Source organism: Rhinolophus sinicus, chromosome X, assembly GCF_036562045.2.
Source record: "Rhinolophus sinicus isolate RSC01 chromosome X, ASM3656204v1, whole genome shotgun sequence".
NCBI lineage: Eukaryota > Metazoa > Chordata > Mammalia > Chiroptera > Rhinolophidae > Rhinolophus > Rhinolophus sinicus.
In genome coordinates, this window is record NC_133768.1 from 27,919,965 (window position 1) to 27,992,053 (window position 72,089).

The 72,089-nt window shown below is 37.8% G+C and overlaps 1 protein-coding gene across 1 annotated transcript; it reads right to left on the minus strand.

The window, feature by feature from the left end:
* Positions 1-21,379: 21,379 nt before the first annotated feature.
* Positions 21,380-50,270, minus strand: LOC109435273 (transmembrane protein 47). The gene is made up of 3 exons (XM_074323345.1): positions 49,788-50,270; positions 34,087-34,227; positions 21,380-24,768 (listed from the first exon to the last, which is right to left on the minus strand). The coding sequence occupies exons 1-3, from the start codon at positions 50,011-50,013 to the stop codon at positions 24,590-24,592; spliced, it is 546 nt and encodes a 181-aa protein (XP_074179446.1). The 5' UTR covers positions 50,014-50,270; the 3' UTR covers positions 21,380-24,589.
* Between the last annotated feature and the right edge of the window lie 21,819 nt (positions 50,271-72,089).

The following is a 72,089-nucleotide window of genomic DNA, read 5'->3' on the forward strand; positions in this document are numbered from 1 at the left end:
AAATAAGTTTTTATTTCTTTCTACAGCCAGGAAACAAATCCAATTAAAAGAAACAATTTGGAAAGATTTTTATTTCTGCAAGTTATGGATAATTTCTTCACTATAAAAATTCTGTGTCTGCATTTTATGAACCACTTTGTACTTAGACTCCAATGGGTTTTCAGTTCTCGCCTTTTCACATGTTAAATGGCATGAACTGCTGTTAAATGCTCACGTGTTATAAATAAAATCTCAGGAGATATTAGAGTAGAAGATGAAACAGAAAGGGAAATGGCTCAAGCCACACTTTCTCTTTCTTAACAGTACCTTAATTTTGTTTAGGTATCTATTCCATTTCCAGATCCGGCGGAGTTCCCTTTTGCCAATGGAACAAGAGCATCAAATTTCTCTTGGTTATTCTTCCTGCTAAACATAGGTTGTGTGACCTAAGTTGGACTAATCTGAATAAATGTTATTCCATGTTTTCAGGAAAAGACATTTTATTTTGGTGAGCAAGAAAGTAAGTTCCCAGGTTACCACTGGTATTTTACTCAGGCCTTGATTCATAGTAAAATATTTTGTTGTTGGACTGAGTTTTAGGCAAAAGTAGAATATTCATCATAGTTCACAGTTTTTGTCTACATTGCAAGCAACAGAAAGAATATATTTGGGTTCATATAGTGTAATCCAATTCTGAAGGGATTTACCAAACCATCTCGAGGAATATCAGAAGATAGCATTGTTTGTAGCTGAGAGACTCCCAGGTCCTCTAAATTATGGAAAACCTCGGGACTGAAAAAAACCTCAAGTATTAAAATCTCTTACAGGAAACAGAGGCAAGCAATAATGAATGAAATTCAAGAAGATTGGACTGAAGTATAGCAATTTTAGAGTGTTGAGATTCAAGGAGAAGTAATTTCTATAATATCTGCTCTCTGACTATTGAATGCTCATAGATGACAATGGTCTTGTTGAAATTTTCTGTACTGTGAAGGAATTGCGATTCCATTTCACTGCAGAGCATAAGATACTGACGAAAATTAGAACAAAGATTATTGCTCTGAAGTGTGAGAAGTAGAACATATGTGACGCGTGCTGAAAAGTACCATCAATACGGAGATAATTTCCCAATGCAAACTTAACCTTCACGAGTAAGGAAAACGAAAACCAATCATTGTTAAATAGTCAAGGATTTAGACTACTGTGAGAGCATCAGAAGAAAAGATGGGAAAAAAACAAAATTCTGAAAGGAAAAAAACACACAAAACCACACAATCTTTGTGAATCCACGTAGCAGAATATTGAGATTATTAGTAAAGCTGTAAGAAAGGTACCAGGACAACATGGTGACAGAGAAACCACTGAATTCACCTCCTCCCAAGGACACACTGAATCTCCAGCTACACGCAAAGCAATTCCCTCTGGAAGGAAGAAATCCAGAAACCGACTGAGCAAGCCCTACACCGTTAGGTGAACCAGAAAGTGCTTACATCACCCACACTGAAATGAGTAGGAAAGGCTGAGACACTCTCCCAGTACACCCCACCTCTGGCACAGAGCCATACATCTGGAGGGAACTCCCAACTCCCAGCTTCTCTCAAATCCAAGGGTTTGAATCCCACATCTAACACCCCAACTTTTATATGACTCCCACCTGTGGAACGAACCCCCAAAACACTATCTCTGAAAGCCGATGGGGCTTGCTTGCATCCATGAGCCTATAGCAAAAAACAAAACAAAACAAAACAAAAACAGTTCTTGACAGGTTTCTGAGGACTCATCATTGCTATGCTGCAGGACTGAACAGAGGGAGCAAGCAGAAAACTTCCCAGCGTTTCCCTGAAAGAGGCCTATTTGCAGGCTTTAAAATGCTGCCCCCTGAGGGTCAGGCTTCTAATTTAGCATGCGTCTAGGGGCTGACTGTGATCCTTCACCCAAGCCCACTACAAATTGCCAATATCTCCCTGAAAGAAGTTTCCACTCATGCCTGGCACCCAGTTTTTGTGGCTGTTGTCCAGGGGACGGGCCCTTAGATCCCCTGGCTCTCATACCCAGTGGGGCTTGCATTCACCAGTTTCAGAGAACTATAGCAAACAAAGAAATAGTTATTAATGGGCTCAGGGGCACCCCCCTCCCGCAGCTATACATGCAGGCCGAGCACAGAGGGAGCAGGCAAAAAAAGCCTGTCCATGGACTTCACGGTGGAAAAAAACTGACAAACACTAGCTCAGCCAGGTGATCAAAGTCAACACCAACAGTGATCAGTCATGTTGACAGTTATGTACCCTGAATATGATGTAATGAGAATGATACTTGATCTCTGTGGTCCTCCTCCCCAAAACATATAACCCTAGTGTAATCATAAGAAAAATGTAAGATAATAAGAAGGGTATTGTGTTATCCTTTTATTTTAAAAACGTTCAAAACACTTGCATTTAAATGAGTTGCGGTCAAAAATCATGTTACTTTTTAAAATTCACTTTCTAAATTGTGCATTCATTCCTCAGCTGTTTTTTTTTTTTTTTTTTTTTTCTCACTTCTTTAGTCACATCTACGTCCCTCTCCCAAATTCTTCAAAACCTTGAAAGGCCTACCTAAGGATGACTTTGCTCTCTTCTGCCTTCCCGTTCTTCTAGTCCCACTATTTTACACTGTTTTATTTTAACTCTCCTAGCACAATGACCATTCTCGCATCCTTTCTGCATTTAAGATTCTTTGCCTTCACCCCTTATCTTCTCTCCAATCCAGAAAAAAACAATCATTTTCCTGTAGGCCAAGTCTTATCACAAGACTTGGGCCACATCATGCTTTCAAATGAACTGAATACATAATACTACTAAGCAATGCAAAGTAACAACCTACTAATAAATGTAACAATATGTATGAATCTCAGAAATGTTATATTGAAGCCAAACCCAAATTGGCTGGGTCATTCCATTTATATAAAGTTCTTGAAAAGGTCAATCTAAGTTATGGTGATAGAAATCAAAATCATTGTTACCTCTGGGGATGGGGAACTGACTGGAACTGAGAATAAGGGAATTTGGCGGGGGTGGGGTGGGGTGGTGGGGTGGGGTGGTAATTGAAACATTCTGTAACTTGTTTGCAGTAAAGGTTACATGAGTATACATACATTTATCAACATTTATTAAATTATATATTTAAAATCTGTAATCTGTAATTTATTTTATGTAAATTATACCTAAGATTTTGAAAGATTGAGAACTCTAAGGTAAAAACTGAACAAAAGTTCTTATAAATTAATGTTTGAGTAACTTTTTAAATGGCTGCCAACATTTTCAATTTAGAAATCTGTGTTTCTGACTTTTTATAGAAAATGAGAAGACCTGGAAACACTGAACCCACATTTTCACATAAGCCTAACAGTTGGGCTTAGGAACAAATAAATCCTTACCGTCTCAGTAGGACATAGACCCACTACTCTTCCAATGTGTGTTGCATCCAACCAGTTTCATTTATGTTACCTAGGCAGGCACATAGGTATTTGAGTTCGTGACTCTGGTCATATCCCTTTCATCCGTTCATCCATTTAGGGCTTTTTCTTTCTCTTTTTTAAAAAAAAATTATTGGGGAATATTGGGGAACAGTGTGTTTCTCCAGGGTCCATCAGTTCCAAGTCGTTGTCCTTCAATCTAGTTGTGGAGGGCACAGCTCAGCTCCAAGTCCAGTCGCCGTTTTCAATCTTTAGTTGCGGGGGCCGCAGCCCACTGCGGGAATTGAACCGGCCATCTTGTTGTTGAGAGCTCACGCTCTGCTCTAACCAACTGAGCCATCTGGACACCCCTCCGGCAGCTCAGCGGCAGCTTGTTGTCTTCAATCCAGTTGTGGAGGGCGCAGCTCACTGGCCCATGTGGGAATCGAACTGGCAAACCTGTTGTTTAGAGCTCGTGCTCTAACCAACTGAGCTATTTGGCCGCCCCTAGGGCTTTTTATTTTGTTTGGTCCTTTGGTCCAAATTCTAGTCCTTACTCCTGATGTGACTGTTGTTCTTGTATTGGACAAACTGGCAGTATTCTAAGATTACACATACATATAAACAGCATATTCACATTCTCATTGCAATGACAAGCCCAGCTTACTTGGTAGAATGGGCAATGGACCTACGCAGAAGCAGGTCACTATCATTGACCCAGATACCATGGAGCTTGACAGCTTTCATAAAGGTACAAAGATGTAATAAAATAATAAAAAATACAGAATGCCTATGCATAATGCAGACACTACTTTATGAATGATTAACTTTTCTTGTTTTTTTCTGAGTTTAAATTTATAGACGTCAAATCCTAAAGTCTATATCATTAAAATCTCTGAGTATATATCAGTGCACAGTGACATTTTTTCCAAAGGGCTTGCAATTAAACACAGAGCATGTAAGTGATTTTATTAATGAAATTTTCTGCTAGTTTAAACTAATTCCATTTTTAAGGCTGCTTGAACATTTTATAGGTCACAAAACTGTTTTTGAATATTTCTTAATGGAAAAGTGACTGAAATAGTTTAGATAAAAATAAACTTCATCTTCCATCAGATATTAGGCGTGAAACATTTCCATTCAGAAAGAGGATCTTTTTGGCTTAGATTCACCTGATGAGTGAGACATGAAAATCAGATTTCTGTCTTGGCTAGGGAATTTTATTTAGGAGACCATATTTCTCTCATTTCTATTCAGTAGCACATGCAGTGAAAACAGAAACACTACAACTAAGTAATCATCCAGTTTTCTTGTAAAAACACATTATGTTTCAGATGGTATCAAGAGGGCATAATAAGCAATCCACAGGACATTGAAACATAACATACTAGCAGGATGTTTTGAAACCCATTGTCAACAATATTTACTGATCGTGGCAAAAGAGGGTAGAGGAGAAGGAAAGCAGTAACAACTGAAAGGGTCTGTTGGCAAATACCTGTAGATTGCAATTTAAGAAGAAATTTTCTTACCATTAAAAGGAAATGAATTTTAAGTAAACATGTCATTTGCTTTCCTGTAAATATCTCCACTGATTCACTTATCTGGGTTGGTAGCCAACAGGGTCCCAGTTGCATTCTGCATTGTAGCATCTACAGTGTAAAATATAATAATTTGCAATACTAAATTAGGGAGAAAATACAAATTAAACTAAGTTGAAGTTCTGCTTCTCACACTAGTAGTAAACAGGAAGGTCTGGTTTGAAATACAAGATTTGATTTTGGCCAAGTATTCTAAGCCCAAAGGGAAGTAAGTGAATAACAATGATACAATTTTTTCAGACACACTTGGAAGGTTCAGATAAATTTAAACTTTGGGTCATGTTTGGGAAATGAAGTAGGGTGAGAAGGGAAAAGGGAGAACAAGGTGACATTGAAATCAATTGTGCGTTGGTGTTTACAAATGTTGGCCTGGATTTAGAGCTTTCGGGAACCGAGTTAAATTATACCAGTGCCCTGAATGGCTTTGTGCAGTGAGGCACTTGTCAAGTTCTAGAATGATGCTTCCAAAGCATTCATGGCCTTTCCCACCAAACTAGGTCAGTGGTGTTTGGACAGTGAGTTTGTTTTTCAATGGTTATTGAACATCCTAAAGTAATCTTTGATTTCTTTCAGCATGAAATAGTCAGGAGAGAAATACATTTAAGATTCTGAATTGTCCAGATTATTGTCTAACTTTTCTATATCTGATAGAATACAAATATATTTTGAACTTTATCTCTAATTCAATTAAAGGTAGTGATTTGAAACCCCCAAGTAATGAGCATCTACTATACTTTGTGCTTTATATTAACTATCTGATATAATCTTTGCTATGTCTCCGTGAAATAAGGTGTACTTCTATTTTCCTATTTTACAAATAAGGAAACAAGATTTTAATTTGTTCACAGTCACTATGCTAATAAACGGATGATTTGACATTTAAATTCTGATCTCTGGCTTATTTCAAAGTATTTTAAAACACACGTTGTGACACACTGCTGCTGCGATACTGAGCAACCCTTTTTTAAAAAATAAAATAAATTGCAATAGAACAAAGCAGAGTAGAAAATACTAGATGGCAACACAGGTAGTAACAGTTTGTGAAACTCTTCTTTCAGGTGTGTATGTATGTATGAAGCATGTGTATAATGATCTAAAATAAAAATGCACTTCTTACTGTATCATAGTAAAAAAGTTGGAAAACTACTGCAGTCTACACTCTCGAATCAAAAGAATCTGTGGCAATTATAATGTGCAAAAAAAGAAAGCCCCTAAAATAAAGTACAATAACTGAAAGATTTGATTGGTAACTTCTTCGGCTTTAGAGGTTGTGTGGGCTATTTTTCATTTTCTCCTTTACTGGATATATAAGCAGATATCTCTCTGGATTCTGCAATTCAGAGCTTGACCAACAACTGTGTGTAATTAAGTGTACACAAGATCTCATTTGATGCCAAGGAACACTGTGAGTTAGGACTTATGCAAATATTAGAGACAGAACACTGAACTTAAATATCCTTCCCAAAGTCATCCAACTAGTACATGACAGAAATAGGAATTAACTATGGAAACTGTGATGTCATGTTACCTTCTCACACTGCCTTTAGATAGCATATGACAGGTGTTCCATGTACATACAGCTTTCAGGTTCAGAGCAGAAAACAGGACAGTTAACTGTGAGTCCTTAGGGTGTCACTAGTGCTGGTAAGATGTTATACGAGGTCAGACAATTAGGTTCGTGAACTCATCCCAGAAAAAGTGTTACATACCTCATTGCTGAATATCACTATGGTCACCTTTGAAGTACTCCCCTTGGGAAGCTATGCACCGACGCCAGCGCCTAGTCCACCCTTCAAAGCAATTTTAGAACTCTTTTTCTGGAATGACCATCAGAGCTGTTGTCATATTACCTTTGATCTCCTGAATGTCATCAAAATGTCTTCCTTTCAATATTTCCTTTATCTTCGGGTAAAGAAAGAAGTCACTGGGGGCCAGATCAGGTGAGGAGGGAGGGTGTTCCAATACAGTTATTTGTTTACTGGCTAAAAACTCCCTCACAGACAGTGCCGTGTGAGCTGGTGCGGTGTTGTGATGCAAGAGCCATGAATTGTTGGCGAAAAGTTCAGGTCGTCTAACTTTTTCACGCAACCTTTTCAGCACTTCCAAATAGGAAACTTGGTTAACTGTTTGTCCAGTTGGTACAAATTCATAATGAATAATCCCTCTGGTATCAAAAAAGGTTAGCAACATCGTTGCAATAAGTTCACGAACTTAATTGTCAGACCTCATATATACTCTATATATGTATTAGATCAGTGCAATCATTCAATTTAAAAAGCATTAAGTAACAGTTCTGCAGTCTCAAAATTACCAGTTTTTCAGAGAATGAAGAATCCTTCAATGCTCCTGACCGTGGTGGGAGTAGGAAGAAGGAATGAAATTGAGCCTATTGTCAGTAAGACACTAAATGACGAATAAGGAAACTTAATTCCATAATTTATGATAATGAGGAGCATCAGTAGTTTATTGATCTTTATAAATATTCTCTCCTTCCGAGCTATATGAAGCATTATTTGTAATCGACAGAATAATTTGATTTGGACTTTCATTTAATTGACTCATCTAAATGCACACATAGGGAAATCAATTGTATTGTAACTGTATGGCTGTTTACTAATCTAGTGAATTGGTTGAGTCGAGGCCATTTGAAAAAAACGATACAATACATAGGACATTTCTAAAAACATTGTGGTGCATAGTTTAGTGCTAAATATGTAATAGGCACACATGTAAAAATAATCCAAATGTATATTTAGACATAATGTATCTGTTTAACTGGCTAAAAAATAATTAGATACACAAGCAAGAAATAAATGAGAAAAAAAATACTGTAGCCACTCTGTTTAGGAAAATACAAGTGAGAGAAGCATGAAATGATGTATTTAGCTGTAACTCACAAATTCTCAAGTGCTTTTGAGATGGCTTTTCTGGGAATACTAATATAGCATTTAGCTACTACTAGCTTCCTTTCTATTTCTAGGAGCTAGTAACCAAGAGATGGAATGCTACAGAGTTATTTTTGGCAAAAGACCAGGTGTTTCAGATGTCAGTACTCACTGGCAGTGCATGAGTTTTATGAGGATAGAGAGCTGGGAAATTATGTCTCTGTGTTTTATATATAAAGTCATGTCACAGTTAGAATTATTTATCTATCACCAAAAAATCTGAAAACGCAGCTGTAATATAAGAGAAGACAACTGGATTTAGAGTCAGAAGACTACATTGAAATAAAAAGCTAAAATTTACTAGCTGAGTAACCTTGAAAATTAATTAGGCTTCAGTTTCTTCCACTGAAAATTTTAGATAATAATTCCTTTATACAGGATGTAGTAATAGAAATTTGAGGTTGAATCATAAAATTGCTAATAGTTGATCATTTTTATATACAAAAATGATAATTTCATTTGGCTCAACCTAATAGTAATAGTAATAACATTTATTGAATCCTCTTATAGGCACTTTGAATTATTTTACATGTTATAGTAGACTACAATGATGGCTTCATATTTTTACCCCTCCCTGTGTCTATGCCCTTTGCAATATACAGTTTTAGTGTCCTCCTGTCATGACTGGGTTGACCTACCCCGTCCCTTGTGTCTGGGCTCACCAACTTGACTTATTTTTTTGTCAATGGGATATTAGAATGGGTAAGCAAGCACAGAGGCTTGAAATGAACTTTAGTGATGGGGCTTGCCCTCTGTTGACCTGAAAATATGTCCAGGATAAACCGCTAGAGAACGAACACATCTAGAACAGGGTCAAGGACACTTAATCATCCCAGGCTAGGCCATCTTAGACAAAATGACATTCAGCCAATTCTTAGACTTATTCAGACTAGGTATGATTAGTATAGTCAATCTCTAGCCAACCTCCAGCTGTAAAATTTTAGTTGTAAACCACTGAGGATTTATATCACTACACATATTGTGGCAATAACTAACAAATACAAATGATTATCTCAATTCACTCTTATACCAAATCTATAGACACTTTTATCATCCTCACTGAGACCGAGGGTCCTTATGGCCTTGATTAAATTTAGTTTTAAATTCTAGCTCTAGAAATCACATTGCTCTCTCTGTCCCTACACCCCTCAGAGACCGAGCCTTTCCCCCAATAATCAGCAGCCCCGAAGCAGCAGAAGACCTGACTAACAGTCACACGGTCCATACCTCTGACAGGCTAAAAACAGCTTGCCCTAAGTTACGTTTCAGCTCCTGAGCCCTAAGGTGGAACGACCTCCTGGCTACTTTCCCATGAGACCAGACACAGGGACTCCGGGAAAGACCTCAGAACTATCCTCAGGATCTGAAGAAATGATTCATTACCCTCACCTCACTTCTGACCAGTCAGCTCCCAGCATGACCCGGCAGCCCCTAACCCACAGTGTTTTGTGATTTTTGCACTGTATAATCTCTAACCTACAGGCCATCGAGGAGTTGGGCTTTTGAGCATTAGCTTCCGGTTCTCCTAGATGGCGCCATTCATCGGTAAACTAGCCAATATTTCTCCACTGCGATTCTCAGTTTTCAGTGTTTGGCTCTGCTAGCGCCGAGTGGACAAACTCTTTCTGTTCTATAACATCACTGGACAAAAGAAGATACTGTGACCCAGAGAAAAGTTCAGTAAATCACTCTGGGTCATATTAACAGACAGTAAATGACAGAGGAAGGGTTTGAAATTAGGAAATCTGGCTCCAGAGGCCATATTCTAATCAGTACACTAAAGAGCTTTGTTCTTATGAAGATGAAATGAGAGGGTTTTTTTTGAAAGCGCTTTGTCAATGTTAAAACACACTAAAAATATAAGTCATTATTATGAAGCTGCAACTCCTTTTCAAAGATGCTGTAAAATTTCAGCTAAGTTTTTTCTTTGTCTCATAAAAATAAGAAACCCCAGGCAAGCACTAGATGATTTAAAGTGCACTGTTCTTTGATATGCCAGTTACACAGGGAAAACTGATAAATGGTGAAATTTCACATGCCATCTTCCTTCCGAATCAGTGATAGACCGCTGCTATTTGCTAGGCAACTACCAAGTAAACAGAAAAATAAAGCCACGGTTTTCTTGGCAAGTGTCATTAAAAATAGATTAAGTTTACAGTAAATGTAATCTGTAGCATAGATCATACAGGCAAAAAACCTGAAGGGGAAATGAAGGCATTAATAAGATATTTCTTAATTTTACGAAGCGTTACACACATCAGACCATCCAACCAAAACAACCTAGGGGAATAGCAATGAAACAGGACATTTATTCCTCCGCTTTGAAGAGGCATGCAAATACAAATGGTGCAAAACAGGAAGCTGATTATGCCTGGAAATTGGAATAAACATAAAAAAGAAAAGTCTGGAGATGCTAATAGGCATTAAGTTTATGAGGTGTGACTTTATTTACAAAGAATATTCTCTATGGGCATGAATTTTTAAAATTCCATTTTGATTTTTCATTTTTACATATATCGAAACCCTTCCCCCCCAAATTACTATTTTCTTCAAAACATAAAACTCGAATGTTGCACTGGGTGAAATGAATAATGGGGAGAACTGGAGGGAGACAGGACTCTCTGTGGAAGTGCTCAGCCCGTAAGCTGAGTGAGGCATGACCGAAAAGGGACTTCTTGATTTGGGAGGCTTTTGTCTGCAGGATTCCTTTTGTTATAAAACACAGAAATGACACTTTAAAAAAAAAGAGAAAGAAAAAAAATGAACTTAGAAGAAGAAGCAAAAAGGAGCCCAGAAGATGTGGATTAAATAGAATAGGAAAATTCTGCTTTGAAAAGCATAACTAAGACTTAAATAATTTATAGAAAACTTATTGTTTCATAAATGTCTCCCCAAAATGCTAGGTTTAATTTAACTGGCTCTTGTTTTAGCCATTTACTTCTCCTCTGATAATTGTCACTTAACTTTCTTTGTCTTTCTTTGAATAAAAAGGAAATTTAGAGGGAAAGAGAGCAAATACTCAGAAGAGTTTTGCTCAAGTGTCTTTACTTGCTCTAATATTCAGCTTTGAACACAAACTATTCAACCATTCATTGGTTCATTCATTCATTCACTTATTCATTCATTACCAAATATCTAGTAAGTGAAATGGTAACTCTTCATTAGGAGTTTGGCATTCAGAAGCTCTGCTTAGGGAAAGGAGATGTAGATTTAGATTGTACTTTTTTTTTTTTCCCTGACGACTATACTTTAGTAACATCCCAGCATCGTTTTCATGTGAAATTCTCTGACGTTTAGCTTCCTTATACTGTAGTTGGTCAGATGGCGTAGCTTTGGATAGTTCCTGCTGAATTTCACCTTATTGTTGTTGTTTCATTGTCCTAGCCTGTCAATAGCTCTGAATCCTGACAGTATAATCCTACAATGCTATTTGGACATTTTTAGGTATTCTTAAAAGTCATTAAAAAAATTTTTTCGCAGGCCAGATGACTGAAAAACAAACAAACAAACAAACAACAAAAATTGGCACTCTGTCACATGGCTGTTGGGCATGCAAATTAATATCACTGCCTTGGAAAACTGCTTGGAAATACTTATTAAGTTGAACATGTGAATTCCCTGTAACCCATCAATTATATTCCAAGTTATAAATACACAACAGAATTGTGTGCCTAGTTTTAATCAAGGGACCTGTACAAGAATAATCATACCAGCAGTATTTGCAGTAATCCAAATTGAGAGCAAAATATATGTCCAGCCACTGTAGAATGAATAAATAAATTGTGACATCTTCATATAATGAAATGCTATACAACAATGAGAATGAACAAACTACAGTTTATATACAACAGTATGTATAAATCTCAAGAACATAATGTTGAGCAAGATAATACAGAAACGCAGCAAATACTGCCTAGATCCATTTTCTTGAGTTCAAAAACACACTAAATGAAACTATAATGTATAGGGATGAATAGTTACATGGTCAAGCTATTTTTTAAAAATGAAAACAAGGTAATTATTAATCTCTAGGGTGGAGGAAGTAGGAGGACAGTGATGGGAACAGCATGAAAGAGCTTCTTGATCTTGGTTATGGTTATACGCATGTTCACTTCGTGATAAATTACCGAGTTCTATGTATGTATTTGCACACTTTTGTGTTTTATTTCATAATAAAAAAGATTAAAAACCAACAATACTAATTGGAATGTCATGTATGGAAGCGTCTCTACAAGATTATCTGTTTTATCTCCATTCCTTTAGCCTAAGATGCTGTTAAACATCCTTTTTTTTTAAACGGTTGCATTTATATAGATCGAATCTTTCAAATAGAGTAGTTAAAGTCTTAGCTAATGTCTGTCACCATTCTTATTTTGTGAACAAGTGATATATTAGCCTGGAATTGCTAGGCTAGAAACGTATTTCAGAAGTCTCCAAAAGTTAGACACTGAAAAATAATGATTAAGATATGTAAGACAATTAACTCTTCTTAAATATCAAATATTTTAATCATAACTAAGAGCTAATTCTGAGGTGAAAGTCCTTTAATCACTTACAAATAAGTAGTAACCATATTTCATTAATCCTAAACCCTATTTTGTCACACCTATGAAATCAGCGTCCGTCTTACAATCAACTGCATCCTCAGTCTTAGTCAGCCTGGGTCGAAGTGAAGGTCTTCCAGAGAGAATTTTTATTTGCTTTTGCCAGCCAACGTTAGGCACTACCCATCTGAGACCATTTAAATTAAATTCTCTGCTTGAGGTTTTTTTGGACCACACTGGAAGTGTGAATTCAGATCTCAAACCGGCACGAGTACCGTCTAGTTGTTTAAATTCTCCACCCAGTGCCAAGGTTGAGACATCAAGGCTCCCTTGCTGTTTTTTCCTCTGTGGCCACTCTATTGAGTCAGTTTTATACTGAAGCTTTTGCCTTTGGTGACTCAGTTTTATTCAGAGAACTCCTAGACCACCCCTCCACCTAGTCTTGGTTGTGTTTTTCCTTTCTTATTGGTACATAAAATCTTACAGTCAGTAGTTTCTTAGTTATACAAAATACAAGTCACAATTAGACATTTGCCCTTTTTCCAAAAGAAAATATTTAGCCTACAATTAATTGGACGGGAAAACCTAGACTGATTCTCACATGTACGTTTTGTTTAACGGTCTATTAATCTGGGTCAAAATCTTGCTACATAGTCTGTATTGTTAGTAAAAGTATCAGGTAGCAATAAAATTAGTGCATTTACTTTGAGAACTGTAAATCATTCCACGATATAAGGCAGAATTATTGTTTCTATGTGCATGCTTTGTGTTCCCTACTTGAATTATAAGATCCTTGAAGTCTCAGATTATATCTTTAGTAATCTTCCATAGCTTTGTACAGTATTGGACCCATATTAAAGATGCAATAAAACAGTGAATATTTGGAGTGCTGAAAAACATACATATGAGGTTTGCAAGAAACAAACAAAACTTCCATAAATAGAGTGTGTGTGTGTGTGTGCACGTGCCCGCGCCCAATTGCAAAGGAAGGAAAGGTCAGTATCTGGGCACACAAGCAGAGAGCTTCTTGGTTGGTCTTCATTATGAATATATTTTGGCCTTACTAGAATTTGATATTATGGAAGAGTGCATGGGAGGGGACTGAGAATCCTATCTACAATGCTTGCTCCAACAGATTCAATTCACAGCCTTAGCAGGTAATAAAAGAAGTCTCTGGACCATGTAAGGGATTGTCCAGGCATAGCTAGGTGCATTGGCCATTTTATGTATTAATGCCAACTGCAAATAAATCACTTTTCTGGTCTGCTGTGGAAGGAAAGAAGATATTTCTGTCAGGAAGTGAATGGAGGATTACTGACTTGCTGACCTTTCCTGGCTGTGATGAAAGATGACTTCTTTCCTTTCAGCAATACTTCAAAAATGGAAATTGCTCTTTTAAACGTATGATGTGAGAATGAAGTAGGGAGCCCGTTATTATTCCTTAAATAGATGGTGGCAGAGGGCACCCCTGGGGAAAGGGAGAAATTCTCATTAGGGCTATTTTTCTGAGAGCTGTCAGTATGCATGTGTTTGCATTTAAAGACTGGAGAAAGGAGGAAGCAAGTCCTGACCGGATGTATTTTTAAGACTTTATTCTTATTCCTGCAGCATTTAAATATAGTGTATAAAATACAGCATTCCTAACTGCCTCGTGCTATGTTTGTTATGCGGATTCTCATGTCATTTTCCTGATGAAGGAGTAAGGAATGCAAAATTATTTTGCCCTGCATTGTTAGATCCAAATAAGAATGGAAAATAACAAGGCATGCATTTTCCGTTGACCCAGGAAATGTGACAATCGCCTGGTTTTTCAAAAACAAATGGCTTTTGGTAACCACTATATGGTTGTCTGTGTCTATGAGTTTTTGTTTGTTTGTTGCTTTCAGTTTTATATCCCACATATGACTGAAATCATACAGGGGGCTAGGGGAGGTAGAAAAGGGTAACATTGTTGCAACAAGTTCGCAAACTTAAATCAAATATATGGTGACATAAGGTGATTTGACTTTGGGTGGTGAACATACAATGCAATATACAGATAATGTACTATAGAATTATACAACTGAAACCTATGTAATTTTATTAACCAATATCACCCTGATAAATTTAATTTAAAAATAAATATGTAAATAAAAGGCAAAAATAAATGGCTTTTGCTGCTTAGGCCACAGGAAGAGAATGTGCTAAGGATTGAATTTTTTGTTAAATGTATGAGGTCTGACAATTAAGGTCGCAAACTCATATTAGAAAAAGTGCTACATACCTCCTTGCTGAATATCACTATGGTCACCTTCGAAGTACTTCCCTTGGGAAGCTATGCACAGACACCAGAGCCTAGTTCACCCTTCAAAACAATTTTGGAACTCTTTTTCGGGAATGGCCATCAGAGCTATTGTCGTATTACCCTTGATGTCATGAATGTCATCAAAATGTCTTCCTTTCAATATTTCCTTTATCTTCGGGTAAAGCAAGAAGTCACTGGGGACTAGATCAGGTGAGTAAGGAGGGTGTTCCAAATGCAGTTATTTGTTTACTGGCTAAAAACTCCCTCAGAGACAGTGCCGTGTGAGCTGGTGCGTTGTCGTGATGCAAGAGCCATGAATTGTTGGTGAAAAGTTCAGGTCATCTAACTTTTTCACGTATCCTTTTCAGCACTTCCAAATAGTAATCTTGGTTAATTGTTGGTCCAGTTGGTACAAATTCATAATGAATAACCCCTCTGATATCAAAAAAGGTTAGTAACATTGTTGCAACAAGTTCGCAAACTTAATTGTCAGACCTCCTACTCAAGGATCTTTTGAAGGCCTGAGAAACTTAAATGAGAAAATGATGATGTAGAGTATTAGTGACATTAACTACTGAAACAACTACAATGGCCCAGGGGAAGTCCCATCATATTCCTGAAGTCTTCTGTCAATTAAATCATCTTTCAGTAGTACCAGTTGTCATAACCACTCTTTTGTCTCCTGTTCTGCATGCATGTGGCTTCTCTGGACAATTTGAAGACACTGTTCACAAAAAGCGGGAATCGTGTACTGTAACAGTGGATGCTTCTAGTGATTAATCAGTTTGTCTTAAGGGCTTGAGGCCATCTGCTGTCATCCAGAATCACAAAAAAATGTCAGTCAAAGCTGAAATTCACATCAATCAATAGAACTTCAGTTTGAAATTAAATAGGAGAAAAGAAACCAAAAACAAACAAACAAACAAAAAAACTCTCAGAGTGGATGTCTTAGCCCCTGGATGAAAGCTGTGGAGATGACAGATAATTTGACTGCGTGTAATTCTTTGCACTAAGAACTGAAAAATCATCCTAACATGTCATTTAAACACATAAATATTTTTGGTCTCATTGCAAGGAAGACCAATCCTTCTTTTGAAGATGTTTATGTTATAGTGCATCTGATACTGAAATACACACATCAGTGGATATCATGAGTAAGTAATGATCTTTACTTAAAACACACACACACACACACACACACACACACACACACACACACACACACACACAGATTTGCCTTTAGGACACAATAAGAAGAAGGGGAGCGGGTGACTTCCCATCTATTTAATCCTAGGCTGAGTTGGGGACACAAGTGTAGGAGAGATTTCGCCATTGATTTTGGGTTCAGTTGTCTGTGCTGTGTATAACTACTTTTTCATGTGAGAAGCCCGTGTTAGCCAAAGGAAGATCCAAGAATAACTGTAACCAGCAGGTTGTCTTGCTTAAGCAGGCATGCAGATTAGGTCTCCAGAGTTGGATGAGTACACTTTTTTACTAAATACAATTAACTGGTTCACTCCAACATGCTCGATTCTATGTGGGCTTGATTCACCTGAGCCCAAAGCAGCACTAGAGTGAAGTGTCGACGAAAAAACATCCAGCCTAAGAGAAAGCTTATAAGAGCTTATTTGAGCCAAACTGATGATAATTGCTGGGAAGTAAAATCTCAACGGATTGAGAAAATGCTCCGCAAAATGGCGGTTTGCAGCTTATTTTATACATAAAATCAAAGGAGGGTTACAAGAAATCCATTGGTGGTAGATTAAGTGGGTGGGAGAAAGCAAAGTAGGGAAATCTCTGGATTGGATAAAAGTAAATTGGAGAGACAGGTACTTCTTTCACAACACGCAGAGATGGTAATCAGAGGACAAGAATAATAATGAGGGATTCTAGTTTCCCTGCTCTGGTCCAGAAAAAGGATTACTGACATTCCAAGGATGTCATCTTAGGTGCAAAAAGACAATAGACAGGCTCCCTTAAGGTGAAGATTGACTTTACGAAGGAAGCTTCAGGCTAAAGATGTGACTTCCCGCCACGGCTCACCTTAGTTAGAAATTTTTTTGCTTATGCCATCCTATGTGGTTATTTTGTCTCCTACGCTTGTCAGGTTTAACATGTGACCCCTTTTCCGTCCACAGAAGGCAATGGAAACTTTGGTTGATAGTACTGTATGTGTGAGGTATTACTCTGAACTCAAGAGAAACCATAAGTGCAAAGAAATAGGCAACCTCAGCAGGACTGGCGTTCTTGGAGAACACGTGCGAGAATGGTGCTCTCTGGAGCTGTATGACACAACAGCTCTTATGGACTAATGCAGATCGCCAGTGCATTCTAGATGTAAGATGGGGGAGAAATTACCATGAGTGGCTTCATATTCCAAAGCAGCTTTCATACCATCTGATGATTATTGATCTTCCTCCCTTAGCATATGACTATGATCTTGGAAAAAATACACACACAGAAGGGAGAGTTTACACTAAAATATTTTCACTTAGTTATATTTTACTGTGAATGAGACAAATGGGAGCAATATATGACAAGGAAATAGAGTATTGGGCACCCTGGGGCTGAGGTGGGAAGTGTGTCAAGAAATCTTCATGTATTTCCCAATCCTTTTTTTGAGATGTGTAGCAAAACCTGAATATTGAACCATCTAACAAAGGGGGCTTTGTCTAACAGAAGTTCTATTGGTTCCAACTAAAACTGGATAATCAAAACAGGATACTATTGGAAGCACACATGAGTATTTCATGGAACACAAGGCAGCTTGACCTTACTAGCAACAGGAACCACCCACTCTTTCATTCTCTCTGGGTCTTACATGGTCCTTCTTGACTGCTTTTCTCTGAATATCTCATTCCTTTATTCTCTTAAGTTTTTCTATGTATCCCTGCACACATACCCCAAGCCCCATAGTTTACGTGTTTTATTACTAGCTGCATGCAGAGACCAATTCCAAATTAATGGGCAAGAGAAACAGAGGGAGGTAGCCTAAAGCAGGAACCATCTCTGCTGTAATCACCTCTGACCAGGAGAGCAGGGTCATGTGGTGCAAATATGGCTGCCTGCCAAGTCCTCTGTTACAGAAAAATCACTATGGGTGGAGTATAGACTCCAAAGCTAATCAATTACATCAACCTGTCAGGTTTCTACTCTTGTACAGTCTATACCACACACTCATGGTGAAAAGGTAAAACTTGGAAGATCCAAATGTGTAATCTTTTTCCTGTGTTTTTTCCCAATCCTTCCTCTGACTTTAACTTTGTATTTCCATAAATTGTAAATAATTCTAAAAATGCTTCAGTTCCAATGTAGATAATATGCAAATCATTCCAAGTATATAAATGCAGGAAATTTGTACATATTTATACTAGTAATTCAAAACCAGCCTAACTCTAGGAAAACAGCATGTTACATGGGTTTTCCTCATCCCAACAGCATAATAGTCAAATAAGCCTAAATGAAGTCAAACAGTGCTGGCATGAATGAGTATAAGTCTTAATAGTTGCCTCAACTTGAGAGCATTTCTAATTCACAGATGTCATGCAATCATCAGTAGCAGGAGGAGGTTAGTATGTTTAGGATCATAGGTGAACTTCCTGAAGCTCAAATGCCTGGCTAAATTATACTGTTTATTGACTCTGATATAGCTAGGGAAAAAATTTTTTATCCGTGCCTGAAACAAAGTGGGAAAGTAAGTCCAAGTATTCCATGTCTTGAAAGTTGGCTGCAAAGATATGTGCTAAATATTGAGATTTGCAAAGCAATATTCTGGGAATGGAATTTTTCAAAATTCTGCTTCATTAAGAAGCATTTAAAAATATCAAGGTCTTCAGAAAATATAACTGGAAATTTTATATGAAACATTATGCCTCCATGAAGATTTCTGTATTATGTCAAATTTATGCCAAATTCCTTCCAACAGTCAGTAGTATTCATAGCCTGGAGTTGAATGAGAAATATGCTGTTCATGATCGTAAGTGTTAAATGTTTTATTACAATTTCTCATTTTGCTTCTTTTAGATACACTACTCAAATCATTAACACAACCATCGTAGCTAGCTAATGCTTAAGAACCACCTAAAAATTAAAAATGGGAAAACTTGTTCTTGATGTCAGGAGTTGCCATATTACCACTGAGCAGTGATACGGCCACAAAGGGGGACTTACTCTCCAGACGCTTTGATACCGGTTTGCCTGGCAGACGATGCCAAGTGTGACAGCATTGTCTGTCTTTTCAATTAACACACAGTATCAAAGACCTGCAAAGTAGTGTTTCTCCTCCATTTTTGAACCCTTAACAATTTAACTCCCCATTCATAATCTTAAAATGTCTTGTTTAGTTTTTAAGATATCTTTGAACTTTCTCTTCCTTATAACCTATATTTTTCTTGAATAATTCAATAGGCTGTATGATATTCCCTTCTTATTTTACCTTTATGAATTCAAAGCAACCATCATCACATATACGTAATAGTTTAACTCCATCCCTGACTGCCTCCTTCTGTTGTATAAGAAATGCCTTCGGATCACCCAGACACATCCTCACCCATGCCAAAATTAGCATGTGTATGTATAAAATGTTTACATACTATTTTTTTCATTAATCCTTGTCACATGCAGAAATTGAAGTATTCCAAGGTTTTTGCTGGTTTGATGACATGATTTTCCAGTACTTGTTCCAAGCTTCTTTTATAATCATTATTCCTATGAAGTCATTCAACTTGGAAATAATTTCTTGCCCAAACTGAGTTTCTCTGGTGAACCACCCAGCACAGCTTTAGTTTTACAAAGAACACCATTCTTTGTGTGCTGTTAATCTTGGCTTAAAAACACCACATATTATCCTTCCCACTTGAACAGTTCAGCTCCTGTTCTCTTGGTTATACTTTTGGAACGATTAGACTTACTGCTGGAATATAAATGTGAGTCACCTACCTGATGACTCTTTGCAAACAGATTTTCCAAGTATAGATACATGAACCCTCTGCTCATGACAACATTTAGTAGTTAAAAATGTGACTTTTCCCAGTCTGAAAACCTACCTATATAAGAAAAATTGTTAGCATTTTATTACACGGAGTTTTGTTATTTAGTCTGATTTTAACTTTGACATTAGCTTTGACACTAAGTAGCTATGATACCATGTTCGAATACTTGACAATGAAGTTAAATTATTCAAACGAGTGCTTCCTGTGAAAATACTAAGCACTTCATTCTAATTTTCATTTGCTTTTTATCTTATTTAAGGTTGCACTTAAAAGAGATTAACATGTCATAACATGAAAATTTGATAAACTAGAAACCCAGGTATTCAGTGGATTATTCTAGAGAGTACAAAATAATTTTACTACCAATTTATTTTCTAACCAAAATGACTTAAAAACCATCAAAATGGAACATTGTGTTGACATGCTATGGGCCTGACCTAATAAAACAAACTAACAGGCTATGAGGCCATTATGGCAAAGCAAATTGAAATTGCCTTCCTGTTTCATGTTCACAATGCAATCTCTGAGGGCAAAGGATTTTGCCTGTCAAACCCTAGTGAAGTTATGTCTCCATGTCTTCCATTCAGAGAAAATGCGTCATGGATAATTACCAGGCAGGACATGTTTGTAAAGGTGTTCTGCTCATGAGAATTCTGTGTAAAAACTGAAAGTACTTTATACTAAAAATATAATACATCAAACGAATGCTACTCCATCACATTAGAATAAGGCCATTGAAAAGGAAATTTTCCAAAATGATAGAAAATTTGCAAAAATGTTAGAATTTACAATGGTTAAATATGCATACTTTTGAAAGTTTGATATTAAATGTATCATATGCCTGCACAGCATTTACAATATTTTTAGCAGAAAAATATACTGTGAGCCTCTCAAAATTTGAGGGTGTATGAGACATGAAGGGTATCTTGATGACAAAAATGTATTTTATATTCACTGATTTTATCAAGAAGAAAATTTCCTCAATTATATATGGATTTATAACTTCAAGAAAATTTTCTGACAATCATACAAGTGAATCTTATTGTCTAATTTAAATTTCTTTGCAAGTATACTCACCATTTTATATTCACCAAGGGTGATGGGAAATTCTGACTTGAATTTTATGAATTTCTTCACATACACACATGCACACGTGTACTGAAAATTTAGAGTCCCTCTCTAATTAAAAAACAGAAATGTAGGAAAGACAGCGTTAACATATCTGGCAAACACTAAAAACTAAACAAAAACCAAAACAGAGTACAAACCCTTTCGCTACTCCTGTTTCTAGTGTGATTAGAGTAGGAAAAAATGTTAGCTTACACTGTATCTCCTTCCTGTGCATTTTAAAACAGAAAGTTTAAAAAAGACATTTAATATTATTTCTTTCACTGTTCTTATAACTCAGCTGCAGAGGGTAAAAAGGATCTTGGGAGAGAATTTGAAATAAAAGTTAAAAAAAAAATTTACACAAAATGACCATGTCATTTTAAGCTGTGTTTTCTAAATAATATATATTATAAAGGAGAAAGTGAACTGAGGATATGTAATTTAGAAACCTGTTAAAGGGTCTACACAGTAGAGAAGACACAAAGTCAAACCACATCAGTGAAACCACTTTTATTTTTATTTTTTCCACATAGATAACTTCATGTCTACAAAAATCATAAAATGAAAAACTGATCATGAAACCGCAAACTCAAAAACCACTGGAGTGATAAACAGGTTTCCCCCAGAGGGCTGTTAGCAAAAATAACCAGAATACCATGAATTCGTATTTAAGTAGTATTAAACATGTCATATATTTAAAAACAATAAATATAGAACAGCAGTAGAGAAACTAATAGCATAAACAGCATGAAGTATATTTTATTTTTTAAGACAGATGAAATTTCTAGGCACAGTTTTAGGCATTGAAGAGGACACAGAGGCATAGGTTAGTGTGCGCTGATCTGTACAAAAATACAGTCTGAATAAATTACATTGCTAGCCATACAATTAGACGTCACTTACCAGTCAGTTCATTGCATGTTTAATAATATACAAGTACATGCTAATCCATATATATCATTTATATTTCAAACACATAGGTCTCTCTATTTGTCTTTAAAATTTATGTTGAACTTACAAAAAGCTAAATAGTTGTGCAAGAAATCCGAATAACTAGCCCTGCTGTGTACTTTCTGCTATACAGTATATGTGTATCTCTCTCTCTAAGATAAACAATGGGTTTATAGTTAACAGTTTTGCTTGTAAGAAAACATCAAACAAAGCTAAAGCTGCAAAGACAAAATGTTAATGTAGGTGACAAATTCACTTGTGTTTATTCTGATAGACAAAACCGTATTTCAGATGAGCAACAACTCATGTTGTACTGAGCTTGTTAGTAATGAAACACTTGCAAACATTATTGATGGTAGAAATATAGCATAGGGCTCTTCACTGGGAAGGGGAAAAAAGCTCTTTTAAGAAATCTACTTTTCATTAAACTGCAAATATGTGTGCCTTAGCCGATACCATATTCTGTCACTTTCCAGCTTGTCCTATCGACAGAGAATGAAAACTTGGTAAGACTTGAGATGTGATATTGGTCTAACAGCACACTGCATCCTCTACTAGGACTAAGAAAAGTGCCCATTGATGTCAGCACCAAGTACTGTTCTTCCATTATTCAGGAATAAAGAGATTCTCTCACAATAGAGTGTGTTTAGTAGCTGAAATTCCTTTCCAACAAATATCGTATTTCTCACGCTGCTCTAATATGTAATTAACTTTAGACAGTCTGGCCCAGATTTTACTATGTTATTTCTCAAGGAAATTGCTTCCAAAGATTCTACAATACTAACATCTTTCTGGATAATTTCCACTCCTAGTTTCTTACGATACTACATAGAATCATATACTTTTATAAAGGTTTCTCTCTAAGATGTATTTAATCACTTTTGTCTGTTATTGATAAAATAATAAGCCTGGTTCTCCATATTTAATTTGAGATTCTATAGAAAAGTCACAAGAGTTTTTTTAAGTATTTGAATAAAAAATAGTTGTTTTTTTTTCTGTTGTTTTGGCAACAGTTCTTAAGACAAGCTGAAAGCAGAACTCTGCTTTGGGAGGTAAAGCAAATTATTAAATACTGTTGATGTGGTCCTGCTCTTAACAGACTTTGCAATACAACACAACATCGGTATGTTTTAAATGATTTTTCCAATGCTTCTTTCTGCAAGAGGGCCAAAACCAGGACATACTGTTGTAGTGTCTTTGTTAACAAAAATAATTATTTATAACTTTTATATTAGAACTGTATATTTGATATAAAAATATGTTTATAATTAAACTATCCAAATTTGTATATTAAACAGGGTTAACAAGTTTGCAGTGTGAGATTAGTTGCAAACTTATTCCCTATTATTGATATTTCCTTCCATTTGAACAGTCAACAAATGATTCCCTTAACATAAATCCGTCATAATTGTGTACACAAATCAGTTAGCCCATTAGTAAACTCAGAGGACCAGGTGATAACCAAATGAATTCTACTCCTCTACTGAAACATTTAGACATTCATATAAATCTATCGCTATTCATTTACTTTTTAATAAAGACATTTAAAATACTTGAAAAAAAAGCAGCCTTCAGCCTTCTTATTTTAATGAATTTTAAACAAAGCGATCATCCTAATTGCTACTCTTTTGAACTACAGTGCTTACAGGAGAATCATGAATTTTCAGATCAACACCATTTCAATTTTTCTTCTTATACAAATCTATTAAAACTTTCCAGTGAAACAGCAGAGAACATAGAGCAAAAGCTTTAAGGTATATGTACTTTTGTACGGTAAATAAGTGTGAATACCGATCTAAGCCTCTTAACAAACGTGTACAAGGTTAGTGTTCAAATCACTTCACTAGAGCAAATATTAATTTTATGTGTAACAGGCAAATGCAAATGTGGGGCTAGGGAACAACTTATTGCCATTTATAATGGTCCATCTTCTATAAAAATATTTAAGCTTGTTATATATGCACAATTATTTGCTGTAATGTTAGGTAAATGATTTAAGGGTACTTAGGACAAAAGCAACTCATGCATATTTCTTTCTAGTCGCCCCAGGGAAAGTAGAGACTCCCAATTTTTCTCATACTAAATATGGCTGAGGCACAATTTCTAACCACTGTAATGAAAAGCACATGTCTCTAAGTCTTGACTCCCTTCCCAGGGATACGCTGACTGCCAAAGCATAACCTCCCATTAAAAAGAGTACTCTTGAAGGTGGACTATGTACCATTAACTAGTTACATTCAGAACTCCCATTAGATACTGACGGGCAGTTCACTTTTCAAGAGCTCACTCAAGCAAATAACCAATGGCCAATATAGTCATTGGGTGGGAAAGGCAGGTGATAGGGGCCCTAACAGTGGAATCCTTGTCAGCGTCAATGAACTTCTAAGTGTTGCTTATGCCAGCTGCTCCCCTGCAGGCAATAGGAGATTGAGGCATTTCTCATTCCAACTAGTCTCACAATGTCTGCTGTCATATAGACCCTTCACTTGTCAAGAAAAATGACGTGAACATATTGGAAGTTTGCAGCATTTACCTATGTCTAATCAGCTCTCTTAATTTGTACAGGTCCCTAAAATGGATGTGAAAGCTGGTTATGATGTTGACAGCCAAAAGGCAAAAGATATTAAATCAAACGAGCAAACTGCTTGATGCTCCACAAATGTTTTAGAAAACAGTGAGTTAGAAAAGATGCAGACGCAATCCTTGCTGGATGGGATTTTTGTTTGTTTTTTCCCCAATTCTAGACTACTGGTTCTAGTAGTAGTCTTCGTAGTTCTTAGGATTCAGGCAATAAAGGATGGCACCCCCAAATGAGAATATAGTCGCACCCCACGCCAGGCCATAACCCCAATTGAACTCATGGTAAATTTTCAAGCTCACAGTTTCAATGAACTTGATTGGGTAAAGGACCAGGCTGCAAACCTGTAAAACAACTGAAAGAAAAGCAAATCAAAATTAGAAGAATGTATTTACAGGAAATAACATATAAAATACACGTATGTATGAGAATTACTTTTTAACCAACTGAACATAAAAGCAAAAACATTTGAAGTACTGCTTATTCTAGATGGTATATACTTTAAAATATTAACAATTTTTCTTTAACACAATTTCACAATATAGCAAAAATTACTCTATTAATTAGTAAATCACTATTATAGTCTTTGACAAAATTAGTGCAATACAGTAATTTATGAGCATACAAAGCAGTGATTCTCACGCTACAAACACATATATTAATTATCACTATTACGGCAAGTAGTACTAATTAAGCCAAGCTGTTCCACTATACAATATCTGTAAATAGCTCCCCAAGAACAGTGACCCCAAATACCAGCTAAAACCCTTATTATTTATTTATGCTCTTAAGGAATTGAGGAATTCGAATTCATTTGTACTGATAAAACTGGTCAATCAGTTTTCAAAACATATTTTTGTTGTTGTTTCTTAATATCATCTAATTCAGCCCACATTCCTGCAAGTCCTACTTTGATGTCTTTACTTATATTATTGATCAAAAACTATTTTCATTCTTTTCCTCTCATCCAGTCCATACCTCTAACCTTCAAAAAGGGGCTCAAAAGTTATCTTTGTCAATAAGTCACACCCAATAATACTCTATTAGAAAAAATAGATGACATTTATATATTTATTCCTCACTCACTTTGAAAAAAGAATGAAGTCGATGAAGGCAGGAGAACTAATGGTACTGGAAAACCTAAGCTAATAACGGCCACCACAATAGAGCCCAGCATTTAGCTCTTAGTTCTTAGTTAAATCTTAGTTCACAGTCAGGGCTAAAGGGGAAATGTGATGAGTCATACATAATAAAAAAGAACAAGCCAATTAATCAGGAAGGAGGTTTTTAAAAACATCTAAATAAGGTGGTGTTTATCCTGTGGATATTTTTATATGGGAGACACCGGATTACACGAGATGATGTCTTCCATTCAAAATCATAACTTCCGATTGAATCAACTATTGTATCATTTCTATTTTATTTAAGTCAATTTAACTAGAATTTATGGGGTGCATTTGCCTCATTCTCTACCATATGAAAGAGACAATCTTCTCCCCGAAAGATTTGGGGTACAATATTATGTGACAGGGTTTGGCAAACTACCAAATCTGGTCTGTTTGTTTTTGGGGAAAAAAAAAAAAGTTTTACTGGGACACAGCTAGGCTCATTAATTTATTTACTGTCCATATTACAATGGCAGTTGAGTAGCTCTAACAGAAACCAGGTGGCCCACACAGCCTTAAATATTTACTGTCTGGCCCTTCATAAAACATGTTTGCCAACCCCTGATTTATAAAGTACATTTTTGCTTAAAGTGATTATTTACCTCATCTTACATATGCTATAAATTCCAAAAGTACAACAAAAATGTGAATTAAGGAGTAGGAGACGAGAATAAACTTTGATAAAATAAATTTAAAAAGATACAGTTTGTTACATTTTTTAAAAGAACAATAGGATGGATAGTGTGCTTAATTAAACTGGAATTTTGTGCTTTAAAATCTATTCTCATCTACTGTCAGTACCTGTAAAAAGGTCACTATTACCAATATGATGAATATTCCTAGAAAGTCTATATAGCAGTCATCTATCTATGGCATAAAACTGACCAATTACAGAAAATCCACGAAGGTGTGATTCCTCAAAATAATTACTTTCTATGAGGCTCTGACTAGGGGTTCGAGTGGCCTTTCTGGAACCTGATACCAGAATTCTAACCTTTTTTGCCATGCAATTCAACACTCTCTGGGCCAGCACTAGCCCACCATACTTCTACACCAAAAATAGAACCCTTTTTACAGTTTTAAAATCTCAGAAAAAGTTTTAAGTCGTCGTTAGGACAACTAACAGCATATTATATAACCCGCACTTCAGCTATTCCGAGCCAGCAAGTGCTAAATGTGTATTAATTTAAAAAAAATGTCAGCTGGCTCTGTGCCTTTGTGAAAGGGTTCTTTCATGTTTTAAATTTTAAATGTCTTAAAACTAATAAAAAGTCAATTACTATCAACCATGAGCTACAAAAGGAAAAAAAAAATCCAAAGCTACTAAGTGAAAAGGGAAAAAAAAGCCATTTCTCTTTAAGGTTTCACTAGTCAAATCATGACTGATCCTGGCAGGATAGGACTGAAATATGAATGTGAATTAGGAATACTAATCCATGCACTCACTCATTCAACAAATTCATTCAATAAATATCTAAAGGTTTCTAAAGTGATACAGTTTAAGGCACTGGTAGCAAAAGTGCTACCCTCATGGGTAGGCAGCCCATTGTAAATAAATACAGAATGTGGTAGGTATTGCTAAGAGACATGAAAATATAAGAAAGCAAGAAAGTAAGAGACACGGTGGCAGGATGGCTCAGTTGGTTGGAACGCGAGCTCTTAACAACAGTGTTGCCGGTTCGATTCCCACACGGGCCAGTGAGCTACTCCCTCCACAACTAGACTGAAGACTCAGCTGCCCCTGAGCTGCTAGAGGGGCGGCCGAATGGCTCAGTTGGTTAGAGCACTAGCTCTTAACAACAAAGTTGCTGGTCCAATTCCCACATGGGATGGTGGGCTGCGCACCCTGCAACTAAAGACTGAAAATGGCAACTGTACTTGGAGCTGAGCTGCAACCTCCACAACTAGATTGAAGGACGACTTGGAGCTGATGGGCCCTGGAGAAACGTACGGTTCCCCAATATTCCTTGATTTTTTAAAAAAAAAGTATAAGAAAAATAAGAGACAGAGGCACGTAGGGTGCTCTTTCAGATAGAGCTGGAGGACGACTCTCTGGGAGGAGTCATGAGAGCACAGACCTGAATGAAGTGAGGGGTGCAGGTCAATATAGTGGGGAATGAGCAATCTGGGTGCTGTGGAGCATCAGAAAGGACTCTGGTTGCCAGACAGAGAGCAAGGAAGGGAGGGGCATGAGATGGGAAAGACAACGGGGGTGGGGGTGGGGGTGGGGGCATTCAGGGAACCATGGCCAAGGGTCTGGATTTTATTCTAAGTGTGATGGGCAGCTGCTAGTGGAGTTAGAGCAGGGAAGTAATAACTGATCTGAATTATATTCTAGAAGGATTATACTGCTCTTTCATGACTCAGCCAGTCCCCAGAGTGAGGTGTTTAGCTAGACAGCTTTTAATATTCATTTCAATGTGTTTTATTTAGCAACTATTTGGCCTCCATGGTCTAATATAATGACTTAATTTCCCTGTAGTGGAAATACAACTCTGTTAGGCTCCACTGGCATACTCTCCTGAGCAGCCTTCTTAGAGATAAAAGTTTACTGAGCTTGTAGGCAGATGAAAATTACCCTAAAATGCTTTATGCCTCGGAATTATTTTACTCTCTTTGAAACCACTGAGAAAAATGCATGTAATAGCAAAATTGAGAAAAAAATATAATCCTGCATTTGCAAATAATTTTCTCCATTCAATAAAATCCATAGATGCAAGTAAAAATGCTGCCTTGCCTTTTGCAGATGCTACAAAGGCAACAAAAACCAACCAAACAAACAAACCTAAAGGGTTCAGAACTCAAGAAAACACCGGATACTTTACCACCAATCAATGAAACATAATAGGCACCGACTGTGCCTACGCTCTACCTCAGGGACAACAAATGTGAAGTTGGGTAGCATTTGAGAATTTGAAGGGTATCTGAGGTTCATTTTAATCTCCCTCCCCACTTAAAAACAAAACAAAACAAACCAAAACAAAACAAACCAAAAAAAAAAAACGCAACAAAACTATCAACCATGAAATTGTGTGGATAGAAGCATGAGAAGAACTTAGAGGTATGAATTCCTGTGTTATTGCTAGTTTTCTCTAAGGGCATATTTTTCAATGTTTTCAATACTGAAATATTCATAGTATTCAATATTGAAATATTCAGTATGTTCTCCTAAGGGGATATTTCAATATTTCAACAAACATTTATTGGATGCCCACTGTGTTTTGGGGGAAGTGGATAAGACAGATAGGGTATGGCTCTTGCCCTTTGATTATTTCATACACTGTGGAGACAGACACACAGATAATGGCAAATGAATAGGTTCAACAGTCGCAGTAGAGGTATGTTCACTTATAATCCATTCATCACACGTTTACTGAGCTCTAATGATATTCCAAGCACCACATCTGCCTGGAGAAAGGAGGGAGGGCTTCAGAGAGGAAGCAACATTTGAACCGGTTCTTGAAGGTAGACAGGACTTGGTCAGAAGTCAGGAATGAAAAGACCTCTAGGAAGAAGCCGTTTATATGCAGCTGAGAGGTAGAAGAGGGTGTGGCTATAGAAAATAAAATTCACACGGGTGGAATGAAGGGTACATGCACATGGAGATGACTGGTTCAGACTACAAAAGGCTTAGTGTATCAGAAAAATAATAGACTGGGTTCTACAGGAAGACATCTCAGAGGTTATTTTAATTGTAGATGCGGTTGGTGCTCTGTCCCTATCTGCTCATCCTCATCACTCCAGTATATGTCAGCCTGATTTCTCCTCTGGCTACTTAAGCTACCTTGCCTGACTGCAGGACAGGCCTGGTGTTCTGGGAAATTAACACTGCTATCTCCCCATCATCTCCAATAGCCCTTACCCACGATCCTCCGAGTTTGGTTTATAAATACCCTGTTCCCCAATCCTTCCAGTGAGATGCCTCTGAGGTGTGTGTTCTACACTGGTTTCTAGATTTTTTTCTCAGTAAGATTAACCTCCAGCTCCTTACGGCAACAACCGGTTTGATAATGTACTGTCTATTGGCTGCCTTCCCTTCTCTGTCTCACTTTCCATATCCCTTCTTTTACTTCCCAGATGAAGTACTTGCACTTGATTCTTTGTCTTAGATTCTGCCTCTGGGGAAACCAACGGGACAAGAGACAAGAACAGATCTGTATTTCATAACTACACTTCATGTGTTTGTGTGCAAGACAGACTAACCGGGGATGAGACTGGAGAGAGACAGGCCCCTAGGAGGTTAGTCCGAGCACAGGTACCTGTCTGCACTGTTGATTAAAGTGATATCGGTGGGAAAGAAAGATCGGGGAATGTAAAAAAGACTACAAAAGAAAAACTGAATAACTGCATTCGAGAAAAGGGAAAGGAAGGAGTCACCTAGTCACTTTAAGTCAGATGCTATCACAGAAAAATAAAACAAAGTAGGGGAGGTTCAAATTTGGGGGCTGAGATGATCCAGTTGATGAGAGTTGTTGTGTCCTCAGCTAAGGCAATAATGATGGAGGATGAAAAAAAGCTACAGACTCAGAAGACAATTTAAAGAGAAAACTGACAGGACTTAGCATGTACATACGGGAAACAATAATTTGGAGAATAAAAACATCTGCCTATGAAGGGTTAATATGAAGTTATCAATTTCTTTCCTTTTTAAAATTTAATCTTATAACTACTAAATGTAGTAGTGCATAGGAAATTAATTATTGGCAGTGACACTATAAATTGTTCTTAAATTGTTCTAGCCAAAGGATAGTGTGATATTGACAAAGATCTGTGAATAGAACTCCTTGAGTTTGAAATTTAAGCTGGACTCTGATTTTTCTGTCAAAATCTAGACTCACAATAAACCTCCAGCCATGTCACTGTGTTACACGATGGTGAGGAGGACTTTGAAAACACAAGCCTCTAATCAGAGATAGCTCAGAGATGGAAAGCAGTTGCAGGAACCTGAAAAAACCATCATGCCACAATAAACATGCATTTACAGGAGACTTTCTGCACATATAACAGAAAGGAAACATCACGAATCATAAAGTTAGTGGGCATTCTGTTATTTAACATATAAATTACAAAAGACTGGGAATTTTCTGCAATTTGTATTAAAGTCCTTGGGAAAAAAAGAAAGCAATCCTCCGAAGTCCCAGTGGGGCATACAAAGATCTGCAAAGCCAGACAATAAAACAAGAGGGCCCAGAACGAGTCAACCCCTCTGACTTCACCCACCAAGTCTTAAGTAAGAACTAGATGCCAGTTATCAGAAATCTCATCATGTATTGTATCTACTGCTGTCAGTCACACAGTAAGAAGTATGCTGTGGTCAACTCTAATGGAAACGTGCACAGCTTTCATGATGTGTTATGGTTCACTGATGCGCCACTGTTCAGCCTGTGGTCTTTATGACATCTCAAGTTGCAGACTTCTTTCTGGTGTTGTTCCCAAGAGATGGAGTAACTAGATTTACAGGACGGACTTCAACTGCAGCACACAGCTGGCAGCTGAATTCAAAAGTCAATGCTGATTCTACATTTGTTTATCTACATGCTACACGTACCCAAGTAAAGATGACTCGTGAATCCTCACTTGGATTTTCAAGTCAGACAGATGCCCTGAATTGAAACCTTGGCTCTGCATCTTACTAGTTAGATAATCCTGGGGAATTACTCAATCTTTCAGAACCTATTTCTTCACTGATAATATGGGGAAGAGAAACACCTAATCTTAAGATTGTTATATATCAGAGATAGAGTAATGCTAAGTGCCTAGCAGTGTGCCACATGGCAGGAGCTCAGTTAATTATTATTATCAACATTATTATTATAGATAACGTCTTATTCTGAAGTCTAGACTTCTAGGACCAGTGAGTAATAAGAGTTCTGCAACATGGAACAATGTTTCAGAAGGGCTGTAGTGATGGCTAGTGCTTAGCTCTTCTAGCAACTATTCGAGCAGGAAACAAGCCCACCCTAAATTAAAGATCTCAGAGAAATAAAGAGAAGATAAAAAACCTTTCAAATCTGTTTGGCTGTCTTTCTGAGACTTAATCATCAGCTTTTAGTATAAACCCTTAGAATATATTACCGAACCAAGTATGGTTACATACTATAGGAGCCCAACATGTATTTGTGAAATGAATGAAAACATGAATAAATGAAAAAAATCACTTTTATACGTAATTATTACTTCTTTTGAGCTGTTTTGGTCTTAGCTTTGTCGTCACATGCAACTTGCTGCTTCATAGCTTGCAAAGAGAGAAATGGTTTACATAAAACTGAATTACAGCTTGCTAGTTGTTTATATGCCTCTTTTTCCCTAGCAAATCATAAGCCACATTCGTCATCCTTCCATCATTCATTCAGCTGTTTCATGAGTGCGTCAGAGTACCAGGCACAGTATATGGTACTGAATTAATATGTAGTCCTGTGCAGAGATGTTTCCAAGTAGCAGCGCTATGTTTGTTTTTCTTTTATGTGCTTCATGTTTCAGAAGAAAGAGTATTTCTTTGTTGTGATAGATATCATTCTCTATGTGTGTGTGAACACCAAGGTAAGGCTGATATTATTTGAAGAAAATATTTTGAGACAAGGAGAAAAATGCAGACCATTTTCAAGCACACCACAATGAATAAAAAGGGGAAATAGCCCTAAATATACATTTACAAAGAACCACTAAGCTGAATTACAAGTGAGACAAGCCAACCATTAGAATGTTTGTTTACTAAGAAGCAACCAAAATAAACAACCATGATTTTAGCTAGGATTGTTTCAAGTACGCAGGTTTTCCAACTTTGTTAATCTTAGGCCCAAATCAATAATGCATTATTGTGTGTAATGAATATCTTCTCCAGAAACCGGCTATGGGCGACTCATTAATGGCTTTTGCAGATGGGAGAAACCTTCTCGTAACATGTTTCAAATAACCAGAAAGTTTTACCTTGCTTATAGGCACAGTGAACACTAAACTAATGGTTATTTCAAAAACGCTTCCACGTGCACAGTGTTAAAAGAGAATGAGTCAAATTAAATCTCAGCACATGTACATTTTTAAAATGTAGCAGAAATAATGCTCATTTTAGGTCTCAGGGAGTAGATTAACACGTATGAATATTGCTATAGGGATTCCTTTCATTATTTTTTAATTGACTGATATTTGTGGTAGTTAGAACTCAATCAAAATCTTCATTTTGACCAAATGTATTACCTTTAACTTATGTTCATTTACAGTTCCGTTTTCTGTTACAACCAGTACTTAGTTTCACAAACTTTGCTACACTTGGAAAAATGTACAGAACTTTTTAAGAAAAAAAAAACTGGGAACTTCCACAGTTATTACTCACGAGAACAACAAAATATTGATATTATGGCCACTGCCTAAGACGTTGAAATATTTTCTGTAATGGTGTTTTCTACTCTATAAGTTGGTAATAACCCAATAGACAGTTGAATGAATGAGTGAGGGAGTCAGTAGTGAATGCACCACTATGTGATTTTGAGTTAGTCAGGTAAGAGATCTGAATTAGATGTACTTCCAGATTCCTTCAGCCCTTGGACCTTCATTTTGATGAGACCTACATTCTGACCAGTCTTCATCGGGAGAAGATGAACACAAACAGCAGGGGGCAGTAGAACACTTTCTGATATAGTTTAAGCTCAAATTACCCTTCAAATCCTGAGAAATTTCACGGAGGCCCATCTCTAAACAGCTTAAAAAAAAAATCCATCTAACAGCCTAGATGGTTCTGTCAGTGTCTTCATTATTGACAGTCACAGGGGCTTATTTTGCAGTCTTGAAATCAGAAATGACTGACAGGGTAAATTGAAGGCACCACAAGAATATTTCAGTTGGAGTCAAAAGGAACAATACATTCAAGGCTATTCTTATAAACGAAAATTAAAACACGCAAAAAATAATGTGCTGGGCTTTTAGTCTTATAAGCCCCTTTTCTAAATAGCTCCCTTTTAATAAAACCTCCATTTTACCTTGGTTGCTATTTTAATCCAAGCTGTACTTCATAAAATGGTTGTTAATTATTATGCCATTGACTTCAAACCATTCAACTGTCTGATGGTTTAAGTTATATATTAAGATTTTTCAGTATAACCATGTTTATGTCCAAAACAGATTCATATCTTTAAGGGTACATATATTGGAACATTTTTTGTTCCACGTAAGAAAAAATGTTGCCTTAAGATCACCAAGTGGGCAGTAAGGGGGGGGGGGCGGTAGGAGGGGGAATAAACTGCTGTTATTCTTAAGTCAACCACTCTGTCAAGAACTATTATTTATTCATGTTTTGGAAGTTTAGAAATTGCCACTGTGCTCTGTGAAATGCTTCACATACTAAAAAGTGATCATATGATAAACCATTAGCCAATTTACCTTAAAATACAATAAATGTCTCTCCATTTGTATGTAATGCAGCAACCACATACTGCCTCGCGTGAGAAGGGAGGATGGTAGCAAGGTTCATGCAACTTTAATACCGATGTGAAAGTAATGAATATATTATTCACCTGCTGCAAAAAGCATGACAGCAACAGGTCTGTAGAAGCGCCTCCGAGATCCCACGCAGATAGAAATCAAACCCACCAGGAATGCAATGAGAATGATGGCTGCGCCGCCCAAGAGTAAAGACAGCGTAGCAATCTGCCAATCTGGAAAGAAAAAAGAAAGACATTGCTTTTAAGCAGTAAGTCCTCAAGGAATCAACGGAACTCTGCTCAGCAGCCTTCATCTTGCTGCAGCTAAGTAGATGTGAACTTACTGCATGCTAAGCATCCTTTGGGATTTGAAATGTTTTGCAACAAAAATGACTATAAATGTCCTTATTTAGAAAAGTTTCCTAAGTTAAGCTCAGCAGCTTTTAGACCATGGGTTTTCCATGCTTTTCTTTCAAGGACTCTATTATAAACATTCATGCTCAATTGTGTGCCCCCTCCGTGACTTATTTTATTATTATTTAATTTTCTCGTGAGCCACAGCCACAAGGTTCACAAATCTTAACTACAGAAAGTAGAGAACTTGATGGATTTTAACATATAGGTATACACTCATGTAATTAAAATCCAGATGAAGATCTAGAACATTTCCATCACACAGGTGGCTCCCTCGTGTCCCTCCCCAGTCAATAATTACCCTCCCACCGAGGCTACTGATGGACACCTATCACCATGGATTCACTTTCTTGTTTTAAACTGCCTATCAATGGTATGAACTCTTTTGTGTCTGGTTATTTTTAAGTCTGTGATATTTATTTTGTGCCTGGCTTTTATGTCTCCGATATTCATCCATGCTATTCCGTGTCAGTAGTACATTCTTTTAGTGTTTTAAATCGATGCCCTTTCTTGGAAAGCCTTCCTTCTCTGCACAAAAAAAAACCCACAAAACGTTTTTATTTGCCTTTCTTCCCTCCTCCCCCTCACTAAAACAACTCCCCAGCAAATTACTATCAGAAGGATTTGTTGTTTTTCCTACTCTTTCATTTCATTCTAATCTTACTACTATTGTATTTAGTACCACAGGGATGGTTTCTGAAATTAAGTATTCCCAGGGAGCCAGAACAGACTCTAAATGGCTGCTCGACCTCTTTCTTCATTTATACACAGAAACAGTAAGCATATGTTGACTACTTACTATGTGCAGGCCTCTGTACATGCCCTGAGTGAAACATAAACCTCATTGAAATGGGTTTGTCATTTCATATAAAGATGTAGAAATAGTATGACAGAAAACGGGCCCATTTTTCATTCTGTAAGAAGAGTAGAATGTTCTCTCAGAAGAAGCAAAGTGAATATATGAAAGCACTATCCTGCTTAGGAAGCATCACAGAAAATGATACTGGTGAAAACATTCTTAAATCCCAGGCTGCCTCTTCTGGCCCTCCCTTTAATGTATGTGCAGGAAATGAAAATAAGACTTTAATCCATGGTTAAACTGCAATGCAGTCTATCCACAGTCAAGAACTCATGATATTTTGATGCTGTGTGCTGAATTATCTCTCCAGAAACCTTCTAAAGTGCACTCTTTGCCACTGTAGGATAAGGGATGAGTGGCGGAACCTACCAGTACAATACCTTCTATTTTCTTCTTTTATTTATATTTGTATACCCCTGCCTCAAAGGTCCTCTTCCATAGTCTCTCCTCCTAATAAATTTTGTATAGAACTGGTGCTGAACTAGAACTCACACTGCATTCAGGAAACAAACAAACAAAGGGGAAAACAGACCAAATCCACATTTCTTAAAATATAAAGATGAATCACAAGAAAGTCGAGAGTATTTTTATGCTATCTATTTGTAACAGCTATATAACTTCAAACAAAAGTACATCTGGCTTTCAACTAGAGTTTAAAAGGATGGCCATACTATGTCTTTTTATTCGATAACTGCATGTAGCTTTGAATAAAAAAAACAAAAAACAAAACAAAAGAATAATCCTTACACTTGGAAGTCTGTAAGTTTCTTTGGAAAAGTTTACATACAGCACAATTATACTGTACTTTAACAGAACAGAAACACTTCTGAAAAGTTGTAAGTTGAAATTTCTTAATAATAAATCGAATTTTCATTATATCAGTGTTTGGGGTACAAAGAAAAATAAAATCCATCTATCCATCCACCCATCCTTCCTTCCATCCAGTTCCTGGAGACTTTAAGAGGGCCTATGCTGAATACTTTCTAGTTGTACTATTAGTTTTATAAAATGATTAGTACTTTTAGCATCTTCTTATAAATTATTTTAAATAAGATTTTTTAAAGTATTTATTTTGTCTAAAGATACAACTAAATGTTTACTCATTTAAAACAATACGTTAAAAGTACAATAAATGGCTTTTTTCTGGTAAGCTCTTTCATATAGCATAGTATGCGTAAAATGCCACAAGTGATTATTTCTACTTTCAACCCCAAATAAACCAGGAATTAATTTTGATCACTTTCTTATCCTTGAATAGCTAAACTACACATATTTATTCGCATTGTATAAAGATAGACTAAGATAGAAAAAAAAAAACCACACAAAAAAACTGCCAAAATATCTATAAAGGGCCAGATAGGAAATATTTTCGGCGTTGTGGGTCATGGTCTCTGTTACAACTACTCAGCTCCACCATGTAGTGTGAAAATAACCATAGAAAATATGTAAATGAATGAGCAGGGCTATGTTCCAATAAAACTTTATCTACAAAAACAGGTGGTGGGCAGGTTATGACCCTCTGGGTATAGTATGCTGACCCCTGGTCTAGACTTTATGAACCACTTTAAAAATTCAACTTTTTTTCTAGGTAAAAGCCTCTCAGACAATGATAAATTCATAATGAATTCAGTCCATTTGATAAACGAGTAATAAAGGCGTACAAAAGTGATGCTTATGCAATTTAGCAGAAAAATGCAACAACAAAAAATCCTAATCTCACATCATGTTGAACTTCCTTACAATAATAATACTTTATTTCATATGGAAAGCCAGTAAAATGCACTAGAAACCATCAGGAGAATGACAGTTCTTAAAAGGGACCAGAACCTAATTAGGAAGGGAACCTCTCATAGCACAGGAAATAGTTCTAAAATGTAAATGAAACAATCAGTTCTGATTCTCCTCTAAATGTCCTGTATTTACTTTTAGTGCTGAGAGTGTGGCTAAGAAAGAGTCGCTCTAGACAGAAAGTCAACAAGGCATGTTGCCAGCATCACCACTGTTGTGATATTGCTACCTTTCCCTTCCCTTTGGTCCACAACCATAGATATGCCTGCTCAAACAGAAAAGCCATTTTATTTTCCAAGAGAGACTAGAATTGGGCTATGTCTGCCACGTCCTGGCCAGAGGCAAGGGCTCAAACTGAAGTCCTGAGGCTTTATCTCTGGTAGAGGGTGCCAAGTTTGGGGACTGTTGTCATTATATCCATTTGGAATGGTTCACTCAGGCAGGCTGCCCAGGACCAAAGCTTTAACTCGCCGACCCGTTGAACATCAATCAGGAAGCTGAAAAAGTGGTTCGCTATGATGGCTACCATAGTAAAGGAAGCCCTGGGCACTTTTCAAGATTCAGCACTATGCGTTTTGGAGCTGAGAACACGCTTGTGGTATCATGTCTGTTTCAGTAGACAGCTCAAATTCGTCATCCAAATATTACGCTAGGGCTTGCCTTATGGTGGGCGAGAGTCAGAGACTAGTAGATCAGCCTGATACCCTCTTACTGAACAAGACTAGAATATGGAGAATATTTTTAAAAAAATGAAAAATACTTTTATAAAGTACCAAATGTAGACTTGGGAAGAATATATATATATATATATATATATATAATATTTTGTTATATACTATTGAACTTGGGCAATTTTACAGTAATAATAAATCACCAGAAAACTTGTCTCTACACCAAGTTTGTCTATTAAGAAGGTTTGCATGCCACAAATACTTGCAAAACAAATTAAAATGTCACAGAATTATCAATTTTCAGCCCCATTTCTTAAAAAAAAAAATCATCAAAGTTCTCATCATTGGTCAATTTCTGTATCAATCTTAGTTCCCTAATTTTATAGCCCTCACAGTATTTAGTCAGATGAAGTGTTAAAAATCCTTAGAGATTTATTACTCTGCATTAGTTTTACACATTTCTATAAATGATATACTGATACTGTAGTGGAGCAATGAACAGGAACCAGCTCTGCAGAACATCAACGGCCATGGTGCTGTTTTACAAATTGCATTGCTCTGCACAATTAAAGCTGGTCATTGTTCAATGTCAGGCCAGCTGAGATGAAATCTGAGTATGGTTTCTAAACCTAAGAATAAGGGGATAATCAGTTTTGAGGAAGCAATGTACATCCTTGGTCCATAAACCGGTGAGGGCTCAAACAGGCTGAGAGGAATGTTTGAGATCTGGAAATCAAACAGGAAATGAGGCTGTCACAGTATATGTCAGGGTACACTTACGAGTATTTTGGCAAAATTGACACAGTGACACACTGGAGGCATTGCAACTGCACCTAATGGAAACCAAGGTTCGAGATAAGTGTCTGTTTCTCCACTATTTCTCTGTGCTTTCTCTAACAGAAAAGAGAGAGAGAGAGAGAGAGAGAGATAATGGGGGGGGGGGGCAGAGCTTGCCACCCCAAAATATTCCTTTTTGGTGAAAGAAAAGACTCAGGAAACGTTGACCTGCTCCCTAACTGCCTAAAAGAATTTAGTTAGAAGACCTGCTCGAGGAAGAGAGCTGTCATCCTAGCTAATGGCAGTTTAATATGAACTAAGTGTGGTAGACAGGGAGGAACCTAGTAAGGCCCCTTTGATCAAAGTCCACTCATTGTTAGAGATGGCCCAGCAAACACCTATTTATCAAACATTTGCTTTTCCATCGCCATGTGAATTGCTTTCTGCCTTTTGAAGTCCAACCACTAGTCCCCTTTCTCCTTATTCACAATGGCATATAAGCCTCAATTGCCCTATGTGTCCCCCAGCCATGTATTCTTATGGAACTCCCGTAGGTACATATGTAATACATTTGGTTATTTTTCTACGGTTAATCTGTCTCGTGTCAATTTAATTCCTAGGCCAGCCAGAAGAACTAAAAGGGGAAAAGGAAGAAATTTAGATTAGCACACACTCCCACCCCATAATAACACCAAGTCCAACATTATTAATATGCAACTCAGGAACTATATTGAAATCCTCTTTCAAGGTATTTTTATTAGCTGGAGCCAGTTTCCAATGTCTATAAATGCTTTAGTATTCTGCAGAATTGTGCTGACTTACCTTACTGTCTAACATGAGACTGTTTTGAAATTGCCACTGCATTATGAAAATCCTATGGGCTACATTATAACTGCTAAATTGGAGAATTCACATTCCCTTAGGGAATTCATGGTCAAAACTGACTTCCGATTTTCATGAAAGGCAAAATCTTAATGATGGTACATTTTCCACTTTTGAGCCAAACTCAATGTTCTATACCAGTACCTAAAGTTTTCCTCTATCCACCTCATTTCAAAACCTTTAACTTGTCAAACACTGATTTATTTCTATAGGTATTGTTTATACACTGAGATTACTTCTACTGTATGTAAATCCCTAAGCACACAACTGCCACTTCTTCTAGGAAATTTGATATAATTAGAAAGCAATGAAGAAACAGATTTTTCACCTTACAAATTCAACTCCCACAGTTTGGGTGGGGTACTATTTCCCTAAATGTATTCTGTTTTAACGCATGATTCTCACTTTTCTGTAATTCTCAACAGATTAAAATATTGATTTTTAGTAACTTTTATAATCACATTCACATTTGCCAGACAGGCACTACTTATACTTTCACCTATGAATTCTCCAAAAGAAAATTATATGAACCAAAATGATACCCATGACTGCAATCAAAATTATTCACTATTTAACCTATCATCTTGACACCACTTCACAAGTCATCCACAAGTTCTCCCTAATTCACCCACATGAACTTGATCATTTCACTCACCCCCAGCAAACATTCAGTTCTTCTAAATGCCTTTATTCACTTACAGGACATATTTTTAGCAAAACATTTAAATGTATTTTAGTTATACTGGTGAGAACTCAAAGTGTACTCAGTACTGCTAATTCCATTTTATCATCAGGAATTGGAAATATTGGGATGGTTTATATTTAAGGGAAAAAAAGACTCAGTTACAGAATAACATTTCAAACCTGCACTCCCCAAGATATCTATCTCTTCACTGAAGACCATGTCTTTTTCCCTACCAGCTCATTGTCAGAAATTATGGTATTTAATTACATCCATCAGATATAATTTAAAAATCTACTTGGAGATTAATGGTTCATACTTCTGAGTTTGAAGAGTAAGGCCACATCCTCATATATGAAGAATGAACCAAAATGGTGGTTATTTTGTGTAAAAGGAAGGTAACTATAGACCTAACAGCCGAAATATTTCCAGAGGTATCAAATGATACACTTAACTTTTTAAAGTTAGTCTATGTGTGGCAAAAGAAGTGGGAAACCGAGACCATTATTGATGGAGGTTAAACTTTGTTTTCTTGGCTAAGTTGCATTCTGACCTAAATCCCTCAGTGTTGCATTAATTTTCCACTATTCCATGAGATATAAACATTTATAGACATAAACAAAGGCAGTGAAAAAATTTCAGATTCTAATTTCAATAATTAAAATAACCACCTTTTTTCAAACAATTCATATCAAAATTCACAAATATTTACGGCAAACTACGTCCTTTATACAATGACCAATGCCAGAGACACGGTGTGAGCTGTGCTGCACAAAATAAGTGGAACATCAGAGAAGCACCAATGCAGCAACTTTAATGACCACAATGCAGATGAACTTTGAAAAAATTTTTGAAAAATTCCAGTTGTCCAAAAGTGCCAGACAGGTTACTAATTTTCAATCCATGACAATTTCGTTCAAGCCTTTGAGTTATTCTGTGTTGATGTTCAAAGAACATGCATCCTTTTTTCTTTAATAGATAAAAGGGCACTTTAGCTGCTTCACAGGTTTTTTAGAAAATCTGGTGGAAATGCAATTTATCATCTAAACACCATAATATATGGTGTTTTTTTCTCCCAAATAAAACACAGTGCTTAGCAAAGAGCTTTGCTATTAAAGCATGTTTCAGTATTTAGACAAAAAGAAAGACACTGTACACGGTAAGACACTGCTGGTTCTTACTATGTACTATACAAGAAAGCTTTCATTAGCATTTGGTGGTACCTAGTATTATCTAATGGGTACTGGTATTTACCAATAGTAATTTCTAAATTGTGATGAGTTTGTTACATGGAACAGTATTCCTCCACTCTTTGGGGAAAAACCTAAGGTTACAATTTGGAAAACATGGCTACTTGGAAAAGCAGGAAGAAAATACACGCCAGGACTGAGTGGAAGACCTTCCTCTAAGAGACTAAAAACTTTTGTGATGGGTTTATGGTACCTAATAATCAGAGAAGACAGCCACTCACCCACAGTCAGTATTAAGACAATCCCTTAGTAAACATGGAGGGATAAAACTGGCAAGCTCGTGCCCCCACCAGTTCCGTTAGCAAGGTTCTTTAGATGACTTCTTCTATTCCCCTGCAGAAGTCAAAGTTGTATTTCTTCCTTTACAGCACTCTGTACATTTACATTATTTCATTAATTTGTTTAAAAGAACCTGTTTCATTCACCACCTTACTCTCACCACCTGGCAGCACAGTGCCTGGCACACTGAGTAACTGGCTGAGTTTGTACCAGGAAAATGCCTACTCCCTACTAGGAAATCAATGACTATGTTTCAGTGAAGTTAATTAACTCCTTGGGTACATGTCAGAAGATAGGAAAGAGGGGAAGGGTCATTTCTCTCCTAGTGGTGTTAGGAATAGACTGCCGTTTGCATTCACAAAGCACCATGGCAGCATTTTGATGAACATTTGGTTTAGGGAACTTAAAGCATGACAGCAACAAAACCCCCTCTGGTGGAAATTTGAGTTCTTTTGTGTGTGTGCCTTTTTATGCATAGAGAATATGTGACTCGGGGGTCCCAACTTCTATTTTTTAACATTTCTTTTGCCTAATAAACATGTATTTTGAAAAGAAAGAATCAATGTTTGTGATGTATGTTAAAATGTGGCTCACTAAACTATCATTTGAAATCTCACAAGTTAATAAGCTGGTAGAGGCAGAGACACGGGGTGTCTCTGCACCAAGTAAGAGGAAAAATGATCTCCTAGATACATCTTCCTGGTTCTTTGCCTCATTTCTGTTGGATGTTTAATTGTTTTAATGGGCATTATTGGTGCCAAAGGCAAGACTACAAAAGAATAGAAAATTGATGGTCTACTAGTGTGTCAAAATCCCACACAAATACAGGAGCAGAAAAAGGGTAAGGAAAGGTGTCCTTGTCTAATTTTCAAGGGAAATGATCCAATTAGAAAGGTGTCCTTGTCTAACTTTCAAGAGAGATGATCCAATACTTTGAAAAAACTGGTACAATTTAAATATCTATGTCTTTGACATGTGAGGAAGAAATTCTGCTTAAGGAAAAATCAGTCTCTTTTGATAAACAAATATAGCTTTAAAAAAACAAAAACAAAGCCAGAGTGCAGTAATTAAGTTGATCTAGTGAAATTTATATTCACTTAATCCATTTAAGAAAATTACATGGCTGACTTCCACATACTTTTGGAATTATTTTTCAACTTAAGATTAAGCAGTTCTTTCCAAGTACCCTATTATGGAGAAACTTAAAGAAAAAAGTCGTTTTGATTAAGGACTAGCGATGGTAACAATGTAAATTTGATAATAAACATCTAAAACTGAATTAACTTATCAACATATATGGGTCTATTTGAAGACTCTTTAAATTCTATGTGAAATCAAATTTTGGGTGATAATCTTATAAAAAATGGACATCTATTTCATCATGTATAGTTCTTAACCATAGTCCAAAATTCCATGTATGACAATATTCAACAATCCTTCAAACACCAACAGATAGTTATCTGCAGTACCATAGGGAATTCTGAAAACCCACCCGGCAAACCCACTCTTAGCCAAATGCTATAGCTAAGTACAGTAATCTCTCTATTGAGTAACATTGTGCCATTCCTCATTTTTCTTAATCAGTGCAATCAATCTGATTAGGCAGGATTGTTTAAAAAACCGTTTCTACTCCAAATGTGCTACAATTCTGCGATTCCATATATGGGTAATTATCAAAAGAATTATATTATTTTTCAAAAAGCAAACAAAAAACAACTCTCCAACTCCAATCCCTTTCTAGCGCTACAAACTTGGCTCCTGTCTAGAATTTTAACATTTAGTATTCATGCAAAGCATCTCATTAGACTCGTAACAAAACTTTTTTTAAAAAAAGGCTACAATTTTATCATGCGATGTGAAGTAGCAGATTACAGTCCAGATTCTTAATCAGTTTGATCCTTGGTCATTTGAGAATGTAAAAGATGACCTACGGTTATATACAGTGAGGAAAAAGTTCTCCATTTATGGGCAGGTTAGGTTCTTGAGTTCATTTGATTCCAAATCCAAAGTAACCCATTACAAGTGACCAATCACTGAATCCATGTGTTGGCTGAGGGCAGTTTTTGCCCTTGCCAGACATTATTTATATAATCAAATCAAAATCAAAGTTCTTAAGGAAAGAAGCTATTTAGTTGTTTGTTCTCCGGAGACAAAAGAATGCAGATTTGTAGCTAGACGCCAGGGTCAAATTATATGCTGCAAATGTGACCCGACAGCATCTCCTATCCTCCATGTTCTTCCACAATGTGACCTTGCTGCTGATCCATCAAGCTTCTCCCCCCGTGGCATCTGGGCTGGCCATAGGGCTCCTCTGTGATTTCCCAGGCTGGTTCACACAGAGCCTGGTTCTCTTAGGATCCTCGCTCTGGAGAAAACTACTTATCCTGTAAGAAGTCTGTGGGGACAGAGACAGGAGTGCAGTTTCCAGGCTCTCGGCCTCACGTGGAAAGGTGCTGGCTCAGGTAGTAAATGGCCATCAACTGTGAGTGGATGACCATCAGCTGTGGCTAGTTGGCCGTCAGCTGTAACCAGTGAGCCATTGGCCACTAATATAACTGCTGTGGCTACGCTGGCAGAAAAATGGGGGCTAGCAAGAAGATGGTGGCTGGCAAGCGCGGATTGTAGTTAGGATGGCAGGTTGCGGACAGTGTGGCTCCTGCTTCCCGTGTCTCCAACCCAGCCGCCAGCAAGAATATAGTGGTATGACTCCCCTACCTGTGGCTCCGTGAGTGTTCCCTTTTGGCCTCACCGTGTCCTTTGTTCTTATGTGGGGAGCAGGAGCTGAGACGCTGCATGACAAAGTCCAACTATCCTGAGACCACCATGCTAGAAAGACTGCCAGTCCCAGCCAAATCCAGCCTCCCAGCTATTCCCATCAAGGTGGCAAACCCAGTGAAACCATTTGGAAGAGGATCTGTAGTTCCTCAGGGTCCAGTCCCCAGCCATTCAAGTAACCGTCGCTATGGCCCCAGACATCCTGGAGCAGAGACAAGCCATTCTCATTATGCCCTATTTGAATTTCTGACCCACAGAAGTCATGAGCACAATAAAATGATTGTTATTTTACACTCCTAACTTTTGGGGTGGTTTGTTGCCCAGCATTAGTAACTGAACACTCTTGGATAACACCTGTCCCTACCACTGACTGAGAACTTGGTGTATTTACAAAAATCCCTGGTCTCTTCAAAAATATATAAGGGTAATATTAGCTATCTTGCAAATTTATTGTGACATTGGGAGTAACTGAGATGTCTGTCCTATAATAGTACTGAATAAAAGGTAGCTATTAGATAATAGTTTTGTGATCATGACCTACCAAGAGCATTGTTAAATGCTAGGTAATGCATATCCAAATTTAAATTTAAAATTAACAACGTACTTTATTGTTCAAGGCAAAGAAAGTTTACCGCTTAAGGGAGAAACAACCCTAAATTATTGGAAAAAAAATAACTTTGGGTTTTTCTGAATATACAATAAGGAAGAAAAACAACCCAAATGAACACATACTTTTATATATTTAATCTTCATAGCAAACCATTTGAAGACGTTAAGTAAGCTGTCCGAGGTCACATGATTGATAGGTGGCCAAGTTCAGGACAGTTTGAATCCAAAGCCTCCTGTATTCTCCAAACTACTCTGCCTTGCTACAGGATTACATTATAATTTAGTTCATATAGAAGTTTAATGTGGTATTTAGGTCAAGTATTCCATGGACTTTTGAGACATCTATAATCCCTTTCACTAATGTATCTAATAGCACTGGATGCATATATGGTCTCACAGAGTGATCTTACAATTAAACAGAAACTTGAAAGAAATTCCTAAAATGTACTCCTGACAGCAGGCAAAATCTGCTGCTTAAGTTATGTTTTTGTTTGTTGTGAAATGTTTTATGAAAGGCCAGGCTTCTCACATACCTCTCAAATCCCTTAGCTGGCAATGATTGATCTAAATGGCTCCCTGGAGATTACAATCATTCTATAAAAGTGAGTAAAAGAGGGATTATATCTGCCCACAAATTAAAATGTCCTTTGTAAAAGTCAACCTGGGGAACTTGAAAATCTTAGATGTTAAAAGAAAATCATCATGAAGATCTTTCAGTAAGTTATACTTGGTTTTCTCTGGTTTATTACTTGAGAAAGTTTTGGTGCTAAGCGCTACTCTGTATAATTTTCCACCTGTCTAAGCTGTGTAGGTTAAATGAAACAGCTTTTGTTCTACTTCTGTTCTTTTTCAAGAAGCCAGAAGAGGGTGTAACTGTTGTGACCTCCAGGCTTGCAGAGCTATTTGTAAACATGCATCAATAGTAACTCATTTCAAGCAACAAGCTGAACCTTCCCTGACGGGTAAACCACATTGTTACGTTTCCCAAGGAAATTCTGCTGCCCATTTAAGGTATGGATTTAAAATATGCAGAGATGATACAGGTCTGAATTCAGAACCACTGTATCTCAGACTTTCTACAATTTGCAGATGGTTAGGCACTTTGGTTTATCTTAAACTACCACTTAAGACATGTTTTCTTATAATGCCCTTTAAAGTGGATTTTTATACTACCATTTTTAAAAATGAGCTACATATAAAGCGCTCTTTAAAGAACCTCTTTTCAACTGAAAATAATAATACTCACCTGTTATTAGCATACGGTGCACTGCCATTTCAAAAAACTGCCAGTGACTCATGTTACAAATGCAGCTATTTTTAGGATGGTGCCTGAATGATGTTAACAATATTCCTTGAAAAAGGCACTATTTGATCAAGTATTTTGTGGATAGATGGATAAATGCACTTGTTATATTCCCAAATTACTCTCGGTAAAATGTGTTCATTTGGCCATCTGCGTGTCCTTGCTTTTTGTTTAGTCAATAAATCACACGGACATCAAAAAAAATGAATCTGCTTTATATGAAATAGCTACATGTTTATAAATCTTAAAGAAGAAATGTACACTCATTCTAGAGGTTATACAGCACATCTGATGTCAACTTCAGGGTGACAGCACCCTGAACACACTTGAGTAATACTATTTGCACTAAAGATTCTCTTGTAATTGCTACGGCTGTGAAACCCTAACAAATATATTCTAAAAAAAAGTTATCACAACTAAATGTGACTAAGCAAAAGTCTAAAACATTACTATCACTTTTTAAAAATAAGATTAAACATGTATTAAAAAGGATTTATTAAAAGCCAAAATCAGTAGTGGGGAAAACTATCCTTAAGAAGAAATTCCATGGCCAGCAGCCATGTGAGTACTACGGACGGATTATAAACTCCCTAACAAGCATACCCTATTATTTTTGTTTGTTTCCACCGCAAATGACAATCAGCCGTTTTCTCATTTGTCTTTTTGGAAAACTTAAAGCTTATGATAAGTGCCTGGACTGCCCCCCCATACACTGAATTGGGCCATTGGAGAAAAGCATTTCGGCTGACTGACACCCAGATTACTGGTTGGTACAAGAAGTGCTGACGCAACCTTTAACACACCAGGACACAAAAGACATGGTTCTGCTTTCGCTTAAAACCATAAAGCAGGTTATAAGCAGCAAACAACGCATATCAGGTACCCAAATTAAAATGCAGCTTTAAAATTAATGGCCATGGGGAAAGTTTCTGTAGGAACTGGGCCTAAGTAGGGCATACTGTCATCCGTAGAAACATTCCTGTAATTTCCCTTCAGTAAATACAAGCTGGCCTCTTCCCGGCAGTTTTAATCCTAATTAAGACAAACATTTTAAATCAAGCCCTGAAGATCCTGGTGAAGGGCCTTCCGTAAAAATCTCCTTGCTGGTTCCTCCAAAGGTAATTCATTTCTAGAGACAATGAAGTAGATCTCTTAACATCTTCAGAGAAGACATTTCCCTCCCTCCCTGCTTTCTGCTACTCCACACAGCAAACAGACTGAGAAAAGCTGCCCGCCCTTTGGAACAGGCAAGGAAAGCACGGCTCCTTTCAATTCAAGCTTCCCCCTTCGTTTTACAACACTGGTGGACAGAAGCTTCAAGTCTACAGGCCACTGGAAGAAAACTGATTTTGTAAAGTGGGGCGCTGAAGCAACTTCCCATATTGCTTCCCTCCCACCACCACTTTGGGGAGGAAAAAATGAACTGCTTTTACCTAAAGAAAGCCAAGAACTTGTTCCCGATAGCCTCCAACTAACCATCTCTACTCCCCACTCCACCCCCTTTTGCTTAGGAAGTATACTTTTTCTAGGATGAAAACTGTTTTGGAAGCAAAACAAAACTAAAGCTTAGTCCCAGGAACCCAAATAGAAGTAAATGCTGGGGTATGAGTTTCAGCAAGAGGGCAGAATAACGAGGTTAGGGAAAAACATCTGAAACTGTACCTGCCTGATTTTTACTTTGCCCACTCCTATTATCACTATATTTGCAGTAAGCTCCTGGCTCCCTATTTTCTTGCCTACAGAGAAAAGAAAAAAGAAAAGAAAAAAAAAGCCGATAGATGGGTATGGAGGCAATTAAGGAAAGATTAGTAGGCACTGCATATGGCCCAACAAATTCGAGCTGGCTTCTTCCCCATACCCCACATTCCTGGCCAAGAGAAAAGGATCCCGACCTGAAAAGAAAATGGGAATTGAAGCTGGTTTCCCTAACCTAGCTGAAAAGTCTTTATGCAATCAGGGGGCTATTATTTCAGGAGACAGAAAGGGGCAAAAGATTCACGTTGCTAAGGAGACACTCTGAAGCTGGCATTCCTACATAAATTTCCATTTCTATTGGAGAGGGGAAAGAAAAGATATTTTCTCCAAAGTTTATTTGGATCCCCTGGTTACTGAAGAAAGGCATTTTACCGATTTATTTTATCTTTAGTTGTAAACAACCAACCCTGAAAGAATTAAAAGACCTACATGTTGACCTCCTGCTGCCAACCAGTCCCCTCCACAGTGAATTAAGCAACAAAGCCAAAGCCCTTCAATGGGAATTTTGAGGAAATATCAAAGAAAAAGCCTTTTGTAAACAGAAAATCAAATTTATGAAAGAAACTTAACCAAGTGAACTAATCTCTCTTCTAACAAGAAACCAAAGACAAAAGTCAATCAGATTCTTGTGAATTTTTGTGTTATTTCAACTTTCTTGGAACTTGAAACGTTTCCAGTAAAGCTTTATAAATAGTCCCAAAGACATGAAACTGTCACGAAGGAATTTAATGAGTTTCTCGGGGGTGCGTGTGTGTAAAATCACGGGCAGGTCCCCTCCCTCTATCCCCCCCCTTCTCCGCACTGACACCAGCAACCGAAGAATCAAAATTATCAAGGAAAAGGATCTGCAGTAAAAAAATCGGAACTTGGCAGATTTCTGCTAAGGGAGTAACAGGGGCGCAGGGGAAAGCAACTGGCGGTGTAGGAGAGAGTAAAGCTGTAAAGCCCGCCCTGGGGCTGGTAGCCCCAGTAACTACCTTCTCTTCCACCCTCCATCCCATCCATTTGCAGCTTCCAGTGCTGGCTGAATATACTATGAAGTTCCAGGTTCCTGAGAGTAGTTCCTGAAGAGAAAGAAAGGTCTGGAAGAGAGAGGAGGTACTCGGAGTGGGAGATTAGGAAGGGCAACTCACAACCAACGACGGTGTCACCAAAAAAGGAAAGGAAATCAAGCCTGCCCCTCTCCCAACTCCCCATATCCCTCAAAATGTAAGGAAAAGAAGTCCAAACTGAAACTCACTGGGGACAACCCAGCTAAAGGGAGGAGAAAAGACAGGAACGTGGGCACTAAGGTAAACTACTCAAGCAGATGCCTCCCTGAGAGGAGGGAGAAGAGAGCGTGGAAGCCTGAGAGAACCCAGGGCATCCCGGTGAAGTTGAAGCGTTTTTGCTCCCCTTTTCAGCGGGGGTGAGGAAGGCACTGCATTTTTAACACAGCCACACGGTTCTCGCCGTTAAGTGACAACCATCACCCCAAATAGCATACGTGTTACTCCAGAGCCCGAGGAATGGCCACGGGAGGAGGGAGAGGGAGCGGGACGTCGCATTGGGTTTGGTGACTAGGACTGGGGAGAGGGAAGGGGTGGACATCGGGGAGACGGCTGGAGCCCGAGGATCCCCGAAGGGCCAGGACGGCGCGGACAAGGGTAGGGGCCACAGAAGGTGGGGGGAGAGGCGGTGGCGGTGCTGGCAGTGGGGCGCGGGGCAGCCCGGGGCGGGAGGCAGGGGTCGCGGCGCGCCGGGCCCTCACCGCTGCTGAGCGTGGACTCGCAGTGCCAGATGTCCAAGCTGGCGGGCTTCCGGCAGGACTCCCACAGGGACAGGTAGTACTGGTGGTCGGCCGTGACCCAGGCCGGGCTCAGCACGGCCCCCAGGTCCAGACACAGCGCCAGGAAGATGCACACCAGCCCGACCAGCTTCAGCGGGGTCAGCACCGACACGCGCACCTCCTCCATGCCGCTGCCCGCCGAAGCCATGTCCCGGGCGCCGCAGCCGGACGGCCAGTCGGAGGCGAGGACGCCAGGCGGGTCCGGAGAGCCGGGAGGCCGACCTCCCTTGGAGGGAAGCAGCCCCGCCGCGCGCGTGGACTGACTCCCTCGGGGCCTCGCGCCTCCCGCCGCGGCGAAGGTGGATTTGCAGGGGCGGCCGGCCGGGGCGGAGTGGGGGGGGAGCGGTCGTCGGCAGCCGCAGCGACGCCGATCCCGCCACGGACCTTCGCCTCCGTCCCTCGCCGCGCTCTGCCCGAGCCCGCGCCCGCTCCGCCCCGGCGCAGTCCAGCTCGCTCCGCCCCGGCCCCTCCCCGGGCTACGGGAGGCGGTGCCGAGCGGGGCGGGGCGGCGGTCCGCACCCGGGCGGGGTCAGGCTCCGACTCCCGGCTCCCGGCCTGAGAGGCTCGCGCCCGCCCCGCCCCTGCCCGGTGCGCGCCGAGCGGGTCCCCCACTCTCTGCCTCTTGTGCGCGGCGCGCGCAGAGCGAGTCCACTTTCGCCGTACCCGGTGCGCGCGGAGCCCAGTGCGTGTCTTCCGTCCCCGACCGGCTGCGCGGGGCAATTCCTCGAAACTGCCCGGCCTCGGGCCCCGCCCCTGACCGCGCTGGTCCGGAGTCGCCACGCTTCCCACTCCCACCCCCCTCGCCATCACGTGGGTTTCCCTTTCTTAGCAAGATGGGGTGGGTCCTTTTCTAGAAGGCGTCAGCTGTGGATTCCTAGGTTTCCTGGGCTGTGGCCGTTGGCGCAAGGAGATGTTCTTCTCTCTTTCTGTGATGTAGCACAACCACCACCACCGCCCCGTCAATTTCTTATCCTGAGGGATTTGGGGGAAGGAGAAAAGTGACAAAAGGTATTTCGTCCTCTTTTCAAACCCTGGACGGACCCAGGAATCCCCCAGTTTTCCTTGTTTCCTAACTTTCCCTCCAAGCCCGCTGCTGCCTCTATTCTCTGGACTCGCCTCCTTTTGCGCCCCCTATGAAGGGCGATTGTTCAGGGAACGCAGGCGCTAAAATGAGAATGAAAGCTCCTGCAAAATGTGAAGTAAACCTTACTTGCTTCCCCGCTGCTGTGTTCTTTCGTTGTGTGTTGACTAAAACCGTTATTCATTCGGCCTTGCATTATGCTGAATTGGATCTGAATCCCTCCCTGGGCATTAACCTATTTTTGTGCACCGCTAGATCTAGCCCACAGCCTGGCGTAGGAAAAGTGGAATATCTTTCATCAATCTACACATATTTATTGAGCACCTATTGTGCACTCCGTGCTAAGGATTCAGCCAAATACAACCTTGCTCCTGTTCTTAAGGAGACTCTCTATTTTTCCCTATATGTGAGGAATAAACACTCTTTGAAATTGAATTTGCAATTCTGTAATTGACTAGTTCAGCTTGTGAATTGGTGGGTCATCTGTCTCCTGTATCTCTTCGACTACTTTCCATTTTTTTTCCCTATAAAAGTAACAGTTTGTTGAATTGTAGATCATTGGGGTGTGGGAGTGTTCCCAGATCTTTCACCATCCGGAAAATTTGGTGAGAAACCCCAAATAGTGGTTAAGATCTGAAGAATGGAAGAAATGCCTTCTCCCTTTTAATGAAAACCTGCCTTTGACACTGCAGGAGTTCATACTTTTTGTTCGTAACCATTTCTTTCTTTCTAACCTCATCTTTCTATGGGACTGACTACATTTTGATCCAGGCAACATTCTGAAGGCAAGAAACAATCGAGTTAATGTCAAGTTACTTGAGAATAAGAACCAACACAATGTGAAATAAAACCCCATGGTTTTCTTATATTTGGAAATTAGAGAACTGGTAATATTCCCCTACCCCTCAATCACGATACTTACTGCCATTAATAAAGAATGCCTAGAGTACTCTGAGCTCCTTAACCTCTAACTTCTAACAGGCTCCTTGGCCTCCCAACCTCCCAAGGAGGAAGAAGCCGTAAGTGCTTCTCCTTGAAAACAGTTCCTAATGGGACTTTGAAAAATTAAAAACCAAGATGATTAATAGGGATGACTGGGATTGTGATACTTTTCTTTTACCTGGATTTATGTTCATTGGCTTATAATATACATTTGAAATGATATTTAAGAACATTTAAGAACATTTCTTGACTATGCCTTCTAAGTTACAAAGAAATTTTTCTTCGAGTTGTGTCACCTGCCCTTCAATAAAGTTCCATTTCTAGTCAGCCAATGTTTTTTTCTTTATCTTTGTTCCCTCTAACTTGGGGTTTCTTCCTCCTCCACCCCCACTGTAGTCCCCTCCACCCCCTACGTGGTTTTGATTCATTTGTCTGGATTATTAACTGCTTCCTTGAGTGACTCCATCCTTTGTACTACCTACAAATTTGTCTCTGTACTGTCTCCAAAATAAGAAAAATAAGCCATCTTAACAACAAAAAGCCAAATTCTCCTAAAATACTCCACATCCAAAAAACTAAATTCCATCATTTTCTAATATGTTTTCTAAAGTAAAAATGTATGGTATTGTTGAATCTGTTAGATTTAAGTCACTAATAACACACTCACTATTCACATTATGTGTTGATGTTTTGATTTCAAGGTAAATGTTTTGCAGTAGTACCTGTCTATGACCATAATAATTTACTCTCCCACAAAGAAAGGAAATAAATTATGGAAGTGAAAATACAAGAGGCCACTGGAGTTGAAAGATTAGTTTGAAATAAATATGTTTATTGTAATGAAAAGAGTGTGAATTAGATGCCCGGGAGGTAGGAATACAGGGAAAACTAGAATATTCCCAGTGGGACTAAATCTAAATGCCTTTTCCATTTTTTTTCAAGCATGTATTTCCTTAACAACAATCACTCATAGGCACAAATCTTCCTCCATCTTTATATTTTATTTGTATTCGTGTATAGCTTTGTGGAGAAATGACCAGGTATGAACACTGAAAGTAACTCATGACTGCATTTAAAATTTTTTTTGTCTCTGTTTCTACAACCATAAATTGAAGCTTTTGGTTACTCTGAAGCAAGTGTACGCCTACCATATTCTCATCCTGGTGGCAGTTCAGATATCCTTGGCCACCATCAGCATGATGCATCATTTCCACCTCTCTCCTGGTGTGCGCCATGGTGAAGACTGAATTGAAATGGAGCACTGGAAGCCTTAGAAATGGTTACCCTGAGTAGCGGAATACTTGGGTAGGATGAGCAGGTTTAACCGCTGCTTGGTGGAGCTTGAAGGGATTTAGTGTTGAATCATGACTTAGCTGTTGACTTAAACACAAGCCAAGGGAAGTTAAAATAGAGATGGAATCCTCATCATCAGGAATTGCCCTGGGAAATTTTTCACCCTTTCTATTGCTCTGTTTTGGAGCTCAGTAGCTAAGCTCCTTCTGTGACTTTCGATTTTACCCTAAAGCCATCTTTGTGTGCTTTCTGGTGAGTTTTCAGAGATCTTTTACCCTTAGATATTTGAATGAAGACACTTGGGACTAGAGAGAAAAATTCTAAGAAATGCCTGCTTAGAACACCCTCCCCCTTCCCAAGTTAGACTGCAACAGTGTCAGTCTCTCATCTCAAAAATACTTTCATCCATGATGATTGGCACTGTTATATTCTCTCCCATGTGTTCATTTCTTGTAATAGAGACTCAAAATTGCTGTGGCTGGGAGCCCTTCCCAAGTGTTCTTGCAGGGACTATGTCTGGAGTGTAAGAAAGTTCTCTTTCATTAGAAAGTGTGGATCCCTCCTCTCCGTTGTGGCCTGAAAGACTCACATTCTCAATGGGAAAAAATGAACCCCAAGTTTATACACCTCAAGTATGCTGATGGCTCAAAGTTAATTGAAGGAAAGGCTGAAATTAAGAAAGGATTAAGTAGACAGGGTACCTAGAGCAATTTATACTCGCACTTTCAAGTAGAAGAATGCAGTTAAGTGATTTCTCTCTGGAATTTCCAAAAGGTGGTCTTAAATGTCAGCAGCGCTAGGGGATTGAGGCTAGTGGAAAAATGATCTCTTAGGAATTGTATTTCGGTGTAGCTCTCACCTCTAAATTTCACCTTTTAAAATGTGTCTGTAAAGTGAGTCAGTAGTACTGCATGATTTGTCAGCAGTCTGTCAAATTTCAAATGTCAGCTCATTCAGGTCCAAACAAATATAAGTGGAAATATCAGAATATGAAGATCAGTGCCTTTTGTCATTCCCTGAATCATTTTTATTTAACTTTTCCTTAACCTACCTGTTTCACAATCCCCCACCCTCTACTTTCAAGCTTTCTGGTCTTCAGTAAACAAGAATGGGAATTTGTTTTGAATCAGCCAGACCCAGGTTAAGATACTCACTCTGGAACCTACTGACTCTATGGCTCTAAGGATGCCCTTTACCTCAGTTCCCTCCTTTATAAAACGGGGTGACACCTATGTCTTCGAGTTGTTGTGAGGATTAATGCAATAATTTATATAATGTGTAATGGCTGGCATATGGTGAGCACTAATCATAATTATTATATTATTATAATCCAGATGTCAGCGAGGGCAGCGATGGCCCTGGGACATCTAGGTAAACTTTGAATCTCTTAATTTCATGATCCTTCAGAGTCCAAAATCCTTTCCCAATTCCTTGCTTCTTCTGTGCTCAGTTCTACCCCTAACCAACCTAGGTGCAAATGTCAGCCTCTTCACCAATTTCTGGGAAAAACACATCAACTAGCACTATATAGTTTTGAATTTATGAAACTTTTCTGACTACTTAAGAAGTCACGAGTAAGGGGTGCTGCCCTGGAGAGTAAAGCCTTCCATGTCTTGCTTGCCTTATCAGAACCCACATTTATCCCTTATTCTGTCTCTGTCAGGCCCATCTCTCTCTCCTCTCCCCACCTGCTCATTCAGTAGATTCCAGCCCTGGTGTTCTCCATCTTTACAACTTGAAGTGTGGTCGAAGGATGCCAGCAATACTGAATTTACCTGGGAGTTTGCTAGGAATACAGATCCCTGGCCTCTCCCCAGACCTACTGAATCAGAATCTGTAGTTTAACACCATCTGTCGTGCAGGGCGGCCTGCGGAGTCTCTGGTCTCGCTCCCCGCATAAGAACACAGGACATGATGAGGCCAAAAAGGAACACCCACGGAGCCATAGGTAGGGGAGTCATATGACTATATTCTTGCTGGCGGCTGGGTTGGAGATACAGGAAGCAGGAGCCACACGATCCACAACCTGCTGTCCACTTCTCTGCAATCCGCAACCCACACTCCGCCATGCTAACTGTAATCCGTGCTTGCCAGCTCAGCAACCATCCTCTTGCTAGCCCGCATTTGCTGCTAGCATAGCCACGACAGTTATATTAGTGGCCAATGGCTCACTGGTTACAGCTGACGGCCAACTAGCCACAGCTGATGGCCATCCAATCACATTTGATGGCAATTTACTACCTGAGCCAGCACCTTTCCATGTGAGGCCGAGAGCCTGGAAACTGCACTCCTGGCTCTGTCCCCACACCATCCATAGTGATTAATGTACAAGTTAAGGAAAGTTTGGGAAGCCCCTGATCTGCAGCATCTTCTCAGGTCTCTCAGGGCTCAACCTCTATTGCAAGTAGCTGTATCAGAGCAGCTAAGACAATAAAAAATTCCCCATTTTCTTCCTTACTCTTCAACACATTACTGATGACTAAGAAAATGGTGTTTCTTTCATGTCCACTTATCGGCAGGCTCTAATTGCCACTGATTTTGGTCCCACTGGCGATGAATAGCCAGTGTTGTCAACCTTAACTGGCATCAGTATATTCTTGACACGACAGTTCTAAACCACCTTGTTTTGTTTTGCTTCCACTTCTGAGAGCTGTGATTCTCAGTGCAGTACCAACGTTCTGATCATGTGTTAATTGACTGCTGAAGACAAGTTTATGATGCCTCTCCAAATGCACCTTCAAAACCAGATTTGAAGACTGAGGAACACTAAGAGTGACCTCTGGCTTCTTGTGAATTCACTTTGCGACATTTACGCAGCTTCACAATACGTAAATAAACTTCTAGGGATCTAGAAGTAAAAGGCAGAAGTTCAATTATCCAAGTCATCTGAAAGAGCATCACGGAACAAAGTACAAAAGGGCAGCTAATCCCCAGTGATAAAGACCATCAAATACTAAGAGTCACAGGCCTGGAAATGATCTCTCTCAGTAAAATAAGAAGATGAAGCTGCATTGTTATGTTTTCAAACTCTGGCCACTTTGACATTTACTATCAGGACTCCTTTTAAACTCCTTATCTTTAGCCACCCAGTTCTTAGAGTTGGGAAACTTATATATAGTCTTTTTAATCGACAACTTGACAGACAAAAACTGGTGTGCCAGTGAATAGTGTTGAGAACAGGAACTGCCTGTGGAAGCAGAAAGTAAGCTAAAGATGGCATTTGAGAAAGTTGATCCAGGGGACATCATGTATAGGGAGTGGATACAGGATTTTCAGAATGATGGAGAGAAAATTAAAGTGGAGGACAAGTAAAATTTACTTTAAAAATTATAAAAGCTCAATTATGCATGGATAGTTGGTAGGTCAGGAGAAAAACATAGAAGACAAATAAAAGTTATTGATTCGTCATTTGTTTGTCTTGTTCTTTTGTTGTTTTTGGTTTATATACCACATATCAGTGAAATCACAAGACAAACAAATGAGAAACAGAAACCCATAGACACAGATAATAGTTTAGTGGTTACCAGAGGGTAAGGGGGGTGAGGGGTGGGAGATGAGGGTGAGGGGGATCAAATATATGGTGACAGAATGAGAACTGACTCTGGGTGGTGAACACACAATAGAATTTATAGATGATGTAATACAGAATTGTACACCTGAAATCTATGTAATTTTACTAACAATTGTCACCCCAATAAATTTAAAAAATAAATTAAAAAAAAAGTTATTGATTCCTTCGGTTGACAATTAAGACTGAAGGACAGGGCTACCATGTTTCCCCAAAAATAAGACCTAGCCAGACAATCAGCTCTAATGCGTCATTTAGAGCAAAAATTAATATAAGACCCGGTCTTATTTTACTGTAAGACCGGGTCTTATATAAGACCGGATCTTATATTAATTTTTGCTCCAAAAGACACATTGGACCTGATTGTCCAGCTAGGTCTTATTTTCGGGGAAACACGGTGGTAACCCTTGCAGCAATCAATTTTTCATAGCTGGCATAGAATCAGGCTGATTGACACCACCATTCTGTTTTGACACCATCACCCTACAGTGAACTAAGTGAACCTGTGATTTCTGGTAACCCTTTAATATTTCTTGACAAGATAGAACCAATTTTGGTAAAGCAAGACAGAGAAAGATTTTGAGAAGTACATTTTCCCCCAATATATTCTTCTATTCAATATCTATTGCCATTTTTCTCAAAATGTTTTGAATCATTTTAGCAGTTCACTATCACTTTCATTTTAATCTCTGGACATTTCTTTGGTCATATGTTTTAATAGTTTGTGTTTACCCAGGAGGGAGAGCACATAATTTGCATGTGTTGTGCATGCTTTGGGTCTTTTTATGTTTATAATATATTTTTTTATTGACTTAATTGATGTGCATTTCATTGTGCCTTTCCCCAAGTACATTTCTCTGTTAGGAACACGCTTCCTTTTAAGAGAAAAACTAAATCTGGTTTTCAATCTCTGCTCAAGTTTCTGAGTGCAGGATCAAATAATCTAAGAAAAATAAATGCATTCAAGTTGTGCTTTGGCATCATCAAAGCTAAAATAGAAATTATTTTATGTTTTTGTTTGTTTTTTGTTTTTTTAGGAGGGCACAGCTCACAGTGGCCCGTGAGGGGATTGAACTAGCAACCTTAGTATTATTAGCACCATGCTTTAACCAACTGAGCTAACCGGCTACCCCATAGAAATTATTTTAAAGGACGTGGTTTTAATTACTGGTAGACCTGCTGCAAAATATTTCCAGTTATTCCATGCTTCTTAATTCAACTTTTATTAATTATATCCTTTTAAATTTATGGTGTTTTCCTGATGATTTTCAATGTTTACTCCCATTTCCTAATTCCAGTGAGAGAAACAGAGAGAGGTAAAAACAATTAAAAGGCATTTCTAAAGTATGTATATATGTTTACTTTTTCCCATTTTAAAAATCTTACTCCTTTTTGTTCTCTGCTGTTGTCATAGTCAATCTTTCACATGATCCATATTTCTGACATTTTTTTGTAACAAGCAAGCAGTGTACCAAATAGTCTGAAAACATACATACACACAACGTTCACACAAGTGCACGTGCACACACACACACACACACACAGACACACACAAACACACACACACACACACACACACACACACACACACACACACAGCCCATACTGTATTATTTGTCTGGCATACAATCCTCATGAATATCCTTGTCTCTCCCCAGGAAATATGTAGAACTGTCTTTCTCTGAAGTATAGTCAAGTTTCATTTGGATGTGAGCAATTTCACCAAACTGAAAACTCTCTGAATATTTTGAGATAATGTTTCCACAGCCATTTTACTGAATAGGCAGCTGGTTTTACCGTTACCAAGCTAGATCCCTGCCAACCAGCATGTCATCAAACCCAAATTTGGGACACAAGGTCTGACCAACTAGTATGTGTTCTAAGTGGACAACCATGAAAAATATTAAAAATCTGGGGAGCCCTGCAAAATCCAGATATGGTGTTGCTGAATCTGTACTGAAAAATGTTCACTCTGTCCTTGATCTGTTCTCAGACTTCTTTCCTATTGAAGCTAAGCATTTAAGTGGCTTTGTTACCACTCCATTTTTCTTTCACTTTTTCCAAATGGTTTTCCAAACATGCCTGAGTTTCTCAGCATATCTGCTAATGCTGCAATATTAAGTCTTGTAAGGTGTTTTTTGCCTTCCTGTCATACCTTCTGAGAAGTATCAGAAAAAAATGTAAGGATAGTAGATTATGTACATAAATGAGAATAGTTTGGTGGTAATCAATAGTGCTTTGAATGGAAAGAGATCAGAAGTAATTAGTCTAGGTTAAGTTAGAGTTGACTGTATTCTGAATAATTTTTTGACAGTGACTCCAAGAAAAAGTTTGGAAAATTATTATATAGAAAAAATTTAATAAAGCCTGTTTGGAAACAACCAAGATATGTGGATACAAAAAAAGAGAAGAGTTGGAAGTGATTCCACCATTTATGGGTAACCCATCTGTTTGAAAAAGACATATTCAAAAGAGAACTTACAGAAAGTAGAATGGTGGTTGCCAGGGGCTTGGAGGGAAGGGAGGAATGGGGAGTTATTGTTTAATGGGTATAGAGTTTCAGTTTTCCAAGATGAAGAGTTCTGGAGATTGATAGTGGTGAAGGTGGCACAACATTATGAATGCATTTAATTCCACTGAACCCTATACTTAGAAATGGTTAAAATGGTAAATTTTATGTGTAGTTTACCACAGTAAAAAAATTGGAAGAAAAAAATACAACTTAATTGTTTTTCTTTCCCCCAAGGTTTCTTGAAACATTTCTAATATGGGGTAATCTTCATCCACTCTTTGTTGAAATCTCTTACAGAACTCATGGGTATCTGTTCATTCACTTTCAGATAATAGAGACTCCCATTGTCACTTTAGGTGGTAAATACAATCTTGATTCAGTAATCAGAATGTCCAGATGCAATATATTAATCAAAACTCCAAATTTCATTTACCACTAAAACTTCTTTGTAGCTCAAGCTTGATTCAGGTTGAACATATAGACCTATTCTTTTTTTTAAGGGTTGCTGCTTCCATTCTAGATCTATTTTTATGTCGTTGATCAGGCTGAAGGGATCAAGAGATACAGAACTGGTCTTACTTTGTATCCTTTGTAAATTCAGTAATTGGAAGAGGGAGTCTCTGTCACCTTCACTCTGGCGTCCCCAAATCTGTTCTATTTGGAATCTTTAAATTTGAGAGGAGGAGCCTTCCATTATAAGACCTTGTTACAATGTACTGTTAAGTATGGCCAGAAGTTTGAGAAAGAGAGAGGATTCTGTGGACATCGCTCAGATGACTGGTCAAGGTCTGTCAGAGACTTTAACTCTTGTGACACATGTATTAATGACCTAGTGTGCGAGAGATGTAAGTAGCTCCAAATCAGATTTCTTTGCACATTATCCTGTTGTGACCTATAATTTATTGAGTGCCTACCAACTGCTAGCATTGTCTAGGTGTTTAACGCATGTTTTTTAAATTTATTAAATGAATACAACCTCACAAAGAGGTAGGTGCCAGCACTGCTTTTCAGGTGAGGTAACCAAGTTGCATAAAGTTTGAGTTACTTACCTAAGGCCACGCAATTAAGTAAAAAAGCTGTGATTTCTGTCTCAAGTCATCTGAACTTGATAGAACATCAAGGTCACTTCCTGATTGTCAACCAGTTTTTTACAAGGAGGCCTAAAGCTATGTTATACCGAGGGAATAGGAGATGACAAAGCACTGCTAATTGCCTTTTGTTTTATTCCTGCTGGTACACTTCAGCTCAGGACTGACCCCTCCCCCATTCACTCTTTGCCCCCCACCCTCAGCATTACTAATTGCCTTTCTCTCTACCTCAAGACTTAGTCTTTCAGGCTAAGTAGTATTTATAAAAAACACACCAAGCTCACTTTATGTAAAGCATGATCTGCATACTAATACAAACCAAAACATTTGTAAGACTATTATATTAACCAGGGATAAGTGAAGGCATCTTAAGTGAAAGATTGTAAATGTAAGGACACCTGTGTCTCCTAGTTCAGATTTCTTTTGTACTGTCATACTTTATGTGTCATTTTAGTGTATCATGATCTCATGGAAGAAACCTATTTCTACCCAACCAAATAACCAAGTTAACACTCTCCACTGTCTGTAAAGCAAGCTAACTGATGCCCAGGGCATACTCAAAACTCAGGGTTAGTAAGCTGCTCCACTGTAAGCTCACTCGCATGGGAGATGAATGTTTACCAAGAACTATTTGTATTTGTTATGGTATCTGTTTACGGTGTTTGTACATGTTCTAGTAATTATCAAAAGCAATGTTAAAAAATTGGAAATAATCAGACAAAAATCTGAATACAGCCCAAATCCAGAATGACTCCTAAGTGTCTAAGCTCTATTTGTACTTGAAATAAAAAAATAAAAAAAGAAAGAAAAATAGGATAATCATTTATTCATGAAAGCTATTAGGAGACTTTCATCAGTGGACTCTTATTCAAAGAAAGTATCTTGGGCCTATATCACAAGATTGGGAAACAGGTGCTCAATCTCTGAGGAGGTCCCATTTTACTTTGAAGAACAAGGACTGAGAATGAGAGTGTGACATTAAAAACACACGCACGAGCACACACACAGAACAGTAAAGTTGGAGCCCTAGACCAGGGTACCCCTGTGTGCCTTAAAGGATCCAAACCACCAAAGGCTTCACCTCAGCAGTGGGCAAGCAACCATCAGACCACAGAGAACCAGAGTCCAACCTGTGACTCCATATGAAACCACCACAGTGGTATTATAACCAGACTCCTTGTGTGAGTAGATTTTGGAAGAAGAATTGATTTCTTTGCACCAAGTAAACGCTCTTTTTCTTGGTAAATGCAAGCTAAAGCCCTCAAAAAGGAGAAATTGGACATATTGCTAATAAGGACATGCGAGGTTTTAAGCAATCAATTTGAAAAATAAAAAAAGATATGACCTTGTTTACATCCCAACTTACTGAAAAAGGTCATAAACATTAAACCCCATTTTAAGGAGATATTATTAGATTGAATATAAAATGATCTAGTTATCTTTCCAAGACCAGATATAAATTTATTTAACATACATTTAGTTGCAAATGTGAAAAGCTATGGATTTAGAGAAACTATGATTTGTATAAAAAGGACATAATATCTGCATTTAACTTAAGGTTATTTTCTGGCTTTTGGTTTATCCAGTAATTTCACTTATAGGTAAACAGCCTAGAAAAATTCTTTATAGTTTTAATATTAACTTTATTGTTTTGATATTGCAGTTGGACCAATATTTGCACTTGGCTCCATCCACATTATTTTTTGTTGTTGTTTTGTATCACAACAATTACGTGAATGTGCAGTGAAAAGAGCTAAGCTAAAGCAGGTACATATGCCCCTTCCTGCCTCATGAAGGTGCAGGGCAGGTTCTGACGCTGGGCCAGGGCATAACTTGTTCCTGGGCAGGGCAATGAATGTAGATAAAGGAAGAATACAAAAAGCTACATCCTGGGGAGAAGCTAGGCAGACCCTGTAAACAGATTTTCAACTCTAAGGTGCTAGACCAAGAAGTAAAATCCAGGTAAATGGCAGCCAGGTGGAACTGAGGAAATGAGGTGATATCTAGGAGGTTCACAATGGAGAAGGTAGAGGGAGAATGGAGAAAAATTCTCTGAGAAGAAGCAGTAGCTGCCATGGATCTTTATAAGGCATCCAAGGCCTTATGCTGTTTAGGAGGGATCTTTTATAGTCTCTCCCATGGCCTGAAAGGCAGTGGATAATTTCTCAGCTAAAGACATGTTTTCAGTTTCTGTTGGGCTTGTGTACACTATTCTAACTTTGTAAAAACACCTCGGCATGGGTGAGGTGGAAATGGATATTGTATTAAAAGCATAGTGTAGTTAGGTCCTTAGAGGGTTATGTCCATATCACCGTAACTATTGTAAATAAGCTCCTCTACTCTAGAGAAGCAGGTCTCCATCTGACACAGTCCATCTCTGAGGAATCTGCCAAACCCTAAAACCATTTTTCTTCACATCGCATTTTTATTGTGAAATACAGCATATTTACAAAAGGAATTTATATCAATTTAACCAATAACAAATGAATGGTTGTGTATCCAATACCACATTTAGAAGAGACTATTAGCGCTTCAGAGCCTTCTGTAGCAAATATATTTTATTAATCTGTTTATATGATCATGTGTTTTTCCCCTCCTATAGTCACTCTTTTTTTTCAATTAAAGTTTATTGGGGTGACATCCTATCAGGTTGGTGGTAGTTTATGAGTAGTGCATCTGTATTCATGAAGTGTTACTAGAACTTTCCATACTACAATCTTTGGAAGAAAGTCACTATACACAGTCCGCAATTAAGGAGCGGAGACTTATGTTCCCCTCCTTGAGGGACAAGAATTTATACAACTTATTTGGAATTCTTCACAGGAGACTTACTTGATTCTTCGCCCTTTGTTATTTGTTTATTTAATCATTTATTTATATCACTGTAGACTCCTGGATATTTATTTTATATTTTGAGTTAGAATTCAATGCTATGCTATTTATTTTGTTACTCAAGTGTTGTCTTCTATATTCCTTTGACGCACCTAAATCATTGTGCTATCCTGCTTTGTTTCATTTTGTTTTTTCAAACACTTCCTTTCTTTCTGGCTCTCCAAGATAGATGCTTCCAGGCTCATTGTGTATATTTTCAACCTCACTCCTACAATCAGCCATTTGCCCAAGGAGCCCAGTCCTATAATTTCTTAATACACTATTAATTTTATTTTTTGCTGTTAAGTTTATTATGTTATCACCAAATGAATTGGAGAAAGTATATATTTTATGTGCTCGACTGGCAAATTTGGCTTATTATTGAAATTCTTTGTTATTTCATGTTTTCTGGAATTTTCATGCAAAGCTATCTATCTGATTCTAGTGTGGTTTTTCTGTTTGTTTGTTTTTGTTTTTTGGGATTTTTTTTTGTAGGATAATTTAAACTATTGATTCTGAGTTTTTATGGTTTTCCATTTTTTCTAATTAAACCAATTTAGGCAGGTTACATTTTTCTAGAATCTTTTCCCTATTTCATCTAATATTTTAAATTTATTAACAAAATTATTCATAACATTTTTTATCTTTTTAATCACTGTAGCATCTGTAGTTATGTCATCTCTTTCAAACCTAATCTTGTCTATTTATCCTTCTCTGATTTATTTGTTAATATTACCAGAAATTTGTGCAAGTTATTGGTCTTTACAAATAATTGTTTTAAGACACTTAGTCAATCTCTTTTGCTTCTATTTTATTTATTTATGATCTTTATTATTTACTCCATACTATTTTTGGGAGGTTTATTATACAGTCATATATATATATGGAAATGTATACACATTTTAAGAAACGAAAAAACTGCATTAAAATTGTAATACTCATATATACCGATAACAAAAGATGAATACATGTCACCTTTGACTTCTGCAATTACAAGAGGTGCTCAAAGTGGTTTCCATGAGTGTAATTTTAATACAGTCTTTTCCTTTCTTAAAATATGTATACATTTTTTTGGCACCCTCTGTGTGTGTGAGTGTGTATGTGTATACACACACACACACACATATATATATATATATATATATATATATATATATATATATATACTTATGTATATTTAAAAAGATGAAATATACATATAAATATCTGTGTATATTTAAAAAGATGAATCATTTAAAAATAATTAACCAGGCAAGGCATTCTTCGGTTAGATGCCTGGTTAATTATTTTTAAATGATTCATCTTTTTAAATATACATACTGAAGGCTATAAAAGTTCCTCTAAGTACCACTTTAGTTATAGCCGATGGTTTTGATATGTGTAAGTGTTGGTCATTTAGTTTGAAATAATTTACAATTTCATTATGATTTTTTTTCTCTGTCTCAAGGGTTATATAAAAAAAGTAATTTTTTTCCTTTTTGAAAGATTTTCATTAAAAATATAGTTAGCATACAGTATTCTATGAGTTTCAGGTATACACAATAGTTATCCAACATTTATATACCTAAAGAAGTGATCACCATGATAAGTCCAGCAACCATCTGACACCGTAACATGCTATCACAATATTATTGACTTTATGTACATTACATCCCGATGACTTATTTGTTTTATACCTGGATATTTGGACCACTCATTGCCCTTCACATTTCTCTCTTTATAATTTTTTAGTTATAGTTGACATTCAATATTATTTTATATTAATTTCGGGTATACAGCATATGGTGAGACATTTACATAATTTAAGAAGTGATCCCTCTGATTAGACTAGTACTCACCTGGCACTATACATAGTTATTACCATATTATTGACTATATTCCCTATGCTTTACTTTACATCCCCATGATTATTTTGTAACTACCAGTTTATACTTCTTAATCCCTTTACCTTGTCCCCAAACCCCCTCCCATCTACCACCCTGATAAATCTAGTACCCATATGACACCATACGTAATTATTACAATATTTTTTTAATTAAAGTTTATTAGGGTGACAATTGTTAGTAAAGTTACATAGGTTTCAGGTCTACAATTCTGTAATACATCATCTATATATCACATTGTGTATTCACCAGCCAGAGTCAGTTCTCCTTCCATCACTATATATTTGATCTTGTTTACCCTCATCTACCATCTCCCTCCCCCATTACCCTCTGGTATCCACTAAACTATTGTCTGTGTCTGTGAGTTTTTGTTTTTTAATTTGTTTGTCTTGTTCCTTTGTTGTTTTCAGTTTTATATCCCACATATCAGTGAAATCATATGGTTCTCGACTTTTTGTCTGACTTATTTCACTTAGCATAACAATCTCAAGATCCATCTATGTTATCACAAATGGCACTATTATATCTTTTCTTATGGATCTCTCCTGATTTTCAACCACCACATATGGGTGTGGGACCAGCTCATTTTGCATCTCTGTCCCTTCTATCAGTCTTGACGTGCCTTCTTCTTTATATCTTTAGTTATAAAACTTCTGTTCAGCTAGACTTCAGATGGTTCTCCAGGTTGATCTATAATTTAGTTATAATTTTTATGTATTCATAGGACCAGGCAAGCACAGTGTTTTTACTCCACCATTTTGAATCTCAGGTCCAAAAAAAGTGATTTTAAATTTCCAAATTCATTCATTCTTTATTTATTCAACCAGTATTTATTACATACAGACAAAATACCATGAACTGCTCTAGTCACAAAATACCATGAATTGCTCTAGTCACTTGTGACATAACAATAAATAAAGCAGACTAAAAACTATAGGCTGTAGGAGTTTACGTTCTAGCGAAGGGAGACAGATGATAAAATATATAATATTTTAGGAGGTGTGAAATCATTTAAAGAAAAATGAAGTTGGAAAGAAGAATAGAGAATGAGTTATACATAGGGTGTTGAAGGCCTCAGTAAAAAGTAATATTTGTAAAATGACCTAAAGGAGATGGAGTGAGTGAGTGTTGAGATATCTGTGGGAAGAATCCTGACAGGAGAAACAGTAACTGAAAAGTTCAGAGGTTGAATCAGGTTTACTGTGTTAATGGGACAGCAGAGGCCAACGCACCCGGAGCACACTGAGTGAGGGAGGCCGAAGGAGATGAGATTGGAGAGACAAAGCTGGCTGGAGGGGTAGGTGAGTAGGCCTTGTGGGCTACTGTAATGAGATGGATTTGGGCTTTCATTTGTAGTGTGATACGAAGCCATTGGAGAAATCGGAAGAGAGGTATGACTTAGGTTTCCCCAGGATCACTCTGGTTGTAAAGTTGAGAATAGATGAAATAGGGACAAAGACGAACCAAGAAAGACAAAAAATGCATTGCCATTTACTTTGTAGATTAGAATATGGTCAGTTTTCATAATGTTCCTCAAGTTCTTGCAGAAAACATATATTCTTCCGTCATTGTATACAATGTTACCTATACATTCATTAGATCAAACATATTCATTGTGTTCAAGTCTTCTCTATTCTTGATAAACTTTTACCGTTTGATTCATTAGTCGCTACAGATATGTGTTAAAGTCTCCCAATATGATAGAGTTTTGTAATTTCCCATTAATTTGTTAATTTGTGCTTTATATATTATAGTTTGAGGTTACATTATTGAGCCCATATGATTTAAGAATCATTACTATCTTTTGGCAAATTAAAACATTTGATCACTATGTAGGACTCTCTTTTTATCCTCAATAATGAAATACTAGGAAATTGGACAGGTGCTATGACCAAGAAATGGATAAAACACAATCCCTGAAGTTTTTTCTCAGTTCTTCCTAGTCATTAATTTCCATTCTGACAATCACAGAATATGTACTTAAAAGCTTATAGAATATGGTCTTCAAAAAATCACAATCTTTTATAAAATACTGACAATATAAGCTTTTTGACAAAAGAAGTTTATTTTCTATTAAGACTTTAGATTAAAAGAAAAGCACAATATTATCTTTATGCTCTAGGGGTTCACTGGATGATAGTTTGGCCTGACCAACAAAAACATAAATTATATTGGTACAATGAATAGAAATTTATAAAAAGCATTATGAGATCATATAGGCAAGACCTCTGATCCAGTATCATAGGGCTGAGGTGTTGAGCCATAAATGATGTTGTAGAAAAATGGGAGATTAGGTAGGGGAGAAACAGTTGGTGCTCACCAATTATCCCTTTTATATTTTACAACCTGCTTTGCAGTTAGGTTGGACTGTGTGGTGAATTCTGGCCAATAGACAATTAATCAAAGTAGCATAAGTCACTTCTTAGCTAAGGCCGTTAAGAGTGGCAGTGCCATTGTGTATATATACACAATGAAATACTATTCTGCCATAAGAAAAGATGAAATAGGATCATTTGTGACAACATAGATTGATCTTGAGATTATCATGCTGAGCGAAATAAGTCAGACAGAAAAAGTCAAGAACCATATGATTTCACTGATATGTGGTATATAAAACTGAAAACAACAAAAGAACAAGACAAACAAATAAAGAAACAAAAACTCATAGACACAGACAATAGTTTAGTGGTTACCAGAGGGTAAGGGGGTGGGGGGTGGGAGATGAGGGTAAGGGGGATCAAATATATGGTGATGGAAGGAGAACTGACTCTGGGTGGTGAACACACAATGTGATATATAGGTGACGTATTACAGAATTGTACCCCTGAAATCTATGTAACTTTACTAACAATTGTCACCCCAATAAACTTTAATTAAAAAAAAAGTGGGAGTGCCTCTATCATCGTACTCTGCCTGCTGACATGACCTAAAAAACTGTGTTTGAGATAGTATGGCAACAATATGGAGAAAGACTGACCATTCTTCATTAGACTTTACAGAAGTGAGGAGAAACATTGTTTAGTTAAGAGATGAGCTATAGTTGTAGGTGATGTTAATTACCTAGGTTAATACTGTAAGCTCTCAATCACAGAAATGCAGGTGGGCAGAGCATGTTTTCACTTGTATGAAGGCACAATACAGCATGGCATAGTCTATGAACCATAAATAATCAGTGGCTGTTAAATTGTCATGTGAGAGGCTGGATGACATAAGATAGGGCTGAATAGATTAACATGGTGTCTTTTCATGGAAGTGCTTGTTTGCCATATTAGGATTTTTTGTCTTTTGTCAGTTTCAGGAAGCTGTGCATGGATTGTAAGTGTAGGAGTGACGTGGTCAGATTGGTACTCTAGATTGGTCACTCTAGAGGGTATTTGGAGGATGGAATTGAAATGGACCAATTCAGTGATTGTTACAGCACTCCAGTGATGAGACCACAGGACTTGAAACTATGACAATGATAATGGAGACAATCTTGGTAAAAGCCAGTATTGATCAGTTAGTATGTGCCAAATACATTATTAATTTTTCACAGAATAAATCCTTTGATACATCAATCATATCAATAGGAATTGTTATTAAATCTGTTTTTGAGGAAACTGTGGCCAAGATAGTTTAAGTACTTTGCTGAAGATTAGAGTTAAGAGGTGGATGACCTTAGGCACAAACCCAAGATATGTTGTTTCAGAGTCTATACTCGTAACATGCTCAATACCAGTTGTTGGTCAAAAAGAATGGATGTGTTAACATTATTTGGTAAAATGAGCAGATCGTAGTGATTTCTTCTAAGGGAGAGGATAATATGAAGTATGACGTCAGCATTTTTATCGTAGGTAACAGGTAAGATGCATGTTTATAAGCAATATTTTTAAAAGAAGAGAAAATCCTTTATTGCATAAAATGCTGCTAAGGGGCCTTTATTTTAACAGCAAAAAAGCTTCTGAAGTCTATTTTGTCCCTACAGTTATAATGAAAGAAATGAACCCTGAATTGCCCTGATTTCTTCCAAAAAAATGATACACTAATTTGTGGCCGAGCAGCTAAAATATGAACTAGCTCAGTGACAGTGAGTGTAGTATTTTGTTTACTGGCAATTTGGCAAATAGAGTTTCCTGACCTAGGAATAAATGGCCCTTTAGGCATGAGGGGCTTATTTCAGTCATGATGTGAAAATCAAACCTAGCCATGGATAAGACTAGTACCCTTATTTATAGTGGTCATTTCAGCTAGATTTAAACTTTTAAATATTTTTCTTAGAGACAAAAATGTGCCACACTTCAAGTATTTGTTCTCTAAAAATGGCTGAAAATGAGCTTGAGTGTTACTTTTGGTGGAACTGACAGCCAAATAATCACCATGAATGGTAATGTGGTTCTACTGTATAGACTGAGGGTGATAGTCATTCATTTTTCATTTGACAGTACATTTCCTGAGATCAGTGCTATAAAATATATATTTTACAGGCTGAGTGCTATAGGAGAAACTTATTAAATGTTGTTAGGAACTATATGCGCTTCTAAGAGGATGGTTAGAATTGACAATATTCTTGTTGGGCTATTCTAGGTATACTATTTTGAAAATTGTGGTTAAAAAGCACCTAACATGAAATTTACCATCTTAACCATTTTTAAGAGTACAGTTCAGTAATGTTAAGTATATTCACATTGTTGTGAAACAGATCTCCAGCACTTTTTCGTCTTGCTATTCTGAAACTCTATACCCATTAAACAATAGATCCCTTTTTCCCCACTTCCCCAGCCTCCGGTAACCACCATACTACTTTCAGTTTCTAGGAATTTAACACTTTAGATACATCATATAAGTGAAATCATACAGTATTTATGTGTTTGTGGCTAGATTAATTCACATAGCATTATGTCCTCAAAGTTCATCCATGTTGTAGCATGTGACAGGATTTCCTTTTTGAGACTGAATAATATTCCATTGTATGTCTTTTCCACATTTTGTTTATCCATTCATTTAGCAATGAACATTTAGTTTGCTTCCACATCTCAGCTATTGTGAATAATGCTGCAATGAACATGCCAGTGCAAATATCTTTTTGATACCCTGATATCAATTCTTTTGGATACCGGTATATACCCAAAAATGGGATCACTGAATCATATGGTAGTTCTATTTGTAATTTTTCTAGGACCATCCCACTGTTTTCCACAGTGGTTGCACCGTTTTACAATTCCACAACAGTGCACAAGCGTTCTGATTTCTTCAGATCCTCGCCAACATGTTATTTGTTATTTTTTTGATAGGAACCATCCTAATGGGTGTGAGGTGATATCTCATTGTGGTTTTAATTTGCATTTCTCTGATGATTAGTGATGTTCAACATCTTTTCATATGCTTGTTGGCCATTTATATATCATCTTTGGAAAAATGACTATTAAAATCCTTTGTCTAGTTTTTAATTGGGTTATTTTTGTTGTTGTCAAGTTGTAGGAGTTCTTTATATGTTCTGGATATCAATATCTTGTCAGACATATGGTTTGTGAATATTTTCGCCTATTTGGTTAGTTACCTATTTACTCTGTTGATTGTTTCCTTTGAGGCCCAAAAGTTTTTAAGTTTGATGTAGTCCCATTTGTCTATTTTTGCTTTTGTTGTTTGTGCTTTTGGTGTCATATCCAAGAAATCATTGTTAGGTCTAATGTCACAAAGCTTTTCCCCAATATTTTTATTTATTTATTTATTTATTTATTTATTTATTTATTTATTTATTTACACAGTTCAGGCATTTAATTAGGTTCTTCATAATTAAAAGTAAATTACTTTTTTTGTATCTTTGAAGTCAGAAGTATCTTGCTGTACCTATCAGCTTTCTTCCAAACATACTGAGATTGGTGCAGTCTTATGTATCTGACAACAAACAGGCTTGCCTACATGGGTGGTGGTGGTGGGGGCTGTCTGTTTGTCCAGCTGAGCTTGTAGCAGCTGAGCATACATGGTGCCCACCTTAGCCTGCCCGTAGTAACTACAACTCCTGCATCCTCTCTATGAATCCTTTAACAGGGCTCTCTCTGCAGAATGGTGTTCCTGTGGATAGGGGCAGTACTTGAGGGAAAGAACTTTGTCTTCCATGCTTACGTTTTCTGAGAGCACATTGCAGATGATTTTGCTTCCACTCACTGCTCAGTGAATAGTGCCTGGCTATTCCAGAATTTCCTCATGGGCAAATTGGGGGTAATAAGTTGGCTGCCTCTACAACCTGTGTTTCTTCTTGAGGCTCTAAAGCCGAAATTGAACTTCATCGAACACTGGAGCTTCACTCCTCACTGTTCAGACTGTTTCTCCAAGTTAGTTCCGTATCCACAGCTCACATGGAAATGTGGGTGCCTGACTGAGGATGACTGCTGGGGTTTTATTGGTTTGAGAGATCCTAGCATCGCTAACAGGCTTTGGAGGCCACCCACACTTGGTGAAGCCGAGTTTCAAAGTATTTTCTGGCTGCTTTGCGTTAAGTGTAGCTCAGGAAAGATCTCCTCTTTTCCTTCTGTCTTAGAGCTGACTGAAACAAGCGATTCCTCTGAAAACCATGACTTAGTAAATCCTCATTTTCTTTCCTTCTTTCGTTTTTTTTTTTTTTTGATGGGAGATGTTTAATTGGAGGCTTGTGGAAAATCTCCTGGAAATGATGTAATCTATCCAACAAAGGTTCTAGTTATGTTCTGGGAATTCAACAGTCAGGAAAATTGTGTCCCTGCCCATGACACAGACTCTCTCAGAATCTATGGAGACCACCTCACCATTGGTTTGTTACATAAAGAACACTGGCTGCTGCAGACTGTGGCCCAGATGTATAATCCCAGACGAAAACAGTCACTGAAGCCACAATTCTGATGACAATCTAAGCCAATTTAAGTTTATTTATTCATTCTTCATTGAGCCCTTTCATTTGAGCCCTACGAAGAAAGTTGAGAAATATTAATTACAGGTTAAGATAGCAGCATCTTTTTCACATTTCTGTTCAT

Excerpts from the sequence above, each read along its gene's own strand:
- LOC109435273 (XM_074323345.1), bottom strand. The coding sequence starts at position 50,013 with ATGGCTTCGGCGGGCAGCGGCATGGAGGAGGTGCGCGTGTCGGTGCTG. Across the intron at positions 34,228-49,787 it reads CGAGTCCACGCTCAGCAGCG|ATTGGCAGATTGCTACGCTG; the intron begins GTGAGGGCCCGG and ends TTTTCTTTCCAG. Across the intron at positions 24,769-34,086 it reads TGTCATGCTTTTTGCAGCAG|TTGTTTTACAGGTTTGCAGC; the intron begins GTGAATAATATA and ends CTTTTCTTTCAG.